The sequence below is a fragment of the Pithys albifrons genome, chromosome 11 (genome assembly GCF_047495875.1).
Source record: "Pithys albifrons albifrons isolate INPA30051 chromosome 11, PitAlb_v1, whole genome shotgun sequence".
NCBI lineage: Eukaryota > Metazoa > Chordata > Aves > Passeriformes > Thamnophilidae > Pithys > Pithys albifrons.
Window position 1 is genome coordinate 9319738 of NC_092468.1, and position 72089 is coordinate 9391826.

At 41.9% G+C, this 72089-nt stretch overlaps 3 protein-coding genes across 5 annotated transcripts in view; all 3 read right to left on the reverse strand.

Moving 5' to 3' along the window:
* The window catches only part of AP1S3 (adaptor related protein complex 1 subunit sigma 3), a 21002-nt gene extending 4227 nt beyond the window's left edge, over positions 1-16775 (reverse strand). For both annotated transcript variants that reach the window (XR_011698764.1, XM_071566592.1), the window contains exons 1-5: positions 16634-16775; positions 3452-3630; positions 2152-2260; positions 1112-1249; positions 1-163 (exon numbers count right to left, since the gene is read on the reverse strand). The exon at positions 1-163 is cut by the window's left edge. Coding sequence is in view for 1 of the 2 variants with exons in the window: in XM_071566592.1 (XP_071422693.1) it covers positions 128-163; positions 1112-1249; positions 2152-2260; positions 3452-3630; positions 16634-16636 (465 nt within the window). In the remaining variant the exon portion in view is untranslated. The remainder of the gene's footprint in view (positions 164-1111; positions 1250-2151; positions 2261-3451; positions 3631-16633) is intronic.
* A 6946-nt stretch (positions 16776-23721) lies between these two features.
* Positions 23722-48708, reverse strand: WDFY1 (WD repeat and FYVE domain containing 1). The gene is made up of 12 exons (XM_071566289.1): positions 48462-48708; positions 42379-42446; positions 41565-41638; positions 40311-40365; positions 38887-39037; positions 36103-36215; positions 33407-33533; positions 31763-31868; positions 29390-29491; positions 28490-28620; positions 27279-27387; positions 23722-26550 (listed from the first exon to the last, which is right to left on the reverse strand). Exons 1-12 carry the CDS (start codon positions 48596-48598, stop codon positions 26491-26493), a joined length of 1233 nt encoding a protein of 410 aa, XP_071422390.1. The 5' UTR covers positions 48599-48708; the 3' UTR covers positions 23722-26490.
* Positions 48709-56304: 7596 nt separating this feature from the next.
* SERPINE2 (serpin family E member 2) overlaps positions 56305-72089 on the reverse strand; it is a 23801-nt gene continuing 8016 nt past the window's right edge. Inside the window, exons 2-10 of one of the 2 annotated variants that reach the window (XM_071566365.1) lie at positions 66292-66566; positions 64998-65117; positions 63597-63824; positions 62340-62537; positions 59704-59902; positions 59483-59583; positions 58407-58493; positions 57754-57837; positions 56305-56963 (exon numbers count right to left, since the gene is read on the reverse strand). In XM_071566365.1, coding sequence (XP_071422466.1) covers positions 56926-56963; positions 57754-57837; positions 58407-58493; positions 59483-59583; positions 59704-59902; positions 62340-62537; positions 63597-63824; positions 64998-65117; positions 66292-66547 — 1311 coding nt within the window. In that variant the 5' untranslated portion in view covers positions 66548-66566 and the 3' untranslated portion in view covers positions 56305-56925. The remainder of the gene's footprint in view (positions 56964-57753; positions 57838-58406; positions 58494-59482; positions 59584-59703; positions 59903-62339; positions 62538-63596; positions 63825-64997; positions 65118-66291; positions 66567-72089) is intronic. The other variant, XM_071566366.1, reaches the window with a different exon arrangement.

Below are 72089 nucleotides of genomic sequence, written 5' to 3' on the forward strand. Positions count from 1 at the left end.
TATACAAACAAACCCCTTCAGTTATTGGTTTTTGGTATTTTTCTGAGGATCTGGCACTTTGGGAAGCAATTTCAGGAAGTGCATTTTAGAGGTGCATCCAGCAGCTTTCTCTCTAGGTAGTTTAACATTAAAATGCAGGCTTGTTCATATATTCTTCCACTGTCTAGGAAAAGAAAAAAAAGAAACAACTGATGCATTATGGAATGGTACAGTGATATTCATATAAAAGCTCTTGTCTTCTTTGAGGACAGTTGTAGTTTTGCATGGAATTAGACCAGATTATTAAAAAGTAGAAATAATTCTGCTTTAAAAACCTGTAACAAAGTGGTTTAGAATGATCTCCAAATCATGACATACTACAGTTGTGGTTAAACTCATCATGCCAAGTGGCCTCTGTACACAGCTAAGTCTCATGTGCACTGGGAAAAGCTCTCGACTCACACAGTGTGTCCCGAGCCAGTTGTACCAGTGTGCTGCATCCTTCAGTACTACAATGCAGCCTTCACTACCAAGTTAAAAATGAAGTAAATCCATCACATTCAGCTGGATCAACCATTCCTGGCACAATGATATCAGTTACATTCCAAGTTACAAAAGAATTCCTGCAAGGCTCTGAATAAGGGTTACATATCTGTGCCCAGCAGAAGAACTACACAGGTGCTTCTGAATGAAAGTGGAGTTTACCAACACATACTCTTTCCAAATTTAAATGTTAATAGTAGGCGTCATCTCTTGCCAATGTATTAGTGAAACAGAAGAGATTTTTCTGTCTTTATACATACAAGATATGTATACATAAAATATAATCTTAAAATATAATCTCATCTTATAGAAATATCCTAGATGCGCATTAAACTATTTCTTAATATACTCCCTGAGAAACTCTAGCAGTTAAACTGCAAGAGAGCAACAGCCATATAAAGAGTCACTAGATGGCTCCAAGAGGGTTGAATTGAAAGCTTATGTAACTGCACTGTTGTACCTGTTGAAACTGAATGTAACACACACTTGGATAATTAAATACCAGAAGTGCTTAGTTGTATTTTCACCTCCTGTCAAACGGGAGTTGTAGGAAGATGAGCTGTTTGCCTCTTGCCTTTCTTTGCCTTACCTCCTGCAACATGTCAGAGTCTTCTACAGTTTTCACTGCAATCTTCTTTGAAGTTTCTTGTACTTCCCCACCAATTATAAACTCATCAAGAATAAAATAAGCTTTTTCAAAATTAAAGATAATATCCAGCTCACATACCTGCCAGAACAAAAGGAAAAACACATTTGATTCACTTTTACAACATTATAAGCACTACTGAGGCAGAAGTTGTTGTGATGACCAATATGCACTCTTGTGGCAGATAGGGAGGAGGGTGAAGAAATTAACTGCGTATTATGTAATATTGGAGCTTCTGCACATACTCTTTTCACATATACAGAGTTACAGCAAGATACTCTGATTACTAAACACATACTTGTTCTCAGAGAACAAAGCAGACATCCTAGCCTACTAACCTTATCACAGGTCCTATACAGCCCTTCTAATACAGGTTTCAGAGAGAAAGACAAATTCCCTGCCTACTGGCAGCCCCCAATCGCTTTTTTGTTTTGCGTCAGTACAGACAGGAGTCTTGGCACACTGATTTAAATAAGATGAATTAAAGTAGTCAGGCTAATTTGAAAAATATTCCTAGGAAAGATAGGTGTCTTGTACTCTTTAAAGACTTACTGAAAGATTTATTTGAACCTTCTTCAGGTCTTTGCTTTAAAAACACACCCACTTGATCTTTTTCCTCTTTCTGTGTCCTTAATTGTTACACAGTATTATGAAACAAACAAAACCAGTATATCTGAAGCTGTCAGGACAGAGAATTAAAGTACTTTAACCTGGGAGGTTTTTAAAAGTAATTTTTGCTCAAGCTTTCCTTTCAGTTTCTATTCCAACATAGGTATACACAGCATCAGGATTAATTGGAGGGTGGGGGATGAGAAATGATGGAAAAACAACCTTATGATTTCAACTCTCATAATAAACTTCACCCTGGATTAAGAAAGCCTGCAGGGCAAGTACTGCAGATGGAAATGTGAAGTAAATTAGCTCCACATAGCTTTGTTTATCAAACAGACAGGAATGAGTTCTTGAGAGAAAGTGAAACTTACATTTCCAAAGTATTTGTCCAGGAGCTCTACATATCGATGAACAACCTCCAGTGTTAGGAGTTCATTATCCTGGTCTTCTATTGCACAGCAGAAATACAAACTAGCATACCTGGGGAAACAGGCAAAAACATGACACTGAACAGCTGGGACCTCAATGCTCTGCTTGTCTCTTAGAAATTACTCATATGACAGTTAATCCCTATCTAGTCTCTAAAATAAACACTTTCATTGTTATAGTGTCCTAGAGAACACTTTAAAAGATTAGATAGTTTAAACAAATTATGATTTTAGTTAGAACAACAAACTCCACCCTTGGTAAAATGGGGTACTTCCAACAGTAGTCATAATAAAACAAACAATAAATCAGTAGTACATTCAGGTCTCCCTCACCTACTGCAATAGCACTATAGTAAATGGGGTTAATTAAACTGCAGGACAAGCTACTCCTCCTAATTAAAAAAAATAAGGCAAAAATAAAGGTGAAAAGAGTCACATCTCAGCAAGCCTGCTGGCTATCAAGTGACCGTGTTTTACATAGGGCCAGAATGCAGGAAACCTGCTTAGACCAAACTACCTTCAGAACTAATTTGCAGCAAAACTTTATGTTTAAACCAACCTAAGATGCAAGAATGATCTACCTCAGCTCGATGGTGCTGTGGCTGGAGGCCAACTTGTCACAGCACCTGGTCAGATGGTTATATCCCTCCCTTCATAGCATGGAAGTCAATTCTGGCTAAATGGGAGACTTTGCTTAATTTGTCCAGTGTGCTATACTTTAAGGCGATTTGTGTTTGCTACAACTTTAGAAGAATGGACAGTTAATGTTAAGCAATATGTAACTGCTGACCAGTGATTTCTTTGGAAAAGGAAATGGGAATTAACACTTTCCAGAGCAACAAATATTTCAAAGAAAAAATTTGACATGTTGAATGTGCTTTAGAACAATGCTTGCAACCCCCTAGAGAGCCTGATAAAAGTCCAGCACACAACTCAGCAGGCTACCTCAGGGAATTAGAAGGAGCAGTGAAATCTAAAGCCTTCTATGCACCAATGTTTATTAGGATACTCCCATTTTTATCATTTGACAAATTGTGCAAGTATTTTGCACACCACAATTTACCCTGCTGGTTTGTCCAGGGACACTGCATTGTTATACACAGTTAGATGGCAAGCTCCTAACTCAGCCTCACACCAAGAGTGTTGTTTGCTGCTTTTCCTGAAGCGAGTCTTTACTTTTCCTCTTCTAGCATGTGTTATGCATATGAATAATAATTACACGTTCTTATAAAATTACTCACACCTTTTGTAAACAAGCTTGAGGTCTTTCCAGTCAACAAAACTACTTGTTTTTTGATTCCGAGACAAAATAATCTGAACAATTTCTCGAATGATCTTTTTCTTCTCTTTATCAGGTAGCGTCGTGTACCATTTCTGAAGCCTTAACTTCCCCTGCCGACTGAACAGCAGTATAAAGTGTATCTAGAGTAAACAAAGCAACATGGTTAACACCAGGGCCACAGACAGAAGAGCATTCCTCTGCCTGTCGCCAGAAACTCTGAGTCCTGCCCATGCATCTCCAGCCTTGGTGTGATGTTGGGATTTGATGTCAGTAAGGTCCAGGGGAGGCTGAACATGGGAAAGTTCCCTCCTCTCTCCCATTTCTTCTCCAGGCAGCTATCCCCTCCCTGTGGGACCTCTTCCCTAGCAAACCCTTTGCATCCTTGCCTACCCATCCTTCCTTATCTTGTGCAAACAGCAGCTTTGTTTCCTCTTCTGCCCCTGCTCTGGGGAACAGAGGAACATCACTTTGCAGGGGTGAGAAGAGGGCACCACCTCTTCCCTCCAGCAAGATCAGATACCTCAGTGAAGAGAATAAACACTTATCCAGAACAGGGCTAAGGAAATCAAAATCAGTGTGGCAGAAGATTAGAAATAAGAAAAACGAGATAGTAATCCTAATCACTAAAAATTCTAATATTGCACTATTTCAGGTCACAGACAAAGCAGCAGGTTCCTAGAAGAGGTAATAACGGGCAGAAGAAAGGGAGTACATTGGAAAGGAAGCTGGACCAGTTTTACTACAGAAATCAGCAGACTATGAAACACAGATGACTGTGGTGATGGACAGGCCTCACTGAGCAAGGATACTGTATTAAATAAGGCACAATATCTACACGGTTCTAAAACATCAGGTTTAAAGCTAGTCAAAATTTTACAGGGTTTGACCCATCATTTTTCATGCTTAGCATAAGCAGTATTCATCATCATCATGGCTAGGCTTTGCAAATGAAGATTTGGGATAAGCAGTGTTACTGCAATACAAAAGAGCCAGCATTTAAATGCCAGTGGAGCAAGAAACGTATCATTTCACATTTATCCAAATACTTCTATTAGCAGGTTAAAATAACTGACTTAAGAGTACACGAGCAGTACAGTAAGCCACTTACTCAGAGTGCAGAAATGGCTTTGAGAATGCAGGACATCTATTTGAGGAGGACATAATTCTAAAAAGAACATCCTCTGCTTAATGGAAAAAAAACCCACAAAGCCACCTAGGGGGAACAGAGATGTTTTCAATGGCTGAAGACACTGAACTGCCCTGCTCTTGACAGGCACCCCTACTGCTGTTCTCACCAGTACCAATGCCTGGAGGCCAGGGTTTTGCAGGAAGAATGCCTAACTCTGGTCACATCCATGTGCATGATGACAGGTACACTGCCACTTGTCCATGCAGTGAGCAGTGGCTTCCCTGATCCTGGGAGGGCCAGGGAAGCATAAGAACCTTGTTTTCTTCAGTTGCTCACAATCCTTGCAAAGTCCCAAGAGAAGATCCAGGAGGTCTCTTACCAAATCCCCATTCCCATCAGCCAAGCCTTATCCTTCCCTATAGTTTTTCAGTCTGTACTCTACTCCCTTCTGCTTTTTGTTTTCTATTCCAGTTTCTTGCTGTTCCTATACTTCAGCACTCCATTTTCTCAGTGAGGATTATAAAGTTAATCTTCACAATCATTATCAAGATTACAATACAAATTTCTGTAAAGATAAAACCATTCCATGCTCTGGTAAAGTTCGAGCAGAGAAGTGCACCAGAGAAGCGCACCAGAGACGCTTCTACAAAAAAGAAAAAAAAAGATAAAGCTACTGGATTTTAAACAAAGAATTCATTCATAATTCAGATCCATTCTCTAGCTATTGAGTTGCATAGTTAGTGAGTAATCCAAAGATAAGAGTTCTGACTATACTGAAAAAGACTTCAAATGTGGGATCATTTTAGGGAAAGAAGGACTGTTTTATTCCCATGTGGCAGCATCTACTGCTGGAAATAAGGCTCTCACAATCAATAGTCTAATGTGCTTGATAAAATTATAAGGATTTTGTAGCTGTCTTGAGTCCTATAATACTCTCCATACAAGTTTGCTAAACAAAAATAATATGCTGCTGGCAGTAGATATGCCCTGATTACAGTGAAGAGCAAGGCACCAGGCTTTTGCCTTTCTCTGCTCATAATACCAACTGAGTTGGAAATGGAACTATTCCAGCGGTCATGGTTACCCTCTCACAGTAGATGCAGGGACAGCACTTACTGTCCATATACTTGTCCTCTGAGAGGAGCTGGATGAATGAAAGACTATTTTGCTGGCTGCACAGCACATTAACTCCAAAGCCCTTGTAAAGATCAATGTGTTTTGAAAAGGAGAGCACAGTTTCTACAGCTAAGAGCAGCAGGCCAGCAGCAGTCCTTCTAAAAGCCATTGGGTACAGGTAGTAGCTATTTGATAAACAAATTTCTGAAAATTGGGCGAATCATCAGATAGGAGAGGATGATCGGGTTTTGACTGAAAATACCAGGGAATTAGTCAATGGATCCCTATCAAAAGCTGATAGCATGCTCAGCATAAGACTGTGAGACTTGAGACATTCTCAGTGCTTTAATAGGGAAAGAAAATGAAAGAATATTCTGGTTTAGGGTCCAGCTGTTGGACCCAACAGACCTTCAATCTGAGTGCCTGCAAGTAATACATGCATCTCCAGGAGAGCAACATCATGCCTCTAAAAGGTTAAATACCAACAAACCAGAGAATCACTGTGAATATTACCCTCATTTTCAGCTGACTAGTTACTTCAGGATATTATGCTTCACCCACAGAAAAGTGAGCTGCCCTTCACTTAAAATTGCTTTGACAACTCCACTGTTCTTTTTAAAGATGCAGTTGATGTTTCACCGATTTCAGGAGCAGAGGCAACACTATTTGCAATCAGAAAACATCCATTAACTCTCCTGAAAGCATTAAGATTTGTACACAAGCTCCAAAAATCTTATTGTCTGATCTCCTGTTCCACACTGTTTCATATGCAGAATATAACTGCATACTTTATATGGTAAATTTATTATTACAGAAATATATGCAGCTGGAAAACAGGTTAAGCCTCTACTGTAATACAATTCTAATCTTACAGTCTGCAGTAAAACAGTATGCTCTCAAGACTAGGTATGTATGATTGGCCACCTGAAAATCACTGTAACAAACCAACATATGAGAAAGCTGCAGATACTTAGAAGAGAAAATATGGTGGGGGTTTTTCTCGTCTTTTGGTTCTTTTTCCTTTCTCTAAATTGAAATGCCCCTTCAATCTGGGAAACTCTCTAGAAGTTGTAGTAATATTACATTCTCAGGAAGTTAAATATCTTAATTCCTGTGAGCATAATGATCCAATTGTTTCATTCAGTTCAAGCTTTCCCCTGCCCAGCACACTGACGGAACACAACACATTCCTCACTCTCATGGCTCTGTTCATTACAGCCCACTGCAAACATTTTGATGCATCTATAAACCTGGAAATGTTGAAGTACTGCACAAACACAAATCTAACAGCTCATCTGTTCCTTGCTCCTTGACTGTGAAAACATACTTGCTTGCTTATAGTGCTAATGACAAGACTTACGTTGATTAAGAGATTTTTCATTGGTTTTCAGCAGCCAAACTACAAAGAGGGGTAAATTATCCTGCAATCTTTTACTCAACTCCAGAGGAAAACAAAGGCAAATGACTTGCTACAAGCAAAATACCTTAGAAGCAGAGTGCTTGGTTCCCTTTCCTACCATCCCAGGGGTGGTGGCTGTGACTAACAAGCACCAGACCCAGGGGTGATGCCAGAGGGAATTTTTAGGTCCGAGACTGAGTGGGTTGGGATGAGGAGTACAGTTCCTATGAGAACATCGGCTGCCTTCACATGTGTAGTCTGTGGAGACAAGCTTTGGTCTGGGAGCTGAGTGTAATTTCATTAGCTTGTTTTACTGAATCAGACCCAACCACCTACAGAACCGTGTAAAATGACCTCCGTAAACGTCAGTAAGTAGCCTAATCGACTCCATTTTCTATTTGTAGGCTATTAAAAAGGGTGTTTTGTTTTGTTTTTTTAAATCAAGCATTTAAACCAGATTTCTAAACTTGAACTCTGTGTTCTCATGCATCTCTGAATCATCTGCAGCTGCAAGTTACATGACAGGTTGGAAAGTTACGGGGCCTTCTATTTTATCAAGATCTACAAAGTTATACTGGGATAAAAAACAACACCCTTTGTTTCAGGGTTACAAAAAAAATCACAGACTTTGACATGAACTAATTTACCAGGAAGTAGAACAGACATCAAAAATGCAAAATAAAGAATGTTTGCATGTTCATGAGCAGCAAATATAGGAGAAACATGTAAAATTAAAACACACTGTAATTTCTTTCCACCTTCCTTGGGAGACCTTTTCTTCCCAGCTAATGGGCTGTCATGATCTGATAAGCGGCTCACCCAAGCTTGTCTTCTGGACTGTTCCCTGCCAGGACTGAAGGTCCCCTTTGGTTCAGCATTCCGCAGTATTTGGCCATTACACACTCCAGACTGATCAAACACATTACAACTGGCTCACTGGTTTCAAACTCGGATCATTTGCTGGTTTTACAGAGGTTTTAAAATTTAACCTAATCTGTACTGCCACATTTAGTACAACTGTCTAAAGTGCTCCAGTATTACATGCACAACAAACCACTCATAGGGAGAGCAAATAAAGATGATTACATGGGAAGAAGACAAGGGTCATTGCTCCAGTTTACTGTCCAACAATGTAAAAATGTAAAAGATGCCTCATTTCTTCCTGCAAAGTGGACTCCAGGGGTGTGCAGTGAGGCTCGAATCCACCCCACTGCGAGAATCTGCACCAGAAATGCTTCTCCTCCTCCCGTAATTCAACCTGCACATTTGCTGACCAGTTTCAAACCTGTTCTGTGGCATCTGGCTGCTCCAGATCCCTCGTGGGGAGAGGAGGACAGGGAGATGGGAAGACTGCAAGAAGCCTCAAGGGAGGGGAGGCAGAAGAGGAAGACCGTGAAAAAATGGCAAGAATGGCAAGCAGTCTTCTCTTTCTTAGGTGCTCCACTGGGTGAGGATTTGCCCAGCTCAGCAGCTCTGTCACTCCAGCAGCACTGGGATTACACTGTGCTTCAGCTGGAACCTTCTCAAATTCCGTTAAGAGCCCTCCAAAATCAAAGCCACCTTTATAAAACAGCAATTCCTGAAATTCACATGTAACTGAGATTTGCAAATTAGGAATCCCTACCCTAAAATAGGCATCTTGGCAGAACGCGGAAACTCCAAGGTTTCCTTAAAAACTTTCTGGAGGGCAACAGGCAATACAGAACATGCTAATGAATGAAAATTCCCAGACCTCATAAAATGGAAAGTGGGATGAAAAAGCCACACCTTCAGCTGCTGTGAGAAGCCTGGAGAAAACCAGACTGGTTAGCTGTACCTGGTGGAAGTAGTGGCTTTTTATGATAAAGTTCACTTTTAACTTAGTCTGATTCCCTTGAAGCCTGCTTGATCTTCTGGCACTCTTTTAGTCTAGTTGAGTTCATATTCTGCTTACCTTTGGCTATTTTTCATTCCTTCCTCTGATATAAAAGAACCTATTTCCCAACATAGAAAGCTGTCCAGATTTTTTTTATTTGTATTTATTTTTACATCACATATGAAACTGAACAAAACTTACTTTCATTGTTTCTTTTAAAAAATACAAACATTCAAAGTATTCCAGCCATTAGCTGGCTTTCTTTTTTTCTCCAAAACATTTGAAGAACAAAAAAATTCCTTTTAGTTTTTGCTTTTAGTGTTTGGTTTGGTTTCGGGAATTTTTGTGGGAGAAAAGTAAATACTGAAATTCAAAAAAGAAGAACAGCTATACTGTGAACACAGAAATAGTTTGGAACATCAGGTGTTTAGAGTGAAATGAGAAAGATTTACTGAACTGACAACTACTGACCTGTTAACAATCCACCCGCATCAGGACAAGACAGAACACTAACACACTCAAGTGTAGGTATTTTGGTATTCTGCTATTGCATAGTCCCCATCTGGCTACTGACCTGTAATACACATTCTGGGGTTTTAGATACTTCTAAAGCAAATATGTAAAATTCAAAACAGGCTACTTTATTAAAAACATTAATTTCCTTACTTGTTTACTGTGTCACTAAAACATTTATTCACCGCCGTGCAGGAGCTGACAGATGTTTGTTAAATACTGTTAGATCTCAGCTTTAAAATGTATATTTAGTCTGCATGATGCAAGCAAGTAAGAAAAAGAAAAATATGCACAAACCCAGGAACACAGAAATCCCGAAGCACCATGTTGCTGCCTAACTGGCACAGGATTTTTCTCACTTAATCTCCATTAGGAACATTTCAGAGCAATTTCCCCTAAACAATGCATCCAAAGTCCATGCAATAAAAGCTGTGCCAGATCATTACAGGTACACGTGACTATAGTTACACATTGATTTTATGCTTTTCATGATGCAGAAGTCATCCTTATCTTCTTACTGAAGATTTTAAATGGACCAGCACACTACCATTTAAAAGATATTTATAACATATGGTATCGATCCAAACAACAACAACCTTCTTGATAGCCTCACTTGAGTTAAATTAAACTATAATCTAAACAATATAGCTGAGCTCCAGTTCTGAACCAAAAACATCTTGAAATTGAAGCTTCTCACTTCTGATTCCTCCCAAAGGATCAGGAAACAAAGCTCAAGGAGCTTTCTAAGTGCTCCAGGAGTGTCCCACAGGCTCCCTCCTGCTCTGCTCTTGCTTATCACTGAAACTTAGTAGGTCTAGTCCTCCTGACCTTGACTCACTCCACGTAAACTGGGAGCATTCCTTCAACAGTGTCCCCTGTACAGCACAGACAAGTGTCTCCTCCTCACAGGCATCCCACCAACAGCGCCCCCACGTTTGCAGTGCGTGTCCAGAGAGGAGTGACAGCACAGCTATCCAAAACACCTCCTAAGATGTAGATGCAAGCAATGGCCCCCAGTTTTTAGAGAGGACAGCTACCCTCAGTTTTCTTAAGTCGGCGCTTTCTCATTCCTGCCAGCGGAATTACTCCAATTTCTAGGTAATAAGCAAGAACAGATCCAGGCAGGGAGTTTGCAGAGAACCTGCCTCAAGCTCCACTCTAGGAGAGCGTGCCAGGAACCAGAGCACAGTGTGAGAACCAGACAGAGGGCACTGCAGCTTCAGCGCCAACCCCAGGGACACACAGCGGCAGGGATGGCAGCTGGCTGACCTCAGAAAAAGCGCAGTTTGAAGACATTCAGAGCAATTTTTAACTAGGTAATCACATCCCTTCTGCCTCCTAGGCTGAGCTCTTAGAATTGTTTTTATTTGCTTATGTGTTTCTGTGAGGCAGTGGAAATCTTCATTAGGTTACTATACAGAGGGGGAGACCAGGGGAGAGGCTGAACAAGCTGCCAGAACTCCTCCTATAACCTCAGTGTACTCTGCAGTCACAAGGTGCTATTTTTCCAGTCTGTTCCTTGAACACCTCTAGTGAAGAAACTGAGCTGAACTCTCACCCAATGGATTCTGGTAAAAGGTGCAGCCTCTTTTAGTTTCATTTCCAGTTCACCTTACCAGGTATTTGCAAAGCCCTGCTGCGTGAAGGCACTGCAGGGCCCTTCCCTTGACTCTGACCTCTCAAGGAGCAAAGTTAAAAAGCTTTGCTCTGAGACAGGGCAGGCACACCCAGAAGGTTACAAGCTTCCCTGGCACTTCAGCCAGCTGACAGATAATGCTTCAGTCTGGGGATTCCCATGCCTGGTGGAGCAGAACAGCACAGAGCAGCAGCCTCACACCCATTCCAAGAGCTACCAACAAAAACGTTCACAGAAAACCAGAGCTTCAAAAGGACCAAACATACATGAGTTCCGATCACATTTGTGAATCACTCAAAGAGCACAGGAATGTTTTTTTTTAAATACTGAAGCATTTCATTTAGGGATTTTCAATAGCGAAAGTCTCAATTTTCCATTTTAAAATGGAATTTTTTCCTTAAGGTAAAAAAACCAACATGGATTTAACCTAAGCATAAACATAAAAGATGCAACCACTCTTTACAGAAGGAAGGGCCACATCTCACACAATGCTTTATGTTGGCCCAATATTTAGCCTCAAGAATGAGAAAGTGGAACACAAATACATTCTGCTATTCATTTAAGTCTTACCATGAGACTTGGAGGAAAGGAAATGCCTGAGGTACTGGCCCTTCCCCATCTCCATCACCCAGTGGTCGATGAGTTGTGAGAGTTTCCTACAGCCCTTCCCATCCCTTCTCTAGAGGTCAGAGCAGACTGGCACTCACACAACACTTCGTATGTTCCTTCTTCAGTACACAGTCTTGCAAGACAAATGCACAAGACAGTAAATTTTTGCATTTTCTTCAAAGAAAAGTGAGTTTATTTCTCATTTGTTTTCAGTTTGTGCTCATCACTCACCTTAGGGGGACTAAGCAGAGGGTGATGACCACAGAGTCCCTGCACTGTTTAACAAGCCACTGAGAACTGCAAGTGTGTGAGCAAAACTGCCTCCAACCTCCAAGCTGGCAAGCAGCAAAGCAACAACAGGCATTTACTGGCTAGTGAAGAGAGACTTTAATGCCCTCCCTAACAGAGGACAGCAGATGGACATCCTCCATAAACTCAGAAAGGCAGAGAAGTAAAAAACACTGGTGCGTGGAGTATCTGAGGTTGTATCTGTGATATTGAGAAACTATACCCAGGACACACCAGGCCAGAAAGACATGTCTGGCCAGATAGGCATGTCAAGCTTGCCTTCAAACACAAATGCAAATTTTAGTTTGCCATCCTACCCCAATACCTCTGCATGCCATACTCCTGCTCACAAAGTGAAATGCCATTTGTGCATTCCTTCACCTCTCTCTCTACATTGCAACATCTGCAGAAATGCAAAGGTCCAGGGCTGACCACTCAATAAAGTATGCAGCCAAAGCAGCCCAGAAAATGCAGTGACAGCCTGCAGGAATAGGACAGCAGGGAATGAATGGGCAGGGATGGTAATCAGTAGCTGTGCACATGTGATACAGACAAAATTGTTTTTACAGCAGCAGTATTGTTTTAATTTAGGCACCACTGGAAAGACCAAAACTGACTCACAGAAATGCCTGATGTATGTGCTGAAACATAAATCTTGCAAGTACTTCAGGGAGGAGCATCTCTGTCTGCGCTCCCCACCCCATCAGTTTCCTCAGTACTTCCATCCTTTTGTCCCTTTGCTGCTCTTGCAGGTAACTGATGGCCTCAGAAGACAGAAGGTCAATAGGATCATTTATAAAGAATAGAATTTTGCAGTAATTAAAGATAGGGAAAAATAGCAAATATTTCACATGGCCCATAAGCTTGGCAGCATTTTCTTGCCTCATGACAGACCCAGCTGCCCGTTGCCCCTCCAGTCTTCTTCCTGCATTTGCCTACTCCAGATGCCACAGCTTTCTCCAATGCTCTCCAGGCACTCCACATCCTCATAACTCCTGGCTCTGAGACATGTCTACAATTTCCTCATTTGTGAGTGAAAATATAAAAAAAATACTTAACCAAAGAATCAGCAGATGATCTATCATAACATTTCTTTTGTCTTCCAGAAATAAGCTTATTACCCAGAGACAGCAAAGTGTGCATCATCATAATTCCTGCATGGACTGCCCAGTATTAAACAGTGATAACCTGTAACGATCATGAGCACTTGAAGAAGGAACATCCAAAACTGAGAAACCAGAGATTACATGCTCCCTGACAAAAACCCTAAATACATTTTTCCTAGGAAATCCCACAAAACGGTACTCCAAAGTCCAACTGAAGGACAGAGTAACTGAATGCCAGATTACGGATCACCACCCTGAGCTATGCTCTGATTTAAACACCTTCCAGAAGGGGACAGCATCAAGAAACAAGGCATGTGTAAAATCACTCTGGTAGTCTTATCCCCATGCATCACAGGTGTAAGGATTCAGGGACAGAAACTGCATCCAGACAGCCCACATGTGGACCCACCTCTATGAACTGCCCAACCACCAGGACTCCCACAGCACTCAGCAGTGAATTAAAAACATTCATCCACACTTACAAAGAAGCATTCCTTTTTGGTTTTATACATTTAGTGCCTAAAAATGTCACAGTATGTACCCTTCTGGTAGCAACCAACAGTGTTCATGATTTCATCCATTTGTATCACTTCCCCTGCAGTGACCCCTTTCCAAGCAGAAAAGTCACCTACTAAGGACTTTCTAAACAGGATGCCATTCCATTGCCATTTTCTATGATCCCACTAAAAGGTCACTACATGCTAAATTAAGAAAGAAACACTACACGGATTTTTTTCCATGTACAATACTGCCTTGAACAAGAATAATAATTTATTTGTCATTTTCTCTCCTCTCATCTATTCTAATCTGCTGCCCTTCTTGTCTTTCAGAGGTAAATGCCTAGAGGCAAAGCTCATTATCTTTGTTAGGCCAATACACAGCTGTATCAGAGTGAAAAACAAGCAGTCATTCTTTGAATTGTAGGTAGTAAATTCTGTGCAGCACTGGAAACATCTTTTGCAGATCCATTTTAACAATTAACAGCATTGAGATTGTGGATGAGATCGATACTCAGGAGAGCTGAGAGTTCACTTCCAAACACTAGGAAGGTGTCAGAAGCTGCAGTGATGGCAACTAACATTTCCATCCAAGCTTCTAGATTAGTGACTGTTCATCAAATGCCTTGCTAAGTGGAAAGGGTGCTTGCCAACTCCTTTTCTGTTCAGGCCAAATACATTTTTAGAGCCACTGTGCTCAGTGGGATTCTTTTGATCTTTCTCCAGGTCTTCAGATCATGCCCACAAGGCACTAATTTCTCTCCCTGTACTGATGAGTAGCAGAGGTAGGAGGGAAGCAGACCCTTTATGTGCAGGCACCAATACTGCACTCAGAGCTACACAAGCACAGCCACGTACTGTCACAAAGTAATACTGAAAACAATGAGGCAACAGTAGGAGCAAGGTGTTGGAACACTTACAGGCACCACAGACTACAGCAACACACGTCCCTGGGGAAACTAATCATTTTCTTCTCTGTGCTTTCTCCCCACCTCTTTGACTTTGTTGAGACAGCAATCCTTTGTGACATGTTTCTCTGCTGCATGCATGTATGTCAGTGAATAGAGTTTAGTCTTTTCTAAAAAAAGTCTTCTTTTAAAAACATATCCCAAAGTAGCAGCTGGGCAGAAAAGCTTCAGCAGGATATGCAGTCAGTTTTGCTAAACAGACTCTTCCCTGAAACCTCCCTGGAAATCTACAAGAGAAAACAACTGAAACAACCCTCTTATTAAGGCATGGTACCATTTGCACAAGCATCTTCCATTCTGATCTCCAAACACAGAAAAAAAGGTTGCAAGCATAACTATATCAGTCCAAATCTGAGGAACCAGTGCAGAGTTTAAATGACTTGTTGAAATTTGACACTTGTGAGCCTGATAAGGATGATTTTCAGTTTGTAATGCAGCAAACTCTAATTTCTTGACTCATAACCCAGTGTTAACAACCCCTTCCTGGAGACTGGATGACAGAGGAATTTTAAGTGAGGGTTCCCTGACAAAAGCACCCCTTCATCAGCACTGAATCTACAACAGGAGAACAGAGTAAGGATGACAATACTAATTAATGTAATAACACCAGCAAGGGTTCATACTATGACCGCAGAAAAGAAACACAAAAAAATTACTAATTGTAAGAATGCACACTCACCTTGTAAAATTCTAACCATAATACAGCAGACAGTCTCCAAATTGTCAATAAGCAGCACTATTGTGGAGCAGAGCTCCTCTGGGACCATCGTGAGTGCTTTGAAAACTGGCATTTGTGAAGTACGTGCATCAGGGAGAGTTCTGAAATCAGCTTCCCTGAAATGAGCTCCCATATTTACTGACCTTCAAGGGCAAAATAGGAACTCCAGTTGTTTATGTAAGCATTACCAGAGGAAAATGGATATATAGGGCTGTCTTGGGGTGTAACCAGAAAAATTACATCTATATGGGGACTTAAGGTGTGGAGATTGCATGCCATCTGTAAATTCATTACTGTGCATATTCTATTTGCATATGTAATGACAGGTGCACTTTTCTAAATGCAGTAGACTGATACTTAGCATTCTAGCTAAACCACTGAGAAGAAACAACATAGCTCTGCCTTTGAGGACAGAGACAAACCAAAGCACTCAGCCTCAGCTGAAGGAGTTGAGAGACTTCTGTTGAGCTGCACTGCCAGTAACTGGTATTACAGGTGCAGACAATGGGCAAACTGAGCGGGACAGCAGCTCGGGGCATGCCTGTAGAACTGACTCGACTCTGAATTATCAAGCAGTGAGATGGTTTCTTTGTTAAAAGGCATCACTGATCATCTCACTGCTCGAAAGCCCGCAGTCCTCCTTGGGGAAAATGTAGCCATAGTTCCCAAGATACTGGTCATCTCGGTTAACAAAAGAGAATATCCACAGCAACTTTACGGATCCCAGCAAACGATCACCAAGCGCAGCACTGCGGAGTCAAAGCTCCCTTCCAAAGCTCCAAAAAGTCGCTGCTGCTGCCACTACCGAGCCGTGGAGCCAATCAATCACACAGACTGGTGACCAACAGAACCAGAACCTCACGCTCTCACAGACACATCACTTGATGGAAAGGTGGAGCCAATTCCTACACCACCCGCGAGAGCAGGCAAGGAAGAAACCCCGAGCTGGAGGCCAGGCTGCTGTCCAGGCTCTCACTTACCTGGCACCACGGAATACACGTGGGGAAAGGCTCTTCCCAGTGATCCTGTCACAAGGAAACCCACTGCCCCACACTGACCCGCTTTGTCACCAGTCAGCCAAGAGATCCACATGGAACCCATTCGATCCTTACCCAGGCACTGGAGCCGACTTGAACCTCAGCTCCTTAAGTTACAGGAAGACTTTATAAAACCTCTCTGTAACAGCCTTGTTTCCCTGACTCACCCATCGGCGTCGGAAAACAAACAAAAAAAAAGGTCGGAAATGGCATTCCTGAGGCTCCCCCCGAGCCCTGACAATGCGCTCGGGGATGGCTGCCCTGACACTTACCATGGTGCGGCGGCGCAGGTGGGCCCGGCACGGCCCAGCCCGGCCCGGCCCGGGTGGCTCCGGCCGCTCCCTCCGCCCTCCCCGCCCCGCGCCAGGTGAGGCCCGGCCGCATCGCGCCTTCCCACAATGCCCCGAAAGGGAACTCCCGGCACCTCCTCCCGCCCGGGCTGGGGCGAAGGGCAGGGGCTGAGGGCGGCACAGCTGCCGGGGCTGGCCTGGGTGCTGACAGCGCGGGGGGGCCGAGCCCGCCTGCCGGCACCGGGACCTGCGGGAGCCGCTCCAAGGGCGCCTTTCTCGCCTCGCCACCCGAGATGAATAGTGGCCATCCAGTGGCTCTCCTCCCCTGTCAAGCATTCACACCCTAAAGGCATTGTTAGATTTACAGGCACCGATCGTTCTGCAGCCCATCTCCATCAAAATGAAGCCCGGATAGTTTAAATACCTTAAATGTCTGGGCTTTGCAAACCTGTGCTTTTTGATGGAGCTGGATGAGAGGGCAAGGCATTGGCAAATCCCTCTGACCTCTGGTGGGGATTTGCTGATAAGCAGCTGGTGCCGAAAGAATGTGCAACATCCACAGACTCGGCACTTGCATAAAAAGCTCTAAATCCATGCCTAAGGCTTCTCAAGCTTGTACCAGGAGTCTGATCCAGCTGCAAACTATCACGAGCATAAAATGAGAAGACTTAGGATGCTTAAAGTCCCGTGTTCGTAGTCTAAAGGAGAGAGATCCCCCAACACACGGTGTGCATCTGGCCCTCAAGCACAGCGTGTGTGGATTCAGCGTCACATCTGCTCAGGAGAGAGCTGTGCCCTGCTCCTGTGTGCAGTGGTGGATGCATCTGAGTCATCATGAGAAAGGGAAGGAAATCCAAAGGCGCTTGTGGACTTCAAGGGACACTGTTGTGACAATGATAACCCCTCTTCAGCCTCTGGCTTCAGCAAAGGGGGAGAGATCCCTGGCCAAAAGCAATTGTGCACGTATAGCTGAGAGGGCAGCTGGGCTTAAATCTGCTTCCAGTTGGAAATGCCTATTTACAAGAGCAGAGAACAAATGCAGGTGTGTGCTCCTTATGCTCATTTAACAGTGTGGAAGTGATTTCCACATTTCCCTAAGCATGCATGACCCTACTCCTCTCGGCCTTCCATAAACTTTGTTGGTCTACATAAACACATTGTTGATAAGAGTCCTTCACTGATGTTTCCTCAGTTCTGGTTTCTGCATGTTCCAGCCCCATCCCACCAAGCAGCACATCACATGCTGTGCTGTGATGCTCCCAGCTGCTGAGTGCTCTGGTTTCCCTTGTACACCACACAAGAAGTACAAGTTGCAGCAGCCTACAGATCTCACTCATCTGCTCTCTTGCCCCTGGCCTCTGTTCTTCCAGAGTACACACCCCAGGCACACAAAGCACTACTATCTACAGAACTGAGGAACACACTCGCCCGTTACTGCCCAGCTGTGCAGCACACACCATGCCATGCTGTCAGACTGCACGGCCTCACTGGTTTTGCTGGGGCACCATCTTGCCTTTGGTGAGCCTACTAAAGACACACTTACCTACTTAACAATCAACATCTGTTAAAGCAGGCCAAAACCTTATACTGGTGTCTCTGAAAGATAGCTGGGATGAGTAAACAGGCAACACAAAGTGCCACAGTGCCAACAATGCTTTTGTCAGGAGGTAAACATCTGCCTTCCCCACAGCCATGTTCATGGCCCTGTTCCTCGCAGCCCCCAGCTCTGCCTACTGTGGCCCATGCAGAACAACACAGCTGACTGCACTTAGACCCAAACATGCTGTTGGTGAACAGGGAGTGCTCACAGAGACCACTGGGAAAGCCAGGACTCCATGAATGCTCAGAACTGGATTTGCCTGACATGCCAGAACATGGACACCACAGTGCAGCTGTACTACAGAAGTGGGGCATCAACACTTTCATCTCCAAAATGAAGTTAAAATTAAGGGATAAACATACTCCTCACTCCCTACCTATGCAATTTACTCAGGTGATGGACAGTAATTTTTTTTATGTAACAACCATTTCCCAATAATCTTACCTTTCTATGCAAAGACCTTACCTAAGTAGGCCCGTAAACTCAAGAGTAACTAGCCTGCTGCTTTTGTGTTTTTGCAAGAAATCAGAAAAAAAGGCAGCAGCAGCAAACACATCAAGCATACAGTTAACATGAACAGCAGTGGCCAAAATCAACCCATTATGGCCAGTCTTGGAGGTTGGCAGAAAAGAAGCCCTACAGAAAAAAGGCTGCTGATATAGGATCATGCCTAAATTAGATGCTTTCTAGCTCACAAAGCCAGGCTGCACTTAATAACTGCCTAACTAACCATGCTTATGAGTTGGAATTCTTCCCTCCCTGCCTCTCTGCCACTAGCACTGCGTACCTGCATAATGTTCTGATAAAAAAGATAAAAATCTTCTAATGGTTCCTACCTGGGAAGTTGGAGCTAACAGTGTCTCTCAGCAATGGGAACGGGGAGGCAGGTGTAGCACACAGTTGTGCCAGGTGAACTGATGGGGTGGACTCATTCCAGTAAAATGTCATACCATGGACTCCATGCAGTCCTTCCCTTAGGCCCTGTTAATTAATCTGAACATGAAAGCTTGCAAAGTAATGTAAATTTATTTCTCTAACTCAAAACTGCCACAAAACTGAGACCTTTCTTTTTTGGTTTCTGCTCTGCCTGGAAGAAAATGTTCATGCTTCTTTCTTAAGGGCTCTTTGAAACAGGCTTTTAAGACAGGCAAGAAGCTTTTTTACTGCTACTGGATATTGTATCCTCTTTGCTCATATTCCCGTCTTCTAGCAGCCTGTAGAATTCAGAAGCAGAAAATGTTCCCACCAAGAGTCACAGTGGATTTAATGAGTCTTGTGTGCCTACACCTGCTGTAAGAACATCTCTAGCTCCCAGGTATCAGTAAGGGCATTCTTTATTTGAAAAAACATCATTGTTAAAATGTCAGATGCCTAAATCTGCAACACGCTTTCTCTCAGGCCCTCCTAATCTCTACACGTTTTATACACTACAGAAGCTAATGCTGGATCATGTAAGTAAAGCTATATATTCACTAACGATTTACAATTGATTGGGAAGTTATGGTCCTGTACATTTCCAGAGAAACAAACAAGTCCTGGCAGCTTCAATTAAGAGATAAACTACTGTCTAAAGAACAGCGGGGACTGAACAAACTATAACATTCTCACTTTGTTCTAAAAAAACCCCACCCTTTGAAAAAAATCCACATAAGCACCTATTTATTGCAGAAAGAAGGCTTCTACTGACACTGAGTACCACAACAAATGGGGCAGAACACTGGCCATTTACCTGATTCTAGCCAGCACATGCCTTAGTGTCGTTTTACAGCACCTGAACTGAGCTCACAGCCTTGTGTAAACCAAGGAGTTGAGGCTGATGAAAACTCCACTTGGTGATTTTTAGAGGAGACCTGCTGTGCAGGTTTTTTTCCACTTGATACTAAGTCTGTGAGTGAAAGAAAAAACTTTAAAAGCCCAATCTAAATTCAGCCACAGGAGGTAGCTTTTAATTGCACTTTGGATCAATAGAGAAGCAACTAAACACTTGCTCTTGGTTACACAGGGGCTTGTACTTTTCCAGACTGCTTTTCGTATGTTTCCTTTTCCTTATTTGCTCACATAATCTGGATTCTCCACAATTTAAGTGCAGAACAAAGCATTCATATCACTAGAGTACATACCAAATTATGTATCTGTGCCACAGATTTTGGTACCTTATCAGCAGCAACAGCATGTTCAGTAAGTAGTTGCAACATTTAAGTAGTTTAAAGTACTAGAAAAGTGTTAAAAATAGAAATCTCAAGTCCTTATAGCCTGTATGAAGTGATAGGCATACACAAGCACTTAAAGGGTGTCAAATAGAACTATATTTCATTTCCTATCTGTATAAAATTAGGAGGAGGCCAGAAGGTAGACAGACATTACCAAAGCTCCATCCAGAACTCTGCTTCAATCACAGAAAATGTGTTACTGTAGCCCTCTTGTGTTCAGTTGGATTTACAGCTTTTAGATCCACAGTGCCCTTCCTCACCACCCCTGAAATCCTTTCTCTTCATGCTTTAACCACACTGCCAGCCAGTTCTTTGACCTATACACCTTCCCTCAGCTTCTTTCATGTTTTTCCTCTTTTCATGCTGGTTGTAAAATCTCAGTTGTTCAGACCATGCTACTGAAACTGCAGTGTTCAGTTAGTATATTCACATCATAAAACAAGAGAACTGCTGTTTTGGAGTAGGAGGACCAAGACACCCTTCATTGCCTGTAAGCATGCTTATATTCCCAGCACTTCTCCATAAAGGAACTGTAATGAGCAAAATTTACAGCCTTATTTTTCTCCTTTAGTTAATTCCTGTGAGATTAAGTTTTAAACTGAGTGTCCCACAAATGCCATTTAGACACGTGCAATTCTCTACCCTCATAAAAACCACTCCGACATTCTCCAAAACCTCTAAATACTAATGACTGTCTTCTTTATTCCAGACCTTCTCTAACAATCACCAAGGTTAAAAAAAGTCTGTTGTCCCCCACTCAACTGGGGCACTGCACAGAGCTATAGGAGATAGTACTTTTTACAGTATTCTTACCAACCTACAAAGGCTGGACCAAACCGAAGAGCAAGTTATGGATGCACTGCTATGGGTGCTTAATGGGACAGAGTCTGGTAACTGAGGATAAGGTAATGCCTTGTTTCCTAAACAACACTCACCTTCCATGTCTGCTGCCTCTGTCATCCCTTATTCAGCCACTGCATGACCAGCTCACTTTTATAGATCAGGAGGCTCAGGTGAGCAGGCCAGTTGTACTTCAAGAGCTGCTATCACCAGTCTCAAGGAGCCAGACTGCAACATGGATGTGTTGCTGTGGAGGAAACTTGGAGAAGGAACCATAAACTATGAAGAAAGGAGAAAAGAATGAGAACAGAGAAAATACAAAGAACAGCAGTAGAACAGAAAAACTGCTATGGCTTAGCAGCAATGACATCAAGGAGTAGTAGTGGCAAGCAGTGCCTCGTCTTGATCAGCAACACAGTGGTGGCACTTCAGCTCATGAGCACTTGAGTTTTGACAGATACACGCATGTACATTTTGAGAGCAAGCAGCTGAAACCATAAGGCAAACAGGCTTCAGAAAGAAGAATCAATATAGATAGTGAGAGGCATAGTATCTTGTTTACTTGAAAGACAGCTATAGTAGCAAAACTAGGAGCAAGTTAAACCCTACATCGTTGTGATAAAAAGCAATTTAGAAATAAATGTACCAAATATTCTGCAGACAAACCAGTCAATCCCACCTAAAGTAATATAATACATCAAGAGTAATTCAAAGAATATGCTTCTACTTATCTGTGTGAGCACAGATTATGTACCAAAACTGGTTAAGAGACCCTGGGTACACATGAGTTGGATAGCAATTAGTTACGGCAAATTTGAGCTGCCTATATGTTGGTAGGAAAGAAGGTTCATGTACAGAAGCAGAAAGCAAAGTTTCTAATGACCCCATATATTTAATTTTATTCTTTAATAAAATAGTTTAATTTTTTGGAAAATATTGTACAGATTTTATTACTATTATTTTGATGTTTTCTTTCATTGCCAAAGTGATAAAACCTGTAACACTGTCTTTGAACCTGTTCAACAATTAGCTTTTATGTGAGTTTAGGAGACTATATGGCTACCAAGAGCCCATGCCCTTATTTTCTTCAGAGGGACAAAAGATTTTGTGGGATCACTTGATTGCAGTCACTTAAGAGATCCTTTAGGAGACTTGCCTTATGAGAATGAGAGAGGCAGAGAAAGCCTTCAAAGGCCACATGACAACTCACTGTAAGATGGTTGGTTGACAACAAAATAGTGTTTTAAATGTTAGGCTGGCAGAAATTCATCTTCTGTCAAGTTTGATCACAGAATTTCACTGTTAGCCAGGTCATTCAGCACTGAGGACTTTTCTACAGAGATAAAAAAGCCTTAGAGAGCATTCTTTCTGAAATATATGGTAAATCTGATCAGCATAAAAATCTGTCCCTTTCCTGCATCTAGCATATTCCAAATATCTCCAATGAGTAGAGTCAACACCACAAAAACCCCTTAGTTACTAACTGGCACACAGGTATCTGAAATTGAAATGACATTTTCGACATAAGGAATGTCAGAAGTGATCACCTATGCATTCTCAGAAAACCAATACATGTATTTCCATGCTTTCACTACAAGGACATGAATTGCAGTTCTCCACCATTTTCAAATTTAACTAGAGTTTCTATGCCTTATTTAAAATGTAAGATGGTCTACACAGACCAAATAGTCTTTTCTGACTGCAGATCAGTAACAGCTTCATTTTTCCAGTCAGTTTTTGTTGGAATGTGAAAACAGGGGATTTTACCTTGGGAAAGGTAAGAAATTGAAGCTGATAAAAATGAGACCTGTCTTCTTAAAAACAAAACCCACAATGTATTATATACTACACAGGCTACTCAGCCACCCTTCAAAGATGCCAAGTTTGTGAAACTCTGAAAGAGTCCCTCTGTGGCTCCCAAATACCCTAAGGAAGCAGTTAGCTACAAAGCCAGCCAATACCATCTTTGAGCCTGTGAAGGCTGTGAGCAACTGTGAGGAATAAGGTGCTTCCCAGCATATCTCCATCCTTTCTCAGTGTAACCACCTCCCGTGGCTGCAGTTCGTGTCTTCTGTATGTGTGATATTGTAAACTGCTCACCCCATTCAGCAATATTAGCATTTCTTTAATACTTCAGACAGGTCCAGGGAATCTCTGGAAAGGGGTTAATCCTGATACTCTCTGCAGATAACCAGAGAAGAGATCTATATGAGCTGGCAAACACCCCTAACTGGGACCACACAGCAGTTGTTTGCCTCTCAGCTCACTGCTTCATCATCACTTGCTGCAGCTCATTCAGCTCCAATACAACACTCTCACCAACCAAGAATTTGGACATGGGGCACGTAAAGGAGCCAGAGCATACAATGGGGATTTTACTTTCACAGGTTGAAAGAAATGGATCATCCAAATAGACTAAGTGAATATCAAGAAATATTTTATTGTACATGTAATCAAAGTTTAAAAAACAGACAAGAAGGAGCAGAGGACAGATTTATCTAGCAACTCTTAACTATGCAGGGTACAGAAATACAACTAGTAAAGAATTAGCACATATTAGTACCCTTTGCTCCCCTTCCCTGTCCCAGTGGAGGAAGTTGCACAAGCGAGATCAGTAATGCTTCAAATCAAGGCTTCTCAGTAATTGCACACGTGAGCTAACATAGTTGAAGTATGTTCAGTTTCATGAGAGAGTGTGTCCCTTCAAAATAGTTGTTTATAAACAAACCCACTCTCTCTTTAGTGGTTTGTAAGCATTACTCATTCAACACCAAGAGTATACTTAAAGGCTAACAATTTAGTGGCCACAATTGTCTTGTTATATCTGAACTGACACTATCTTTAAGTATATCAATTATAGAAAATAGATTCCTTAGGCAGTAGAGAATATATTATCTAGTGGCAAAAACGTAAAGAAGCAGAGGAAGTATTCACAGGGAAAGGAGGGAGGAGCTGCATGCTAAGCATGGGCTACATCGACTAATCAGAATTAAAAAAGCTTAAGCTCTGGAGTGCTAGCTGCAGAGGAGTTACAACTCAGTGTCACTGGTGTAAATTTCAGAATGTCTGGTTTGAAAAACATGACTCAATCTCTAGCTTAATTCACGCCCTGGATCCTCTTTACCTACCACAGTAGGCTCTTAAACAGTTCTAGCACTGTAACTCAAGTTCTGCCTTATACGCTGCAAGGAAGAAGGCTTCCATTCTCCTCCAGAGCCAGATAGGAACAAGTCTGAAAGTGAATGCAGAGCATTATGAGAGCTTACTCACCTTGCAACCACTCAGTTTCCTTCCTAATTTAGAAGGGTGAAGGCCTTCAGAGCAGAAAGCTGCAACTGCTTTTCCAGTACAAGCTGATTTTCTCTCAATAGCTTAGAGATAAGCCTTCCCAAAAATCCTAAGCTATACAGCATGTAGCAAGAGTTGAATGAAATCAGTGTGACAAGTGCTAAATCCTGAACTGAAGGCAAGACAAGTTTTGGGATTCCCACAAAAGATGGATTTGTTCTTCTTCGGTGGCCCAATAAGGCTAGCAAATAAAAACTCTTCACAAAACTTCTAGAGAAGGCCCATGGAAAGGCAGACAAAACAACAGTAACTAGCATGTTCTGGATTCTAATGCCCTTTGGAGACTATCAGATTTTTGGCTTAAAGTGAATCATGACATATTAACGCTTTTAAATCTATTTCAGCCTACAGCATGGTCCAATGCAGACTATTAGTGTCAGGTTGTACACCTAAGACTTGTATTCACTAACACTCATAGCACCACTTGATTGTTGCTGTAACTACAGTCTAACCCTTAACTCTTCCACCAGAAAGAGCCTATTACCTTTGATAATTGTGCAACATCACCTATTCCAGGCCAGCTGATCTACCCACATTTTTTTACCCTCACACATACACATCTGTTTTCAGACAAATCTAAACAGCTCCAAGATTAAACTCTGTGACATATTACCTTAGCTTTCAAAGTTACAAAATAAATTCTCTTTACAGAGTTCAAATGTAGAGATTCACTCAACTGTCAGACCAGCTAACTCACAATATCTCACTAGTTATCTTCTGTATGTGCCAACTGCACAGTCATAAAAGCCTCCCAGCTCTTCTTCATATTTCTCATGTTTGAAACAGGGAAGGATCAATATAGGTATCTCAGTATTAACAGACCTAGGTGCAGGGAAAAAAGCAGCTGTTCTGTACCTCAGGAATTATTGCTCAGTATTTATTTGTTTTAAGCAACACCAAGACAGTATTTGAATTTGTGCTGCACTTGAGCAGAGACAGGTTCCCTAACATTAAAGAAACATCAGCCTTTCCACAGGAAAAAGTCTCTGAAATTTAGCTGGCCATTTTTTCTTAGCCATTACCTTTAACAAGGCAGATTTGTTTATGTTCCCATTCTAACAGCATTATAGAGTTGTCCAAGTATATGGCTCATACCTATGGCCTGTTTAGAGCAGCTGGGCTGCACATGTTCATAAGAACTACACAGGTTTATTAGCTATGCTAAAAGACTACAGAAAGACTGAAGACTCACCAGCTACCTAAAATGAACTGCTGTCCCACAAAAATGATTTCACTAACTGAAGACAAACACTACAAGAAAGCCAATAAAGGAAATCTTGTGTGATCAAAGGTTCTCTTACTATTTCATATGAAAGAAGCTACCTGCCACTTTGAAGTATCTCCACCTTCCACAGGAATAACCAACATACCTTTTGGAGGCAGTTTAGACAGTGGCTGCCCAGAAGTATTTTGACAGAACTGCTTTTTGGAAGAGAGAGTAAGTTATTTTACTATTTGCACAAATTGAGTTTACTACACTCATTTTACTCTGATAATGTCTTAGCTACAAGATATCTGTACAAGATATATCAGCAGAGATAGCACATTGTTAACACTACATAAGTAAACAGAGAAACAACAGGTCCTTCCATCAGGGTGTCATATTGCAGGTAAGCCATTTTATGTTAGTCCGAGAGGCTGCGAAACCACATTTCGGCACCAGGGAGATTCCTGGTGAGCCCAACGGAAAAGCCGTGCTCTACAAAGGTGACTGTCCATCCTGGAACAGCAGCAGGAGACGAATCAAGCAGCCAGTGTTGGCGGTAGTATTCTCAAGGAGGATTCTGTTCATTCGGTGCATATTGCTGTACATAAGGTGCATAAACCTGCCACGTATGAGATCAGCGTGAAGAGAAGCCAGTTGCAAGGCTGCAACCAACTACTGGTGTCATGTCCCAGATCTGGAAGAGAATATTGTGGAGAATTATGCAGCATTATTGTAAGACCTAAGAAGTCTTTCTCTAAGAGGCATAGAAGCAAACATAAAGATGTCCCTGGACACAAAGTACCAAATTCTGTTTAAACTATACTTGAGGAAAATGTCATAAAGAGTTATACCAGCCTTACCAGCCAAAAGCCAAACTTGGAGCTCAAGAGTGTCTTCTTACACTTCTCTGTACGAATCTTTTAAGAAGCACTATGCAGTTTGTTACAAACATGCTTCTAGAAACAGAAGGACAGACTGGGACAGTCTCAATTCTGATATGCATGGTAGATGTTGAGCTTAAGTGCCCCAAGATTCTGTATCAATCTGAGCTCCATATCACTGTCTCATAACAAGGGTTTTTAGTGGCCATGCTCCAAGCCATGGAGCTCAGAGTAAAGGAACATGCACATTTCATCAGGTCTGTGTCTTTAAGGCTGCTGGCAGATTCTCCTGCTGCTGATGCCTTGCTTTGTTTGTCCAGAGACACAAGAGTAAAGAGTTCTAACAGCTACACACCATACAGGAGAGTTAGAGGTGATTTCCTCATTCAGCTGCAGGAAGGACAGCCGGACAAAAATACAATTCTTGCTGCTCAGAACAGATGATGTTGTAGCAATAGTAGTCAGAAAGAAAAACGAATACACAAAAATTATCTCTCTATTAAGCATCTCTAAGAAATGCAGGAAAGAAATGCAGGAATACCTTCACAATCCGGTCACTCCCACAAGTCACCATTAGCCCTCTGGAGATATCCATGGACATGTGTGAAATGTTGTGTTTTCCTTCATGAAAGGTTGCCAAGGAAGTACGGCTGCACAAGAACAGTTGAAATCAAAGCCAGCCATGATTCATGGCTTCATTATAGCAGTGTAAAATAAACTTAAAAGAAAATTAAGTTGCTCAAGTACTAATAATTCAATCCTGAGAGCTGCAGTGCTATACTAAAAGGGACAGAATTAAATTAGCAAGTCATGCTAAGGCACTGCTTGTGTAGTTATACAGGTGTGACATTTCCTGACCTTCTGCAGCCTGACTGTTAATAACACTAGAGCAGAAGTGGGACACTGCATTAGCAAATACTTGTATTCTTGATTAATAAAGTCAAGCTCAGCTACGTTTTTTCCTGCTGGCTACAGTGAGCCAACTAGGCACAACACCTCACTTTTCCAAAAAAACCCTCCTCAAACAAACAAAAAGCCCCAACAACCAAAAACAACACAGCAAAAAAACCCCAAACACCTCCCAAAATACTCGTGTCTGATGACTCTGTTCATACCAAGATAAAAAGGAGATGGTTTCACAGACAGACAGAGACTATTTTGAGTTGGAAGGGACCCATAAGGATCATCAAGTCCAACTCTTAAGTCAATGGCCCACATAGGGGATTGACTCCACGGCCTTGGCATTACTACAACCAAGTTTTAACCAACTGAGCTAATCTCAGGTTCCTTCATTGCTAAAATGAGTTTGATGAGACAGTAAATGATGTTTAACTCAATTTGCTTGCATTGGAAAAATAATGTTGGTCTGTGAAGAATATTCCTGTATTCAGCAAGTGTACATGAACTAATCCTGGCAGCTATGATGCATTGTCAAGCATGCATTTAGCAATTTTAAATGCAATCAATAGCTTTTATTTGAACAGAAATCTTGAGACAAGTATGTTTCAAGTCTAGATCTGGGCTCATGGAAATTAAGAAACAAAGCTGATAAAGTTGTAAAACCACATCTGATCCAAATGAGCTTGCAGAGCCAGTTGGGGGATCTCTTGCATCGCAGTACTCTGAGTGCCCATGGTAAAGGTGGAGAATCAGCTTGGTGTGTTTTGTAGCATTGTGTGTGGATGTGGAGCAAGCACAAGTGTTTCTGCACACCAACAGAATTACTTCAATTTATTAGTCCTTAATACTCACTCCTCTTCCTTGATTGACTCAAAACAGGAATCACACACACGGACCTGGAACTCAAATCCCATGATCGGGTAACTTGACCGTTTGGTGCTGCACTTGCCACAGACTGCTTGCCCACATTTTCTGCAATGGTGCTTCATGCAGGAAGAAGAAAACAAACAAACAAACAAAAAAAATCAATCACTGTACTGTGTCACTTGACCACCCTACCAAGTGTTCACTGAACAACAGCAACAAAGCTTCTGTTTTGTAAACTGTTAGAAAGCAACCTGTTTGGAAATCTCTGTTACTTCAACTAAAGACCAAGGACTCAGGAATTCTGAACCGTCATCTAGGCCATTAATGGATTTATCTCCATATTCTCTGTGTGCATCCTCTTCTCCTTCTGAGAGAAGGGGGGAAAGTGCATCGAACAATCAACTAAGGAAATAACAATCTAAGAAAACCAGAAACAGATGAGTGCCTTGGTGCCCATGCAGTCCTCCCTAAAGAAAGCCGGCTGGAAAGCTTTCACATTCTTGCACAGTAAGAGCAAGGCCATTACCGGTTCACTGAACTGAGCACCTTAGAACATGTTAGGCTGCAATTCGATCAGTTATAGGGCACTTTACGCAAAACTTGAGGATGCACAGTCCAAAACTCCGATGCACAGAAATAGTCAAAGAAATCCAACAGAACACTCCTAGCACAGCCTGCTTTGACCTGTGACAGAAGTTTGATGCGACACTTTCCAGAGAACTTGGAAATCTTAGCACTGCGTAGAAGCCACAGCCTCTCAATAAATCCTCACTTCAAAGCAGCAAAAATATCAACAGTTGAAAAGATCTAACAGCTTCAGTGGTTTTCTGTTTACATTTTGCTTAAGTGCTGAATTACAGCTAAGCACTCAAGCCAGCATCTCACCTGCCTCAACCCTATCGTCTTTGTGTCCCACATTTGCTTTATATTCCAGAAGAAAGGCTGTTCACACTTCTGACAGGAATCACTTTCCAGCCATTGAGGAGCCTACAAAAGAGCAAGAGATGCAAGGAATCAGAATTGTTTTCCCTCATGCAACAGTCAAGGAAGTTTGTTTTAGGAACCCAAAGTAAAGTTTTACTTGGAAAAATTCCCTGGCTCAGTTCTGGACATTGTAACAATGGATTGCCTAGGGTATAGTACAGAGGACGCTTAGTACAAAACCCCTGAATCCAAGACTACAGTTATTTGTTACCTACACACCTCCTATACTTTTTAAGCCTACAGCAATATGTTATGTTACTGCCTTAATAAGAAAACTCATTCAAACATCTAAGTTATTAAACTGGCTGCAGGCATTTGAGACTGCTGCTCTGATTGTCTAGATGACTTTTAAGGGCTAGTGTAATCCAAGCTGTAGAAGCTATGAGGCAGTCATCCCCTCTAAGAAAGAGGGTGTCCAGAAGTATATTCTAAGAAACTATCTTTTCTGCTTTCCCATGATTGCAGTTTGAAATAATTAAGAACTCACTCGCATTTTCCATCCTGCCCATATCTTCATTAAGCATCCCTTCTCTTACCCACATACTTTTCCTGCCATAAATGGACTAGGCCAAATGAAAACAGAGATTTCACACATTTCACCTCTCACAGATCTTTAACTGAGCATCCTTGTAAGGGATGAAAGAGAGCAACCATATTTTTATTACTCAGACTTGGAATTAGAACATGTATATTCTATACAACTTTATACACCTCATGAACAATTCTCCTTGAGACTTGACAGGAAGAAAGATGGAATAACAAAGCATTTTTCTCCTCAATTCACTTACATCCACTGCTGACAGTAAGAAAACAAGAGTATTCTCAGGTGCACCACCATCTCACCATGAACATTTATTGATACCAGATGTTCGGTTCCTAAGTCTTCAGCCTCAATTGCATTCCCTTCCTTCCACCAGAAGTGGAAAATACTGTAAAGGGATAGTAACAAGTCCAGTGTGGGGGTGGCAAGGAGAGTAAAAGAAACGAGTTGCCTCTCCACTACATGAGACATTCCACATTGCTTCTCTCAGTTACTCAGAATAGCAGTTTTCACTTAAGAGCATTTTTGGGAAGACAATCTCCTTTCTGGCTCCCTCTAACAGAAAACCAGGATATCCTCCGATTCTTTTCATCTTAATTTCAGACACTAAACAGGAAATAAAAAACTTGCCAACACTACCAACACTATTACCAACTTACAGTTGGAAATGTTCAAGAGCAATAAAACAGCTGCTAGCAGAGTTGCCATTCCCTCTAATCAAAGAAATCTGTTTTCTAGTCTTGCATTAATGCCCTGTCACACAACTCACTAACTAATGCAGTGGGTTCACCATTTGTCAAATGTTTTGTTTCTCTGCTTTTGGATTTGGCCTGATTATGTTTTTCCAAGTTTGATAAATCACAGCTGATCTACCTTAACTATTATTTTAGTTGCATTAAAACTGTCCATTCTTTAGAAGATCCCTTAATTGAGTGCAGATCCAGAAGAGAACATACTAGGTATCTCATTTCCCCAATTGTATTATAAGTCATTCCTTTCAACTACAAAGTTTCATAATCACAGAAGCTTTTCATGCTGAAAATGTGAGGAGCATCACATACAGCATTCAGTGTGTTTAAGGTGACACCCCAACACATATCAGAAAACAGTTCTTAATCATGACACTTGCATTTAAGGGAAAACAACAGGGCAAGAAAGGCTAAGCCTTAAATACTGCTTTATTGGAGCAACCAAAACTAACTCCTATAATTATGGTACAGATAGTAGAAATACACATCTTTTCAGCTCCTATGAGGGATATGAACTGAATGCAGAATGTGCATGGCAGGGTCAGTTACTGTATACTGAGATCTAAAAAAATGTTGCCTGGAGACTGAACCTCTGCCTTCTGAACTGCATCTCACTTCTTTATTTGCTCTGACATGAGTTGAGAACTTATTTCAAGATTGTTGAAGCACAGTTCATTGGTTTCTTTACTGCAAAAGATTGCCTGCTTTAGATTGTTCCAGCAGCAAGGACTGCACCCATTGCAGTGAATACGGTGTCTCGTTGAGATAATACTCTAAGCAGTCTCAAGCATGTCCTGCACTTCTCCTGTCCTGGGAACCCATTTACGACAATACAGTATGAACAGCCACTAGAACAGAACAGGATTTAATAATATTGTCATACAATGTGAGGCAAACAGCCTGCAGAACTGACTACGAAAAGTTACATCAGCCTCTGAAAAGGGAAAAAAAAAATAAAATCTTTGACCCAGGACATAAACTTACCTCTTCTCGGCTGATATCCATGTTCCAAACAGCAATTCCTCCATCAGCTGAACAAGACACCAGCTGCCGTGTCAGCTGGATATAACAGATAGCCTGCACTTTGTCACTGCAAACAACGTAGACACCATTTACCCACAGGTATTTAAACAAAGCTTAGTTTCCCAGCAAACGTTGATTTATCCTTGTAAAGCTACCTAGGAAGTTAAAACTTGTTTCCAAACAATTTGCTAAATCTACTAAGTAGAGCTATGAGGATGAGATGCTGTCACCTGAGCACTCCCCTAGCATCAGGATGTTGCCTAGAACCGTGTTCTTACAGGCCTGACCAGAATACCAGAGGGTACAGTTGCATGTTAACATTTGCTGGCAGTAAGCACTGACAGTGAGCTGAGTGCTAGCTGGCTCAGTGTGTGCAAATACTCTTCTATGCTGACAAGGAGAGCCAGTTATCAAAACAGAGATAACTGGAGAAATTAAAAGAAATATTTGTTTCAAGATGCAGCTAAGAAGCAGGCAGAGCTTCCACTTTTGTAAGTAAATCTGAAGCTGCAAAGCAAAGCATGCATTCACCAGTAAGACAATTTAATCCTAAGTAAAGTCATGGCAAAACAGAAGTCTACCCTAAAAAACTAAACAAAGTATCTCAGTGGTTATTAAACTGCTTTGAATTAAAAAAGTCATCGTGCTTCTCAGAAGAACTTACTTTCCCATTCAGTATGAAGTTTGATGCTAAATGTGATGTTTGAACAGAAACTGTTATAAGTCTTCACCACGACACACAGAGTAGTAACAGCAGTTTAAGTTCCTCCAGTCACTGACTTCAGTTACTTTTTTTTGTAACCAGTACTCTTATTAATTCTTTAGCCATAAAACTAAATCAAGATTTAACAAGAGTTCTAGGACTAAGGCTATCAATTTTGATCAAAGGTGGATGGAGGCATCTATGAAATTAGACAAGAGGAGAATGCACTATACAAATACATCTTTAAACATAAACAAGATGTCTACCACCAGTGTGTTTCTAAGTAGATTATGTCTTCAGTGGTGAACTGCCTGTCATACTGAGTTAGAGCCCTACATTTAAAAATGGCAGCTAGTGTTGTGTCTCTGTAAAAACAAAGGGTTGATTAAATACAGATTGCTAACTACCTAATCTATGTTACAGGGGATATGTGACACACTTTCTGAAGTTGAGACCATCCCTGTCATTTAGCCAATCAGTTTATCACCTCATTGATAGAAAGAGACAGAACAGGAAAATACTGAAGCTTATTCTATACAGGCACACAGCCCCACCCACACAGTGCACTATTTACAATACAGACATATGCCATTTATAGATAAAGGCCAAACTAGATGATTTAGGATTTGGGATTTTTACCCACTTCTTTCCATAAAATATTTCTATGTTACTTCTAAACTATTGTAATTAAGAACGTATCAAATATAAATGAGATAAAAAAAATATCAGTAATGCTTTCCTAGTACTGATTATCCTTCTTCCCCCTCAGAGTCCTCAGGGTTCTGCAAGAAGTTATTTTCTCCATTATTCACAAAGACTCAAATATCTTGCCATGCTACTTAGTCTTCCTGGGGCTCTGTTCATTACAGAAAATGTAGGAAAAATAAGACACCGCTACATACTGATGTCCCTGGAGCAGCAGCGTTCGCCCCTTCCTTCCACCAATATCCCACATGATAATGCTGTGATCAGAGGCACCTGAGAAGAGCAGCCGTTGAACAGGATCCCACCAGAGGGAAGTAATACTCCCTAGGAAAGAACATTCTGCAGTTAGACGTAAGGGACTGACTCCTCAACACAATGATGCTCTTCTGGAGCACTGAAGTGAAACCTGGGGTACTGCCTTACTCCAGTAACATACTGAAGCCCTTAAGGCAAAAGGACAGCATTCAACAGCAAGATACAGTCCTGAGAGAGAGGGAAAGAGTCCTGGACAACAGAACAGAATGTCTCCAGGAGGAGAGATAAAGTGTAAGCCAGGAAGTTCTAGTTACAAGCATTCTGCCCCTTGTATTTCAGTAGAGGGTTTTAAGAGTTGCCAGGCTGCTTTGTGAGCTTTGGAAGATGTAAAGTACTAACAACACTTGCCAAGCAGAGACTAATATCTACAACACAGTAAGGTGCTTGGTCAGTGGTTGCAGGGCAGCATGCAGTGTTCACCGGTAAATCAACTCCCTTATATAAACATTTACAACCTTAAAACAGTTGGAGTAAGTAGTGAAGTCACAGTTTCACTGCTGTTAGCAAATCTGCCACTACTTACTAAATTACAAAACTAAATCTCAAGGCCCAGCCTGGCTACACACTACACTAACCAGATATAGAAAGAAATGACTCATCTGACAGTGGTAGCTTTATACTCAACCCATATGCATGGTAATGTAGCCAGGAGACTAAAGGAGTAATTTTGTCACTTATGCCACCTATAGTTGGGAAGTTAGGACATTTTACTCCTTTGCAGGGATCCTTCCCTTTAAAGCATCCTTCTGTTGCTCAGCTGTCATCAAAAACCTTGTTAGTCTGAAAGCAAGATGAATAGTAATTAGAGCCCAAATCAGCCCTTCTCAATGCTCTGGAGCAAGAGATTTTTTTGGCCTCCTTTAGGGCTACACTGTTTTCAGAATTGACCTGTTTGGGAATAGCATTTGCACCACGAAAGGCAGTTTGAGTATTATCTCAGCATTACACAGAGCAGGCTGTTAAATATGGTGAATTCTGGAAGCTCACCTAAAGAAAAGGATCTATAACAATTTAAACTCCAAAGCAAACACTGCCTGCTTATAAAGTCCCATCTAGCAAGCGCTAGAAAGGCAACAAGATAAAATCAGACTTTTAAGTCTATCAAACAGAGCTGCCCTCAAAGAAGAACTAGTTGCCACTGAAGTTTGGAGTTAATAGATCTTGAGAATATTACACAAATACTATAGAGGAAAAAAGTTACATATAATCATTTGCTTAAAAAAAAAGGGAAAAAAGAGTAAATAGCTAGTATTATACCAATTGAAGAAAAACCTTTTTCTGCCCCTCAAATTTAATCATCTTTTATGCTAGACCAATTCTTGTTTTAAGAGTCCCAATCCCCATATGGAAATATGTAAGCTAAAATTGTCTGCTACGCAGACAGTATTGCTGAAGTCGGTGCTTGGAATTCTATCACAACTCAATAGATAGAAAACACACTATAAGAAGTGCCAAGGACACATACTGCTTTCAGACTAACAGTGACATCTACCAAGGAGTTGCATTTGAACAGACTAGTGCAAATGTATAGAGAGGTAAAGGAGTCTCTAGAGCCAAAAGAATTATTTTGCTCTTAACTGAAACAATATGGAATTCTGCTTGAAAGCAGAAAAGACATTTATCATTTGAAAACCTCAACCTGCCTCCTGCATTCAAAACCAGCTTTATCATTTTACAGTCATCTGTAAACCAGGAGTCTACCTAGCTTTAACAAAGCCTACTCTATACTGACAGCTATTAAACAAGACAGTCTTTTTCAGTGGGTCAGTCTCATGACCCAGTAGTTCAACCCTACTAAAATGCAAACTAGTCAACTGATTTGAAAGCTGGCAGTACCACATGAGAAAAGGCATTTATTTATTTTTCTCAGCACATTATTAAGTTACACATTCTTCTGTGATTTGCATTCTTGCCTTAATTACAGCAGACAGTGGCTCTATATCATGTCACAGACCATTTGGTTCTTCATTTGATATAAGGACTACAGCTATACTATACAGGATGAGACATTTGCCTTTGACCAGGCAGTTTTGATTCTAAAAGGCTCTTTAGATTTCTTGCTTATAGCTTAGGTTCAGCTACACACAGGAAACTGAACTAGAGTCACATAAAGAGTGATCAGAACAGCAAAGTTTGCATTGGGAAGAATTAAGTGGCATTTTAGAATCTAGACTGGAGGTTGTTAAAGCTGTTTCAGGTATTATCATATTACAAGGTCTCCTAAAAAGGAAAAAAACCCACTCAACAAGTAACACGTTCTCATTCTTCCTCTTCAAAGCTGAGGAGACTAAAGCTTTTAAAGGTGGCCATCTAGTGGATAACTTGTGTTTAACTGAATGCATATGTTTACCTTTATTCTTCATCTATAATAAAAATACCTGTCAGTATTTATAATGTTAAGATTTCCCCTCAGCAAGAATGTGTTTGTTCTTTAACAGGCAGTCATATGTACAGCTTTGAACAGCTTATGATAACTACTACCCTGGACTGGGTTTTTTATGCAACTGAACCTCTCACCCTGATTTACAGAGAGGTATTACATCTGGGACAAGTGGCTTTAAGCAAGGAGTTACTTTACCTTCGTGACCTTTGAGGGTTGTGATAACTGAGCATGTATTCTGCTCAAGCTTCAGAAGAGTTATCTGTCCAGAATAATCCCCAACAAATGCATGCTGAGTTTCATGATCATATCTGAATAATAGTCAAGGAGAAGCTTTGTTTCCTCTAAGAGTATTTTACATGACAAACAGTCAGCTACAGCTTCTAAAAAAACCAGAAAAGAACATTTTAATGTGCCAGATAAATATTTACATAATTATTTCTGAAGGGGTTAGAGACTGTAATACACCTCTTTGATTCCTCTCTTCTCATCACAGTTCCCTACATGTGCAAGAAAACTGTACTTGCATACAAATAAAAAAAGTGAGAAAGTTTTAGAAAGCCACTGGAGAAAGCCACAAGATAACCCACACTCTAGTTTAAAGCAAACCAAGTAGATTTAGGCCATTTCTAGCAGATATTTACAGAAAACACTTATGCTTGTCTACAAGAGATGCCAAAACTTATCAGGCTACTCGTTTCAGTGCAGTGATACCACTGGGGCACCCCACTGGACACTGGGTGGCATTCACTCTTACCTAGTATGTTCTCCGATAAACCCTTCAGTTCTGCATCATGCTGTAATAGTTGATATCTCCAGGATAGAAAAATCAGAATACAGGGATGCTGACCCCCCACAGCTAGTTCACCTTGCAGTGGAAGTACACTCCCAATGTTCAAATTACTGAGAAGGTGAGACCATCTAATTTCTTATTCTGTTCTCTGCACTTCTAAGTTTACCAATGCAGGTCTTTGAGCATGGCATTGAAAACAGACCTGTATTTCAGACAGGATCTGTCAATTAACATTGACATAAAAGCCACACCACATCCTGACATGGGATCTATTAACAATGCATGTTGGGCAAAAAGCATTATACCTCAAAACAGTTTTCTGATATTCAATTTTTGTCATGACATAACTACTGTCTCCAGAAACAGAATAGCAAGCCAATGGAACCAGATCATTTGCTGCCTTTGGAAGACTTTTGCTCTTCAGAATAAAAGCAAGAGCTATGAAAGAGCCATACAGCTGACACCACATAACTCCAGAGCTGTGTGTAAACTTAGGTGTCCTCCTGGAGCTGCACAAAAACACAAGCAGCAGCAAGGAAAGTAGCCTCTGGTATACAACAGAAAAGACTAACTTTAAAAATACAGTGTAATAAAAAGCCCACCACTTTAAGTGAAAATGCAGAGGCTTTGCCATCCAATGACAGTCCAAAATCTCTTAAGCCTTCAGAATCTTGAAACAAACAATTTGCTTTCAACAAATCCTCTAAGTCCCTGAACATGTGATACTTTCTTCATACTGGAAGTTCAGGCTTGCATTATCCTGATTAATCCAGTAAAGAATAGGCACTCTGCTGTGTTTTCAGAGGCTTACTCATGGAATCATTAACAAATAACTCCTAAGGAACCTCCTGATAGGGAGACCAAGCACCTAGTACATACCAGAAAGCTGATTCTTCCAAACGCAAATCCAAGGGCAGGACTGATTACAAGGCATTTTCAAATGTCAAGTTCTTCAGTGGAAGTTTACTTTTATCTTGACAGAAAAGGTCATATTCTTTTCTCCATTTTAATAATAAACTGTTCCATTATTTGCAATAGCATTAGCTATAGAACTCATTGATTTCAGTGAGGCTCAGATTGTTCACACTGTTCTGTAAGGTGGTCTCCAACATACTATCCAGCTTTAACCCCCTCTATGCTGCACTCAGTTGAGGAGAACTGGAACTGCACATGAAAAGTTTTGTGGGACACAACCCACCTGAACTTTAAAGCAAAGAAAACAAAAAAGAGCAACTGTACAATAGCACAAACCTGTCAGCTCTTCAGTCAGGAAGGCAGGGTCTGCTCTGCACAGATGGGACATCTCAGAAGGCCAGACACGCTGCTGGCAACTGAGCAGTCTCCTTTCCTCCCAGCTTCTTACCACTACTCGGCTCTACAGCCACTCTAGACAAGCCTTCACGTTTTCAAGCAATGTATTTTACCTCTTTCATCTTTTTAATCTTGCCACTCCTAAAACATTACTGCAACCATACATCAACCAGTACCTCCAATTACTGTCCAGCCAAATCTGAATTGCCATTAACAAGCGGTAAAAAATAGTTTTAGAATTTTAAATATTTAACTCGCTCAGAAGTTCTGATATGTAAACTACATTTTAAGTTACTGGGTTTGTAAGTGTTTTACATAAGATAAAGAATGCCCTGAAATATGGCTGAATAGACAACCAGAGTGTTTAAGCTACAAATTCTGCACTTAAATGCAGTTTGTGGAAAAGCAAACTGCACACAAATTACTACTATTCATGAATAAATTTTCAACATACCCTGCAGCTTATAGACAGAAAATATTAATATGAGCAAAGACAGAAAATTTGAAGCAGTCCAAATGGTTTTCATGATGTTTTACACTCTAGGACTCAAAAGTACACTGGCACTCTTTGAGCAAAATGACTTGCCTAGAAAGTATACAGGCCAGGCCACAGGCCATTAGTCACTTCCATAAGATGCTTCAGAAAAACACCTCAAAATTAGGAACTAGTACACACTGTGATTCCTGCAACTCAGGATCACTTCTGCAATCTAACAACCACTAGCAGAAATAGAGGGGTTAAACTTCTAATCAGAGAAAGGGTTAGCAGACTTGCAAGAGATGTTACTCAAGCTTTTTCACACCTAAAGGAGGGAACAAATTGATCTAAAGAGACAAAGTACTCTTCCAGTTTCAGAGTAGTATTTTTCAAAGGATACTGTAGACATGAAGCCCAAGAGGTGAAGTAATGTCTCCCCAACATACTCCCACTCCTGGTACACATCCAGCTGACACACTTGTCGTGACCTGTGCTGATAACCCACTCTGATGCCAGGCAGAAAGTAATAGCAGACACTCGATTCTGATGAGCTGTGAGAAGAAAAAGATTGTGGCTATTTTTCCCCAAAATCAAAGAGATGTTGTGTTCTTACATTCTCATTCAGAGAAATGTAGGTTGAGGATGATATCTAAGCAATGCCCCAGAAGATTTTTTACCATTATACTTGTGTCTAGGCTGAATTTAAAGGTATACATTGTTCTCTTTAGTATTTGCTTTCTGAATAGCTTAAGTGAACCAAACACCAAGATGCTCTGGTTAAGGAACAGACAAACCCTCAGCTTCCTCTAGTTAGCCCAGGATTTCTGGAAAGTAACGTAAACCATCTAAAAACTTTAACTGGTTTCTTAAAATACCTATTTTCCTGACTCTGGGGGACCTATGCTCAGATTCATATTTTCAAGCACCTGAAAGTGTATCTAGTCCATGGCACTCAAACTGCCTCCTGTGACAGCAACCAAATGCCAACCAGCCTTGTTTAGAATGCTGCCACTAAGCAAGAAGTTACCTGGGCATTAGAAAGAAGCCCCCGCTCCCCCCAGGACAGAAGCACTTCCCATGACTGAATTGCCAATCACCTTCCTTAGGATAAAGAGAGGCTTTGTTGCTTCAAAAACAAGGTCTTTTTCTCCTAAGCAAGAATGTTGCTTCTATCAGTGTCATGGAGTCATAAGACAAACTGCACTTTGTTTTGCTACATAATCTGCAGTATTTAAGAGCTTCCTTCTGGCCTTTCACATTAATTTTCCAATTTTAACCAGCAATTGAGTTTTGTATTTCTTTTAAGGCTGTGCAGACAAAAGCTGAATTAGTATCTCTATAAATGCTAGAACAATGCCTATACTACACGTATAGGAAAAATAAGATCTTTTTCATCCCTACTGCTCTCCTAAAATGACAGAGAAGGTAAGGACTCATCTTCAGCTAGAAATAACCAAGCCCAGTGATTACAAAAGCAATGGAAATTGCAAATACCAAAATTTACCTTTAGAAAGCTCTTACCCCAACACTCATGTAGTATAACTACTCTAACTGAAGAGCAAAATCTGAACTCACTAGTTCTGGCTTATTACACTTACATGCTAATGATGTACTGAACTTAATGATAATGACTGAAACTTGGACTCAGTTGATGGACAGAACACTTATCTTCTGAGTTATCCCCAACTAAATGACAACTATAAGGTCAGTCAGATTTAAAGTATATCTGGACTTGATTAATCTGTGACTGTGTTCAGTTTCTCAGGCATTTTAGATGTCTTCCCTTCACACAAATGTTAGTGTAGACACTAGCTAACAGTTTACCTGGATAGGTCTTCACGAAGTTCATCTTATTAAAGTCCTCAGAAATATGAAATTCCTAAAAGCAAAGTGAAATTGTTAGAAAGGATACCACAGTTATATAACCAACATTGATACTCAAAAAGGAGCAGTAACCTCACAGGCTAAAGTTTATATAGCAGCAATGTATCTCACCAAAACTGAGCTGTTTTTGAGGCTGGAGCAAAGCACACTGACATACCAGCTGTAAGTTAAGGTTGTAAGTGAACTGAATTTTCAACAGGGAACATCCTTCAGAACAGAGTTTGCTGAAGGGAGATTATAGTAACAGATAAAACCTCATTTATCCCCAGCAGAAACAAACAAAACTGTATCTTGTAGTATTTAGGATTTTTATGTCTGAGACTTCATAATGGATGAATTTAAGTGAGAATATTCTCTATTTGATCCATTAGGCTTATAAAATTTTAGAAGTCTCAACTTACCATTTTCAGTATTTACCACTAGACTCACTGTTCTAGGGAGTTCTGTGTAGGCCATTCACAGCAGTTATGAGTATAATATTTATGACACTTACGCATACCCTGACTCCTTATAGGACAGTTATTCTGACATTATTTTCATAGAAAAGAAACCATTAAAACATCTGAGAGTCACAAGATTCCCCTCCTTTACAAAGAAAAGAGGGGAAGAATACAAACCTACTTTCTGTTCTGCTATGTGTATCTGCTCTCCAGGACAAGGACAGCAATTACAGCAAGAGTATAGAAAGACAGAAGGAAGAGATACTGTAAAGAAAAGAAACTAACCCAGCTTCCTATAATTTTAGAGCTAGTGTTGAAATTTCCACATCATAAAAAGATCTGCAGCAAGCAGATCCAGAGACACATATATGGCAAGAGAGGCAGATCCATACTCCTGGCCAGAGGCAGTTCATAACCCCTGTCAGTGCTCCACCATGGCTCCCTGCCCAGCTTAATGTACTGTCCTCAAAATGATTCCTTCACAAAGTGTAATTGTTTGGGTCCACTGCTGCACTAATGGCTCAGTGACGTCTTGAGGCTATCTGGCTCACATCTAGCCAGAAGAACCCTGGCTTTGTGGTCCTCCCATGTACAGCTCAGCTGAACTGCCAAGAAGTTCAGCCATTTAGTAGTAGCTGAATTTCAAAATGAATGGAAACCCCTCCCAGATTATCAGCTTCCAGCAACACCTGGAGCTCATATACAAACTAAGCAATTCCAATCTACATTGCAAAGAGAAGTCACAACAATTTACCATGATAGCTCCATTATCCTGGCCAACAAATATTCGTCTGCTGTCATGATGATAAGCCATGGCAGAACATGGTGCTGTCAAAAAAAAGCAAGCACATTACAGTGATTTAAATAGAGGTATTAAGATACACATGACTTTTAATAAAGTTGAGTCTTTCACTCAGAGCAAAAACTGTTTAAGTAGCTTGACAGAAATTAGCCTGCACAGATAACATCCCTTTGCAGGATAGTGAAATTCCCACTTGTGAAGCTGAGGACAGGGACATGACTACTGTAACTCAGATATACCACTAGGAACCATATGCAAACACAATTTCCTGTCACAAGGTGCAACTCAGCAAGAGGAATTTTACACAGGTTGAAAGCTGAGCTAGCAGCAATAGCATGGGCAGCTGGTTACAATTAAGAACTTGAGCTCACTAAAACTATCTCAAATGGAGCTCTAAAAGATAAAAATGCACACCTTGGAAAGCACAGAATATTCTTATGTCTGAACTTTCACTTAGTGGATTGAAAAGCTCACTTATTTGGCAGACAAGTTATTTGCCAGCACCTGAGGCACCTACAGCTGCAGATCCACGGGGATTTACCTGGTGAAGGCTCTGGTTCTGGCAATGCTGTCACAGATCTCACCCACTATGCAGCTTGTTTCAAATTAAAGTCTAAGCTATATTTGCTGCAAAGCTCCTGAAATCAAGATCATTGAGGGAATCCAGCATTTGGGGAAATGGGAAGGATGTATTCCCACACCCAGCACAGGGACAAAACCCATGCTATGTCTGGCCATCACTTACCATTTCCACTATTGTACTTACATGACATGGTGTGGTAGATGCTGGGCCAGTACTGTCCACTGTCTCTCTTCAGCCATACTCGTATTGTTCTGTGTCAAGGGAAGAGCAGGGAGAGGCCAGTTGTGAGTGGACCATCCCTTGCATCTGAGCCAGTTAATTACTTATGTATCAGTTTCAACTCTCTAAGCTTTTGTGCTACTCAAACATAATAGAGGAACAACATAAGAGAAATAATACAACTAAATACTACTCTAACATAACAACAATAATAGTGTTAAGAATAAGGCACCCTTGGATTCTGAAGAGTTTTCTTCAAGACTATTTACATGTTGAGTTTCAGTCAGTATGAAATGAAATACTATTTCAGCTCATCTCAAAAATTGTTACATATTGCATCCCTTTAATTCCTTACCCTGGGCTCTGGCTAATACAAGTCAAATTCAAGTTGCAGAAACTTTCTAACCTTGGCAGAGCAAACCACAGCTTGTTTTATAATGGTTTAAGTGCCTGATATGTTTAAAAATAATTTTAAAAAAGCAATTGCAAATAATTTCATTATGGAAGTCTAAACTTTTTTCTTTTTACAGCTTTTCTGTGCAACTCAGCCTTCAGCAAGCCAGGCCCTGAATAGTAGCAACAGAAGCATCTCATCCTCCAGTACTGACATCTCCATCCCCAAACGTATGGATCCTTAGAGGACAACATATCTAAGTCAGTATTATTTCCTCCAAGTCACACTTCTACTCCCTCATGTAGAAATGCAAAGAAGAAACACTGCTTGCTGTTAGTTTGCACTGCTCCTCTGGCCTAAGCATGAACAGGACTGATGAGTCAAATGGAAAGTGAAAGAACCTGACAAGATGACTTGGACAGCAGGATACGGTTCTTTATAAAATTGGTTTTAGTTTCCCTACTTCCAGAATCACCCCTTAGAAAGAAAGGAAAAACAGTCTTGAGGACATTCAGCATTACACTGCTCTCATGACTGTCAAATGCTAGGAGGAGTGATATAAGAGATAGGCAAGAAAGTGGAAAGCTACTGCCAATTAAAAACATTCCTACAACAGACACATCTGAAGGGACTCTACATCAAGAAATTAAGAGCACACATGTAGACAGTACTAAGGTTATTTTAAGTCTACTTGAAGTTTCCTCTCCAGACCATTGTTTGCCTTTTTGTTACTGTTTAAATCCAACTTCCTCATTCCTAAATGATCTGTAAATATATGTACCTGGAGACACTGCCAAAAGACTTCAATGAAATGGATTGTTCTATTTACGGTTAGCTAATAAAAGGCCTGGTATTTAGAATTTTATAGAAAAATACGAGGGGATTGATTTGCTAAATATCATATAGGACCGACAGTAAAGAACTTAACAAAAAGAGCACAAGAGGGGACTGGTATCTTGCATCAGGACGATCATTTCCAGGTTGAAAATACAACTGTAGTATTCTAACTCTGCAATCCATTTAAGGGCTCCTCTTTAAAAGACTACTCAAAAATAAAGCAGACAATGCCCACCCTTAAGATACCGCTTTTCTAAAACTTGAAATCAATACAGCTGAGTACACACTGCCCCAAAACAATAATGTTCAGCTTTTGAATCAAGTCACTTTTCCACCCAGTTCAGTGACATGTCCATTAGTCCAGTCCACTAAGTATTTTGCATTAGAACTGTCTCTTAAAAGCCATCACTTCCTTTTTGCAGTAATCAACACTTGCAGTAAGTTAACACTTCAGAGGAGCATTTCCTATTTCTTGGTAACATGACAATATGAGAAAAACATTTCCAAGACATTCTTAGGATGCAAACGCCAGTAGTAGCATGAGTTAGCAACTATTCATTTATATCAGCTTTTTAACTTGCCTTTTAAAGCAACTTCACCATACTCAAAGTGTTCCGAAACATCTCAGATGGCAGTTTCCACGCTTACTAATTCAACTCCTTCACTTCTAGCCAAATTCATGTAATTATTTTCTATATAAAAAAGACTACAAAGTTATCATGGTGATCAAGATCACCCATTACTGATTTTTCAAAAGCAGACTTTGCTTCCTTTCAGTATTGTGGTTAATTATACTAAACTAAAGCAAGCAAAGATTTGGTTTGTCTAAGAAATTATTTCATGGAAGTATAATTTCTGCATTGATCATGAACAATACAGTTCCTTACTAAAGTCAAGAGCCTAAGCAAATAGCTGCAAGAGTTGGCAAAATTAACTTCTGAAAGCTTCTTATTTTGGTTTAAGTAAGATTTAGACTATGCTCCCTCATGCTTGCAAAGATAAGCTGTCAGACAGCTCTATATCTAATTATACAAAGCTCTGACTGAGCAAAATTTGAAGAGATCATTTCACAGTATCAGCAAGTGACCTGTGCCAAAATACCACTTCTCAATTCTCTCTCCTATAGACTTGTTTTTGTGGTGCATCTCCTTATATTGAGACAAATTAATTTGTGAAATATTAGTTCTTACTTAAAGGACTAGAGAAGTCCTTCAGTAATGCTGCTCCCACAATCTCCTTGTACAACAAAATTGCTTTATTAGGAGAACCACCCTAGAGTCTTTAGCACTCGTCTCAAAACGTGGTCTTTATTTAATGGAGTCCTGTGCTCAGAGCCTGAGAAGAGCTGGCTACCACTCACTTTTCCTTTAACATTCCATATTAAGGGTCTAGAAAGACACTGCTTGGTTTCACAGCAGCCTTGGTAAGGATGTAAAAATGTTGAAACTCATTAAGGAGACCCAGAGATAGAAATATACTTTTTAAATTACAGTAAACTCAGACAGCTAAAAATGGTAAGAGGAAGCAAAATAAGACTAAAAATTACCTCCAAACTTCCTTAACAGTCACTATTGAACCAGAAGTTCAGCTGGACAGCAGGCACATTTATAGAGGAGTCATTCAAAGTGGGCTTTGGGTAGGATTTTTTAATGTAACATAAACACACACAAAAGCCATCTTCAAGCACTACTTGGTATGGCCTTACCAACTTCTAAGACTTTTCATTGTTCTTGATTGCTGTTTCTTTTACAGGGTGAGTAAGCACCCAACAGTGATGGAGAAAAGGTTGGGGTTTTGAGAGCAGAGACAATCCTGTGTTAGAACAGTGTTTGTACTTATGCTACATGAGCTGCCCTCTAAAAGCCAACTGCACATATGTCAGGGAGAAAGAAGTGATGAAAGATTAGCAGGCAAATCCAAAGCTGTTACAACACAAGAACTGCTGCAAGTTGTGATGCAGCTACACTACCCTTGTTCCAAGCTCTGCATCTTCCTAACACCTTCAAACCACCACCAACTGCTTTCCTATCTGAAATCAATTACTAGCAGTTGTTTGCCTAGCAAGAACAGAAGACTGCATCTTTCAATAGTTAAAATAAATCAAAGGTATTTAGACTGATATAGACCTTGTTCCCAAAACAGCATTAGGAGTCTGGTTTAATCACAGAGCAATGGAAGCTCAAGGACACAGCTTGCAATTGATACTTTTTATTGAATGTCTGCTCACTAAAACATGTTTTGACCAATATTTAAGTTCCATAACCAAAACCCAACAAAACCTAATACCACAATTTAAGCAGCTGTTGATGGTCACCAAACACCAGCACTCAGGTGTGCCAGAGATCCTGTTAGCCTGTGGTAAATACATTACCTTCATCTTGCATTTAGGGTCTTGCACACACCTTATCATCCCTCAGCATTCCCAACTACAGCTGAGAAACAGTCACCTTGCCTTAGCTATTTGTCTGCTGAGAGACACACTGCAACAATTCCCAACACTGCCATGGAGCCAAGGTCAGGCAAGATGCCCACAGGGACACAAGTTAATCATCCTTTCTAGATAAGTTCTGAGAAAGCTTCACAGATGGCAAGTATCCTGCTGAAGAACTCGTCTGGGAAAATTAACTGTTTATCTCCTGAAGGCACACTTGTTTCCTTTTTCATCTTCAAAACTAAAAAAAACCCTAGAGTTTTGTTGGCATTCACACATCTACTGCAGAATCTCTTCTATCCTCAAAAAACCCCCAGAATTATTACTCCTCATTTTAGAAAATATAATTTAAAATAGAAATAACTACAACTTCTCAAACGAGAAAATAAGCTACAACAATCCTGGAAAAATGTTTGTGCACCGATGTTTTCCTCACTAAACTTGTAAACACATTCCTCTTACTGGTTATTATGAAATCCTTGACAGCCTTAACTGCATTAAGGTATAATAAAAAATACTTTAGCCCTACTTTTAGTGTACCCAGCAGCTCTTTTGCTCCTTGTACTCTGTACTTTGATGGCTGCTAGCAGCATAATCAGTTATACAGTATTAACACCTACACCCCATTTGCAGTGCACAAACAGAGCAGTAAGTTTGACAACACGTTAAACTGAAGGTGAAGGATACATGAGTAGGTTTGATGTACTGTAGGAGGTATCCCAGATTAGAGGTAACACAGTGCCACAGTTTCTCAAAGTTTAAAGATTTAAGTAAAATCCCGTAGTAAGGCAGGTGACACGAACTCTGCCTTGAGTCACAGCCTGTCTTGGAAATCACACACACCAAAGATGGGCCATGGCCTCTGCTCTCCTCGCTCAGGTCTGTATCTGACTTCACAACTTACCCAGATAAAGATGCAGCTGCAGCCTTGACTCTTATCAACAGTGTAGGCATGCAAGCTGCTAACCTTCAGAATGAGACCTTGAGGTTTAAAAGCTGGCCTTGTCTGCCACAAACCTCTGCAAGTCTGCACCAAGAAACTGTGCAAGTTGAACCCAGAAATGAACTCCTAAAAACTGCAATTTCCTCTTCTGGCCTTCAGGAAGTACATCAAAGCAAACTGAACACAAACACATTAAGATTCAGTCCATGCTGGCACCCAAACCCCAACTTCACCCTGCACAGCACCAAGATACCAGAACCATCACACATAAGAGTGGAATTAAAAGGAAACTGCTTGGTCCCATCCAAACCCCACTATCCAACACCTGTTGCACAGTCACCTCCATGGGAAGGGAAGAGACCAACCAACTTGCCAGCTAGTGTACTCGTGCTTTTTGACCTAAATATAAATGCCAGAAAACCCAGTTCAGAAAACACCCTGCTGTTTCTCACAAGGTCAGGCCCTTCGAGCAAGAATTCATGCAGAAATTAATGCAAATTCAGTTTTAAAAGTTTTACAGAGTGATAGTGAAATTATTCCTCCACCAAGCTACATCTCAAAGAGCGCACTTTCTTATTTGTAACGTGCTTCTCTGAAACACTATCACAATTTCTAAACCGGAGCTGCTAAGAAGCATCTCCTACCCCTCTCCACATTTAAAATTCACTTTCCACATAGCACGGAGGAAATTCCATCTCTCATTACTACACTGCAAACCTCTCACCATTCTCCCAGCCACAACCCTCTGCTTCCTCATTTCCACTTTCCTTTCATCTGAGCAACTGCTTAGTGACATTACCAGCGTCCGAGGAGGGGGTTTCACAGCTGTGTGAGCCACTACCGAGACCAGGATTAGACTCTGAAAACATTTTCCCTTCCAAGCAGAAACCACCGTACTCAGCAACTCATCACCACCTCTCCCCCACATCGGCCATCTCACTCCTTGAGCTGCTCCAGCCAGAAGGAAGCAGGTTAGAGACTTCCCCGCCGAGCCACGGGAATGGGCTCGTCCCGGCTGGAGCAGCTCGGGGAGCTCCGGCTCTCCCGGCAGAGGGGAAGCAGCGACATACAAGTGACCCAGCCAGCGCAGCTGAAGGCCGAGGAAAACATTCCCACACTCCTGGATGTGCTCGTACCCTCTGCGGAGCCCATTCCACACCCGGACGAGCAGGGGCTGCACAGCACACCGAACACAGCGGCTTTTCCCCGGGGATGGGGGAAGCCTGGGGGCTCCGCGGCCCGAGCCGCCCCTCCCTCCAGCTGAGGGCACTTTCCTCCTCGGAACCGCAGCTCCGGTATTTCCTTGTGGCTCCAAGCACGGAGTCACGGCCGGGCGCCTCCTGACAAAGTGACATCGCCCACACCGACTCCCCGCAGCACCCTCGGCCCCTGAGCTGCTCCGCCGGCCCCCGCCCTCCGCCGGGCAGCGGGCCCCGGGTCACCTGTCCTCGCCGGCCGTGATGACGCCGTCCTCCTTGGGGATGAGGAGCGCGGCGCTCACCGCGTCCTGGTGCCCCTCGACCTTGCTGAGCAGGACAGGCCGGCGGCTCTGCGGCCGCGAGTGGATCTCGGCCGCCATCGCGCCGTAACGCTCCGTGTAGCGGCGCCGCCGCGACGGGCCGGGCCGGGCCGGGCCGGGCCGAGGTGCCCCGTGTAGCGGCGCAGCGGAGCCGCGCGCCGATGCCGTCACGGGCGTGGGGCGGGATAAGGCGTATTCTCTGGAGTAGAAGGGCCGCGGGCCGTATTTCGTAGACGAGCGGAGAAATCGATTGGGTCGTGTCCTCTGCGGGACTGCCCAGGGGGGAGGAGGTGCCGTGAGCTCCAGCACGTGTGTTCATGGCGGGGGTCTCGGTGCTGGTTGTGCTCTCCCGTGTGCTCTGCTCAGGAAAAGTCAGTGCCGTGACCTGGGCTCAAAGAGCCACAACAGCCTGGGGCCAACCACAAATCTGCAGAAGACTATCCCCCCTGGAGTAATTAACGGAGGGATATGGGCTGAGAAAGGATGTGTACTCACAGGAAATACATTAGCTGGTTTCTGTCCATTAAACCAGAAGCAGCTGCAAGCCTTCATCCTTTAAGTCCTTAAGCAGCTGGATAATGCTGTTGTGTCTCCGTCCACTGCATGTGAATATTGGCCACGTAGCTGGTTAACCAACGGCAGAATTGCTCCTGGGTTTATATTTGAACAACAGTGTATTATATTAATTATATATATACATATATATTTATGTTACTGAAAATCCTAACTGGTAGCTGCATGAGGCTTTTTCAGCTCCGGATGTCCCGGACAGAACTCTTCCCAAAGAGATGAGCTCCAAGATGAAGTGTGGACAAACCTCCCAGAGCACAGTGGTGGGGACCATACCATTTCCCAAGCCATCACAGACCATGTCACACACCTGCAGCCAGGGAGGCTGAACGAGGCTTCCCCAGGCTCCCGAGGGAGGGCATCACACAGCAAATATCTTTCCCCTGACCTGCCCCAAGAGAGGAATTCTGTTGCTGAGAAACCCAGGAAGGAAGACTGGCTGGACAGCAAAGGAAACAGACATGGGAAGAACAGGTTCTTGAAGTTTTTAAGATACCTTTGGCTAAATACACTTTGTTTCCCCTATTTTTCTTCTGTATTTCCAGAATCCACAGTTCTTACTTCCTGAGCCCTGCCTGCTCCCCACTCACTTAGCTCCTGCCTGTGTCGTGGTGCCTCATTTGGTCCAATTCCTAAACTTACAACTTGTGTTGTCCCTCCATTTGTTATTCTTTCTCATCCTATTTTTCCCATCACCCTGTTTGCACCACCATCACAATCAAACCAAGCAGCAAGTCAATCCACCCCGCACCAACTCACATCTCCCACAAGGAGATCTCATGTCTCCATTCATTCTGAAGAGGCTCAGCTGTAAGGTGAAGTAGCAAGTCCCTTTAACACGGGACTGACTAAATCCACTTTTTCCAGGGCTGTGCAAGACTTCCCCTAAGTGTCACAGGAAGATACACATAGGAAACAGGTCTTTCTAAAAGAAGTGACTCTGTGCAGAGCTATCCCAAGAGCCCATTCCACGCCTCAGAGGAATGCAGGTGCCTGAATCCCCTTTGAACCTAGGGGAATTAAACATAAATCTCCTTTTGAGGCTCTCAGTGTCCACACCTACAAACCTTACACTTGCTGTACCCTACAGGGAGCTTTAGGGTTTCTCTGGTGTTTTACTCCTCAATGCCTGCTCCAGAGCTGAGGTCCAGCAGACAGCAGAGCTGCTCGCCCAGCCCACTCTACTCAGGGATGCTGGTTGCATACAAACATGCTTGTGTGGGATCATCTGTAGTTATCTACCATTTCCTTGTACCAGAACTGCCTTCACCAGAAGCTCTAGGAAGAAGCCCGAGAGCTTATTGAGTAATGTGCTGGCCTGTGCTGCCATGAGAATCTGGCCTGAATCCCTCTCACAAGGAGGGACCTGGTGCATGATAGTCAGATTTGATCACCAAGTACCTTATTCTGGGTCTGGTCTAACAAATTGGCCCAGTACAGATAACAGCCACTGACTACATAAGTGAAATATGTGGAACTGCTGGATCTAAAAATCCTCCAAACACAATATTTCAGGCCTTAACCGTGTTTGCTGCACAAGGTTTACCCTATGCTTGCAAATAACAGTAAATTACTTGGCCCAGTGGACATATCTGCAGCCCGAATTAATAATTTGTTATCCAAATAGCCACCAAAAAGTACTTGGTTGCCCAGTGGTCTACTTTTTTGCTCAGACTTGTGCATATCTATTCCTCTGCTTTTTAAGCCTGACCTATTCAGCTCCTGCCAATTGTCAGAAGTAAGATTCTGGCACTCTGCCCCAAGAGAGAGCAAGGCAATGTTCCCCCTGTACGGAGGCTTCACAGCAGGGATTCTGTGTGATTGTGCAGCTCCAGGATGGCAAGTCCACGGGGAAATGTTTTCAAGAACAACTATTGAAAAACTTTATTTGATGACTAGTGCTTTTGAGCTTTAACTTTCCTCTCTTATCACGTAAGAAATTCCCTCTGGACTCATCATCTGGTTCTCATTATCCTGCTGACCTTGGCTTGGGACTGTAGTGGAAACGCATTTTGGCTCGGAGGTACATCCTTCTACCAGCTCTTCCATATCCTGGATAGAGATCCATCGCCTGCAGGAGCAGGGGATGTGGAAACAGCTCGTGTTTCCCACGTCCCGATCCACAGCCCGCTCTATCACTCTGGGCTGGGGAACCAGCCCCGGACAACGGGGCCGTGCGCTCGGGTGGCCGCCAGGGGGCGCTGCGGCAGCGCCGTGTCCGGGACTGCGGGACGGGGGACAGGGAGATGGGGAATAGGGAGATATAGGGAATAGGGAAATAGAGGATGAGGTGGATGGGCATAGGGGGATATGGGGGCAGAGCGACATAAACATAAAGAGACAGAGGAATAGGGGCACAGGGAGACATGGGGATGGGGAGGCAGGGAGCATATGGGCACATTGAGAGGAGGGTATAGGCACAAGGGATAAGGGCCATGAGATTATAGGGATGGGGATATGGGCACAGGGGGAGCCTCCAACTGAAACACCACCTCTTGCCAGCAGGGCCGGAAAGTCACCCATAGGGCCCCTCTACTTGACCCCAGTGCTTAGAGGGCACCTGGCAGAGCTCCCACTAGAAGAAATGTAAAAGAAAAACTCAGTGAGACTGTTCAAGTTCCATCATTTCCCCTCAGACTGGTTTTAGAGAGGTTTTCTTGGACTGGTGGTTTTTTTTAAGCCCAAGGAAGAGCATTGAAGGTGTTGCTGCTTCTCAGAAGGACACACAGTGCCCCGCTCCTCCCAAAGCCCATGCTGCCTGCTGGGGAGCACTGGCAGGAAGGGGTTCAGGAGCAGTGTGCAAGGAGGACCACAGGTGACAGGGGGCTGTGCTTCTCGCTGGCACACACATGCCAGTGAGGCCTTGAGCAGGCCAACAGTGTCCTCACCTCAAGCATTTCAGGAATGTTGAAGAGCCCAGGCTGATCAGACATAGCCAAAGATATAGGTCTGCCTTCCCTCTCACCAGCACCTGTTCTGAATCCAAACCAGCCAGTGCAAATTCGTTTGGAAGTGAAACAAATGGTGCCTGTGAACCAAGGAGACATACTCAGCCCTCCTGTCTGGGCAGGGTGGCTCAGAGCCAGTGTAATTAACTGATGGCCATAGGCTCCAGGTGCACAGTGCCCCAAAGAAAAATCATCTGATTCACTCCCTCTATTGCACAAATGCCCTTCAGGAGCTAATTATTTTACATTTAATTACAGGGAACTTGGTGCATTAGGAGCCCAGATCCAGTATTCAAGGGAAATGCCATGAGCTTAGCAGCCAGAAAAGGCTTGGGGAAGCTAATCCTTGGGTCAGCATTGACTCTGCATTGGCAGCATGGTGAAATGGAAATGACACTGTTAATGCATAATGCATGCTACATGCATCCCAGACAGGGCCCAACTTTCCAGACTATAACAGTTGTCATCAGCATGGCCTTGAAAGCAAAAATTAGCATCCCTGGGCATTTCAGCATGATCTGAAGGACAGAGGACTGAAGGCAGCACAGCACTGAGAGGGCTGCCCTACTGTGAGGACAGGTGGATGTGGCAGCATCCACCCAATGTGGCCCCATCATTAGCATAGAAAATTGTCATCTAGTAAGTGAACAGTGCCCACCTGGCCCTAGCAGCAAGACCAGCAATCCTAGGGCAAGGAGAGCTGCAGTGTGTCACCAGCACCACCCTCTTGTGGAGGAGCATGGCTGCATCACACCCTGTGGTTTCTACCTTTAGGTTCCCCTAACTGCCTTTGGTAGGGGCTTGTGTCCTCCCAGGTGTCACATCCAACACAGCCTCCTGGCACCACAGTAATAATGGAAATTGTTAGACAAGTTTCGGCCACTGCATTACTAATAAATACATGCAGTAAAACTGCATTGATGGGACTAAGCTAAAGGGCTTTTACTTTCTTTGAAGCATAAGGGAGAGTTTACAAAATGTTTCTTCCAAAAGAGATATTTCAATTTCTTTTTCATGTTTATTAACTCACAGTGCTGTTGGGAGGCAACACAGCCATATTTTTAATGGAGAGATTGCTGTGAGAAGGTAGCTGCCAATAGGGAATGTGCTAAGATGCCAAGGGGTGGACAGCAGTTATCCCTTTACATGGGCTGAGGAACTGGCCCTTCCCTACACTTTCCATTCTGTCCAGCAAACAAGATTTGAAAACAAAGTCTTGAAGAAATGTGGAAGTTGTAAAAGAAAACCAGTCTTTTTAGAGCTCTCTCAAGTTAGGAAAACAAAGTTGAGACACAGTTTGGCAGACTAATAGCCTGCTATTTTACCTGTTAATTACTTCATGACTAACCACTTTATTTCAGAGATGGCTTAGGAAATGTATGGCAAGTTTTACCAAACTCTTTCTCCCCACTTACTTTCTAGGCTAAAGCAATTGGAACCACAAGCATTTTCCACAGTCATTCCTTGCCCAGGGCTTCAGTCTCTCATTACTGAAGGGCTATCTCTCCAAGCTTTCCACCTCAGAAGTTTTACAAAGGATGTGCAACTCCTGCTTTTAAAGACTGAAACTCAGGCATCTCTGGAGAGAGCAGCCAGGAACAGCAGATAATGAGATCATCTGAGCAGCAATTCTGCAACTCCTGCTTGAAGTTCAAAATCCATTATTAAGTAAAGCTTTAAACATTCAGTGTCATGGTCTCTCTGTTCTTCCATAAGGATGGCTCCTTTCCAGGGTGCAGGGCTCAGGGGCCCAACCTCAGCTTTGCCATGAAGACCAAGTTCAACTGTGAAGCAGTTGGGAGTAAAGGAGAAATAGATTGAAGCAGAACCATTCACCTTAGGCTTGATATTCCTAGAGACAAAGACGACTTCAAAAAAGTTAACATAAAACCTCTACTGATTGCAATCAGATTCCCCAAAGCCTTTCAAGAGCAGCTGACAGACTGCTACAGTGAGGGTTAACAAGACTACAGTAAGCACATCCCTAATGCTAAAACATCACACTGAACTCTAGTTACTCTGTCAAGCAGGACTGGAAGTTTGATACTAATCAATTCCCAGGACAGAAGAACACACTGTTTTTGCAGCATTACTAAAAGGGAATTTTTTAGCAGCTGACCTAACCTCCCCACCTTCCAAGACTCTTAATGCACTTCCTTCCACTGATCTCCCTTACACAGTTTACAGGCAAAATACCACCAGCATCTTAGTTCAAACCTTTTCTTTCCCAGCACACACACACACAAAAAAGTACTGGCTAAGAGTGGCAGAGCTGAAAACTCCTTTTTCTGCATGGTGACTTCACCCTTCTACCACAGAACCTGGAAGCTCACAAGTAGATGCTGTGTGTGATATTTCCCACCAATTTGCTCAGAGCTCAATTTGGACAGGTAGGCCCCCATCAGGCTAAAAAAGCCTTTTCACCTTTGCCAAGCCAGCCTCTTCACTGTTCACTTTTGGCCTGATCAGGGCAAAAAGAAAATACCCACAGTTACTCATTGTTTAGTGCTCTAAAGCAATCATCTTATTTTGCAAGTTATTTCAGGACTAACAGAAGGGACTGACAGTTGTTTACACAAACTGTGCTAAGGCAAAACTAAAAGCTTATGTCATTGCATTTTTTTTCTTGCCCAAACCTAATCCCAAGTCTGCTTGCTGCCCAGATCACACACTGCTGCTGTGTGCAATTCCTGTGGGAGTCCAGTTTGAGTGCCAACACTGTAATCCCTGTAATATTTAAATTCTTACCACAAACATAGCAGCTGTTACTCTGAAATACAACCCCATACTGCTCCAGAGCCCAAAGATGATGCCTTGCGCCCCAGGAGTCCCTTATCACACTCATCATAGTTTCTCAAGTCCAGCTCAGGTGGTCCTTGCTATGTAGGCAACATTTTTCCAGTTTTGCAGGAGAGCCATACCCAAACTAGATTCAAGACAAACCGATACAAGTGTCACTGTAACTGTACAGAACCTAATAACAATTCTGTTATTACTTGTGCTCCTTACCTCCCTAAGATGCAAGGAATAGAGGGCAAGACTGGCCAGGCTACCTAGGAGAGCACTCCTGCTCAGCATCAGAATCTTTAGTTTCATCATTCATATATCTTAAGGTTATTTTTTGGTTGTTTTGTTTGGGTTTTTGCTTTTTTGTTGAGGGTTTTTTTTTCATCCCCACCTGCATGACTTTCTCTTCAAAAGGACAGGAAGCTAATTAGGTCATGCTACTTCCCCCATTCACCTCAGTTGAGCGCAGGAGACCCAGCCCTCAGCCTGCAGCAGGAGCACTCCTTTTTTCCCAGCTTAAGAGGATTTGGTGGTAGGCAGCCAATACATCCCATAAGAGACAACTAGACAGATCTATTCTTGACAGTGCTCAATTCAAGCAGAAAAAGAGAGGCCAGCACTGTGGCCCAGTATCTGGCAGCATGTGATGAGCTCTCATCCCAGGTTTTGTACTGTGTTTGTCCTGCATGGCCAGTCCTCATTCACATATTTTCAGCTGGAAGCATTTTCTCTTCATCTTGTAGTCTTACCTGACAAAGAGGCTCAATACTCATTCACCCTCCAGCTTATGGATATATGCAACAGTCACCTACTTACACCAGGGCTGAGTCTGCAGCAATTTCTCCCTCAGACCAGGAGCAATCAGGCTTCTCTCCCTGCAAGAGTGCCCTCAAGAGAAGCAGTTAACATCAAAGATTTACCTTAACCACCTAAAAATCCCTTGGTTGCCAGAGGAGCAGTACAACAGGCTTTCAAACACAGAGCATCTGTGACAAGACAAAGCCATTTACCACTCATCTTCTGAAGAGTTTTATACTCAGAAGATTCCTGCAAGGGGCATGAAGAGATGCCAATGTGCATGTAACCTACACCATAGGGAACAGGAGGAAAGGCCCCAAAGGTGCATTGAAATGCCCTCACAGGCAAGTGTTTTAGCAGTAACTTGGGCATAGCAAATAGACTTTAGTCTTCAAATATTAAACTTACGGATCCACAGCAGAATGACTTCAGCAGAAACGGTAATCGGAAGCAGGAACTTAAAAAACAAAAAAAACCACACCAAAAACAAACCAAAAACACACACAAAAAAGAAATAGACCCCAAACAAACCACCCCCACACACAACAAAAAGGTCTCACAAAACCACCCTTCCTTTGACCTTCCTCAGAAGTCAGTGTCAAACAAGTACTTCACAGAGTCTGAGACAAATATCCATCAGCACATCCATGATCCACAACACTGTTCATAATGCAGTTTTATTTTTCCTTTGTACAAAAACAAATATAAAATTTAAATCCAATAGAAAGTGTGTACTAGCAATGACAAGTTTACATTACAATAAGACAGAACAATGTGATGTGTATTGAACACCACATTAGTTTTAAAACTCTCAGTGATACATGCACTATATAAAAACCGCTAGAACTTTTATTCTATTTCTACCAAGAATATCCAGGTACCAAGATACTCAAGAACCAAAAGTAATCTTGCTAGGTAGTATCTACAAAATTAGACCTTTCCCACACACAAGAAACCAACATTAACAGAAACGTTTATCATTCTTTGTTAAAATCCTCTCACAAAAAGCCATACACAAAATTCTTAGTAGATACAGAAAAAGCTCAAAAGCTGTTAGCATAGGTAACCATTCAGTAGTTTAGAGAATCTTTTAGACATTTTGAAGAGATACTGTAGTTTTCAATTTGTATTTTTCCCCACAAAGCCAGAACTATGTTGACTCCCGTTTCAAAACCTAGTCAGTGGTCAAAACTAGCTCTTGAGTGAAGTCAAAGAGTAGTGTACAAAATATTTAACAGAACAGGGGTGTGCCTGTTTACTTCTTGAAGAAAGTCTTTTCCACATTCAAGGTTTGTTTATTTGTCCCATAAACAAGATTGTACCTGAGGGATGAAACAAAAACAAGGATTACCATAGTCTGTAAACAGAGTTAAACTTTTCCATGAAAGCATGAAGTCCACAGAGCACAGCCAAGCCACCTCGTCAGTCTTGTCTAGCCTCCCTCAAGTTTGTGAGCCCAGGGAAGTGTATGTTTGGATAGGTGGCCAGCTCATATTTCTAGAGACACACAGTTCTGTTGATGCTCTGTGGAGCCTCGGGATGGGGACAGGGACTATTGCCAGGAGCCTACTCTTCCCCCAGTGCTGGCAAGCTGCATCTTGTTCCCTGCTAACTAACATATCTGTCATACACATGTCACTGCAAGAAGTAGACAAGTTACTCAAAGTAAATGGGGAAATTCTTCTTTAGGAGAATCAGCCCACACTGCTGATCTCTGTATTTGAACACTCACTTCTCTTCAGAGCAGTTTGGAGCAACACCTTAGACCCCTGAAGCCCCTACTCTGCCTTTGCCCTGACTGTCCATGAGAAAGCTGGGTCCTATTCAGCAATTCACTATCAGTAAAGAGTTGTTTCCTCTGTACTCAGAGGAACTCTGGCTCTTCTTCCATAAATCTACCATGCTTATTACTGTTAGCACAGCAGCCAATATGTATTTTTTTCACTGTTCTGAGTTGTATTTCCAATAAAATAATCTAATAATAAAAAAATATTTAAAATGTACTTGCAGGATTTTTTAAAGTAGTTATTCAGTAGCTCCACACTTCTTTTGTCACAATAAATAACTGATACTCAACTTCTAAGCCAAAAAGCACTTCCAAATGCTGCTTACCTGTAGGATTGTGGCGGATGAAAAATACAAATGGTCTGTCTACTATGAACCATGGAGGAGATGACCTGGCTATTAAAATTGCAGCTTGCAAGAAAGATAAGATTTAGAGTGAGACAAATCAAGCATCACAACACATTACAAACGCTATCAAAGTGAAGTTTCCTAATGTGTGTCTGTGTGTATATACATGTATATGTGTGTGTGTGTATATAGGCTTGCATGGGTGCAGACAAATGCCTAAAACCTACCAACTTGGACATTTAAAGCCACACAGGTGGCATGGTAGTTTTGCAGGAAGGATATTAAAAAAAACCAAGACCCACAGAAAGCTGGAAATATGTCTTGGGCTGTCACCCAAGCATGTAGTAGCTCGGTCCTCTTTACCACTTGGATAGCCAGAACAGTACATGAGCGGCCAAAGTGTAAGCTATTAGGAGACACTTCTCCAGAAGTAATCCTGTTAGTATTTCTTACAGTGATTAACATGGGCAAATTAAGATTTTCCTGAGAAATTACATAAAATCCATCAACTGATCTGATCTGAAGTCAGAGCATACTCCTGCAATGGTCTTCAAGTGGGCTATCTTTGCTTAGGGCTATAGCCTTATAATGGAGTTTTTCCAAGTCTGACACTTATCAGTACAGTTGCTTACTTGTTGCTGCAGAGGCTTTGGTTCCATCTTCACTAACTTCAATTTTTGTCTTTTGCAGAACATTAGATACATGAAGACCTTCTGTTCCTGAAAAACCCAGGGAGAACAGCACTTTCAGTAAAACTTCCTGAAAGAATCCTGAAGTACCTTATAGATAACAGCTATGCCAGTATGGCTTAGAATAATAAAAGCTGCTGAAATCCTGAAGCTGCAGTGAAGAACACTACTGGGAACATCTTTGAATGCAATCACTGAATAATTGCAAAAACAGAGGATAACCTAACTTACTCCTCCTTCCTCTGTATTTACTAGGTTTTCTTATTTGATGGTTTAAGTTAAAACCTTTCACTTGCAATTTTAGTTTTAATTTAAAAAAAAAACCACCCAAACCCTGAAACAATATGCTTCCTGAATTTAAGACATTAATCTCAATGTCAGGGAGAAAAAAATGCACTTAGCAACACACCTTGCTTTCTGTGAAACACAGAATTTTGTTTTCAAATTAAGCCAGCACAAGGCAGGATTTTTTTATTAGTTCATTCTGCATAAAATAATCAGAGAAGGGAAATAAGATGGCATTTTACAACCATGAGTTGAGGTATCCACACTCTATTTTCATATACTTATATTTACAACTCTGGGTTGGTCCAGTCCCTTACAGTGTGAATGCAGTCCTTGAGCTCTCCTACAGAGCTCAAGTCATTAAACACATACCTCAGGGAAAGTTACATGCTGTAGCTGCAGTATTTGCTACAGTATAAGGTATGGTATTGTTATAAGTCTTGCAATAGATTTTAGACTGCTTGAGACCCTCAGGTTGCATTATCAAACCTTAATAAGCTGGCTGACAATTTACTGCTGTAATGCAAAAGAGGGAGGGCAGGGGGGCGGGAAGCCAGAGCCATATCCAACAGAAGCAAACAGTCATGCCTGGCTGGTTACAACGTAAAACCTAGCTCCAGTGTCATAGTAACACAGCCAAGACAAAGCAGACAACTGCACCGGCAAAGCAGCGCTTTATCCAGTGCTAGAAACTATGAAGGACCAACATGAATTAAACCAAACAAACAACTTACTTGTTATTTTTGCAAAGTTTGCCTTTGACTGGTCAAACATATCTGTAATCCCAAGTGCTTGCAAAGGGTCCTTTAGGTCTGTTTCTGCTTCTGCTGTAAATCTAGTTCAGACAAAAAAAAAGAAAAGAATGCATCAGGAAAGTCACCCTGTATCAGATGAGATACACATAAATAAACCCAAAACACTCCCTGAAGGAGAAATAGATTATATTAGTACTTACTTTGGTAAAATAACCTGCACTCTTTTTGCTACCATGGTTGTCATCCAGCTTCCTATTGTTTTTGTGCTGATGTGGGGAATGATAGCAGAGAGTGGTGTTGTGCTTTCAGTAGGCAGTGCAATCAACATGCTTATCATTTCACCATGGTATGGCAGCTCAATGATATTATACCACAGCTCATTTGGAGTACTTGTAGTGCCTAAAAAAAAAGCAAAGCTAGTGAGCCATAACCTTAGAGTCTTAAATGTCCATTTTACCTTTGGATATCTACAGCTATAAGAATCTGAGAGGAAAGTTTTGCCTATGTCTTAAAATTGACTAGAGTCACAGTCTTCCTGCTAGGCAACCCTTCAAAAGGCCTGGGCTCTGTACAGATGCTAGCTTGACAGAAAGCACAGACAGGATGACACCGAAGAGCAAATACTCGTTTGATATACATACTGTTTCCCAGGCAAACCTCATCAGCCCAGAGCAGCAAGCCAGCTACATTAGAAGTGACTAAGTCTGCAAATCAGCAGGATCTCTACCTCAGATCTCATCTGTACCAGAACCAACTGTGCACAGAGACAAAAAGCAAGGAAAAGCATCTTTCCAAACTGAAGAGATCTTGTTAGACAAGCTTCTTCCTCCAAGATTTATTGCAAGAGCTCCTAGCTCCTGTCTGAAGCAGTCCGTGGCATTGACTTAATTTTCTTGTTTAATAAGGATCTGATTAAAAAGCAGTCTTAAGCCTTTCAAGATAGTGGAAAGCAGCCACTTCGAGGCAGTGCACAAGGCCAATTAGATGAGGAGGAGTGAGATAGCAACACCTCCAGTTACTGCAAGTGTCAGGAAGACTGTCTTTGAGCAACTCTCTCTTCTTCCAAGTTCCCTTTGGTTACTGTGGGATTTCTGGCATGTGGCTGGGAAGCAAATGCTTTTTATAGTAGTTTCAAGTGAAAACTCGTCAGTTTAACTACAGACAAGATTTCAGGCAAAGTTTTTGGATAGCAGCAAGATCTTACTATCTTTCCCCTTTCTTCATCTAAACCCGCACTTGTCAGCCCAAGCTGGAAAATCAACAGCTTATTACAAATTTAATCTTGTTGCCAGGGCCACACAACCTGCCTTGACCGAGCTCATATTGCTATGGAACTAGCAGTATTGCACTTATTTTGCAGGAATAGTGTCAGGCTTGGCACTTTCATTATTTCCTTTTATTATGACAGTGGTTCTCACACTAGAACCTACAGACCTGCTGCTACAGGACAGTAGCACAGGACAAGGTAAACTGTACAACAGGTAAGCACTGCTTTCCTGATCTGCTACACACTGCTATCATTACTGAGGCATCCCAAACAGGAGGGGAGCTCCGCTTCAGTCAGTTTAGGGGATTGAAGATGCTTAAGATATTTAAACTTTTAAAGATCCCTTTGCAACATACATAAATTAGAAGCCCTGTGTTAGGAAATCCAGAGGTACACAAACTAAAATGAGTCCTAACTCAGCAGCATTTCTTTTGTTCCTTTCTAGCCTTAATAGCTTTTCTAGCTTAAAAACAGGCCAACATACTAGAGATTTTAACCACCAACAGAAGTCGAAAACCTTCAAGATAATAGTCTTGCTAAACCCCATCTTAAGTTAGGAACTTCTTTGAAACTCCACAGATTAGTATATACTACAGTAGGCTTTCCCCAACTCCCCCAACTCACCATTTCAGCAATCACAAAGTATTACATTATATCGGCTCTAACACAGGTTTGGGACAGAAAGTCAGAGCTGTTTAACACAAATTAGCACAACTGAAAGTAAAACATGGCATTTAAAAGCACAGTGGGTCTAGCTTTTTTGATTTATAGCAAGCTGTATTCTTAGAGCTATTTCTCAGATTGTATTTAGCATACAAGGAAGCAAGTTCCAGGCAGCACTTCTTGGAAGGATGCAACAGAAGTTTTTATCAGAGTATCAATCTTACTTTGACCACTAAAATCCCCACGGGGCTGCAACACTAACTCTGAAGTAGGTTGTCAGTCACATCAAGCTGCTTGTGTCAGCTCTGAGAGTCTCTGATGGAAGTCTGGCTGAACCTGCTGAACTTCTTTTCACTTGTGACTCAATCTAAAGAACAGTTTCACACCTCGAGAGATACAGCCAACATACTAACCCTGTGCTACTCTGGCTCCCACAGGACTGGGGACCGTGCAAGTCCCGTTTCTTTATACAGAGTAAAATATAGATTGATTTTACTCCAATCTTTCTTTCATACACAGCTCATCACCAGGTAAACCTCTAGCATTCTGTCTCGGCAGCTTTCCCTTATTCTCACCCCTTAGGAATCCATACTTTTTTTTTTTTTCTTTTCACAGCAAAGCTTAAGTAACATGCAAATTTCTCAATTTGGGTACTTCAGATTTTCCTTTTTCAAGGTAAGAGGATAAGGCAAGTACTTTGCCAGCCTATTCAACCTTAAGCAACTGTTAAGTACCTCGCACAGCAAGCTCACCCATGCCCCAGCAGCACAGACTTCTGTAACACAAGCCACCTACATCAACTACAATAAGCAACACCACTAAACACCACAAGTTCCTGTTTAAGTTTGAAAGAAAATAGCTAATTTTACAACCATTGGTGGTGGTACTGGGAGTCACTGAGCTTACCACAGCGGAAGATAGACAACTGGGACAGCATGGGAACTTGGTAGGTCTTCCCATCAGCTCCATAAAATGGACGTTTCTTTGTATTTTCAGGTCGAAATCGTGATTTCCATAAGCCCTTGAAATACACAGCATTTACTAGAACCAATCTGGTCAAACTGCCTTCAATATCATCTGGAGCTACAACCTGATCGATCATACCTGGAAAAAATAAAGGAAGTCTTAAGTATTTGCTGTCATAACACTGGCAACTATTCATGAAGAACCTGAAGCACTTATTTTAAACCTCTTGAACTGGGTGCCAGCTCCTCACAGGACAATACATTTCAGATTCATAAAGTCAATGGTATTCTTTGCCAAAAAGTAAGCATTTGGGATAACTAGAAATCAAATATATCTTGCTAATTGATCGTCCAATGTTATATATAACAACTAACAAGGCCTTACCCTTTCCAGAGTGTAATCAGATCTGAGACTCTAGTTACAATGTTAATAGTTTCAGCTGAAACACCTCCCCATTCACACACTGGTTGCAACATTGCTATGCAAAACTGGTGATGTGGTCGAGAAAGAATTCCACAGTCTCATTTCACAAATACCACATCCAACATCGTTAACACACTCCTAACATCCAGGAGGCACTGGTTTTAACTCCAAGAGGTATCAAACATGTAGTTCACCCAGACTGGGAGCATGTTGAAAACGTCATCTCTGGTGTTAGCATGACAACCAGATGCCGAGAGGCTTGAACCATGAGGAGTTCTGTCAAGGCAAGGTTAATTAAGAATCCTCCACTAAACCTGAGTCCTAAGAACAAGGTTATACCTTACAAGAGGTTAGGGCAGTCAGAGCAAAATCTAACTGCTCTACAGCTTTCCACAAGTCTGATTTCCTGAGTAATAACATCCGAGTTGCCTGAAAGTATCTTTTATGTTTCAGAAAGCACAGCTCCAAGAGAACTCTGCTTGGATTTTTCATCGGTTGCATGAATGCAAAGAACAGAAGCTTCCCTGATCCCATGGGCAGATGGACACACACAAAACACATCCCTCCAGGCCACTAGGCAAATCTGTTGGGGCAGCGAGACTGCTGATTTATGGCCCACCGGCTCTAAAATACCACACCAATGTCAGCTAAAAGACAGTTTTGAACTGCAGGGCAGAGCTTTCTCCACGTCCCCATCTTTCCCCAGTATTTCCATCTGAATCTGAGCTCTCAGACACCACTCTGCCACACACAAAGGCTCTCACCAATACTCACCCCTTGTTTCATTTTTCACCCATTGGTTGATGGAATCACATGCTGCATTTGGGTCCTCAAAGTCCACACTCTTGACGCTGCACTGAAACACCTCTTTGTTCCTTGTAACAAAAGGCACTTCCATTTTAAAGCCATTCTTTGCAAACACTGCATTAGCAATTGTTACAATGTCTTTATTCTTTTTTGAGACTATGAGCCTGTTTATCTTCTTTAAGGCTTTACCAACTCCTAGTTGGAAAGAACAGCAAATTTATTTTAGAATAAGATGATGAACAGTTACTTTATATGCAACTATTAATGACATGAAAGGTCAGACACTAAGTGCTGGACTCGAAAAGGTGACCAAAGCAAGCATTCCCATAAGAATTCCAATACCCATTTCTGATCTTTCTTCTGAAGATTGCTGCTGTTTCCCAGCAAAAACATAACCTCCACTGTGATTTCTGATGCCTCTCTAGGTGTCTGCTCAGAATGCACAGACAGTGCTGGAGTAACACTGGGGTTCAAGTCTTAGTGTGGAGCAACTAACCACACTCTTTCACAGAACAGATGTTTCAAAATATGTTTCATGTCATAAAAGCCCAGGTCACTTGTCAGTTCTGTGACAGTGACAAAGAAAGTTGAGGGGTGAGTCTGCTCACTCAAAGCGCTCTGCAGAATTTGCATAACAAGTGGTCTTGAACCTCAGAGTGTAAAGCAAAAATTGTTTTCAACATTCTTCCTTTCCATTTATAGCAGAATAAAGGAAGTTGTCAAGATTTCTTTGATAAACTGTAAGTCAAGTCTTTGTTTCCTTCAAGAGTAAATTCTGGCCTAGCAGCTACAAGCAGGAATCAATCTGTTAACACATGAGGTTGTCTCTAAAAAAGGAAAAAGGGAAAATAAGTAGGTTCCAGTGTTAGAGTCAAGATCCTTAGGACCTGAAAGCAATGGTATCAAGTGCTTGCTAGCTTCTTCACTGTGTATGAGAGAAGGCATATGGCACCACAGAAGCACTGCTGTGTTCACCATACCCAGTTCTCCCCAGTGTTATGGCTTATGAAGGAGTGCTTGTCTACACAGGGAAGCCATTGCCAGGCAAGCAACTTCATGTTCAATCATTATATTGAACAGAATCCTTGAATGGCTGTTATTACAGCAGTTATTAATGGATTCCCTCTGTTTCCCAATACAATTTAGGCAGAAACATTTCTAGACTACTTCCTTATGTAGACAAACATAAGATTAAGAGATATGAAGTGAATAAATTAGTTCAGAGTTATTCTCTTAACTGCATGTAAGAAAAAGCCTCAGATGGCTTTGCTGTTTCACGTATCATGAATGCTCTAAACAGTACCATTTGTATGAATTTCTACATGTTCACTCTCCAATACCATGGGCAAATTCTTTTTGAGAACATACCATAACAGAGGTTCTCAAACTGTATTCTGTGGACCACTGGTGGTCCACGGAGCACTTGCTGGTGGTCCGGGGAGAGCTGGCTGGTCTCATGATGCTGGCTCTCCTCTTTGCTTCCAGCTGCTAAATTGCATTAAAAGACAGCTAAAGGACAAATTAAATACTTTTCAACTATTACCTTTCCAAAGAAGCAGTTGCAGCAGTTGCCAAAGAACTGCAAGGCAATCATGAACAAGAGCAGAGGAAATCTGTGCGACGAGATAGGTGTATCCCCATCCCAGAACAAGTCTTAATAAGGTACTGGCTACCTTCTAAGGTGTTTGAGAACCTCTGTGTCTCACAGTATTAGGACTGCAGGCCAAATAAAACAAGTTGATCTAGTACTTAAAAAATTTTGCAAGTACTTGTATTTTGAGCATTCAAATGTTTCTAAAGTTGATCATCCAATGAAGAGATTTCAATCTCCAACATTTAGATCTCAAGCTGTCAAATCATTTTGCTACACTTTAAACCCAGGACCAAAACAGCAAAGCAAATGAAGACAGGACAACGTGATATGACAATACTGCTCAAGATTCAAATGTGCACTTACCTCTTGGAGAGTTTCCTATTCTTGGAAATAAGGGAGCATGCTAGCACTAAGATGTTAAGTCTTGCTGGCAAACACTCACAAAAGTAGCGTGTAAATTAAAGCAGAACCTTCAGTCTACACACTCTCAAGGGGCAGACATTGGCAGAGGAATATAAACACAGATGCATGCAGTGTCAGGCACAGAGGCAAGCAGAAATGGCCGTTTAAAGAAGAGGGCACTACAGGATACAGGGATCCTGACAGCAGAAACACATGAACAAAGCCAAAGAGCAAAGTGAAAGTATCAACAGTACAGTTAGTTTGCATTGTTTTCAGTATGGTGCCAATAAAAATATTCTTTTGCCCTGTTATCTAAGGAGTAACACATCAGACTGTTCAGTACAGCCTGAAATGGGGTACTGCAGCCTTGGTGTATGGTGTTGGCACTGGACTACCTCCCACACTGCTCTGGAAAATCAGTTTTGCAAGGATGAAGGCAGTTCTAGCCAGGGCCTTGAAGTCATTAACGAAGCTGCTTATGAGCCAGTTGGAGTGTATGTACATGTCCATACTCAAATTGCCAATTAACTTCAAGTGTGTCCATTTTGTGCTTTGGTAAACAGAGTTAATTGGTGCATGATGCAAACTACCACACTTGGAAAGCTACCTCATACAGCACGAAGAGTCTGACAAAACACACCCAAAACCACCTCAGGAATCACTGACCATTTACGCTGTATCTCATCATAGTTGTCAGCTGCTTCTTTGTCTTGCCATCAGCTCCCAGCTGCAACACCCCCAGGACTGATGCAATCCCATGAGGAGAAACAACAACATTGTCCTGAGGCTTAGCTTTCACTATTTGATTGAAGACCTGGATTCCAACATCAGAGCTAAGCTCCTCCAGAGGATAAAAACTGAACTGGGAACATACAGACATTAAATTCCCAAGAACAAAGAGGAGGGAGAAGTGCCAGTTCATGATTTCTGGTTGGAGATACCTGTAAGAAAACAAGGGGGGAAAGTTAAGTCAATTTTCACAAGTACAGCATTTTTATTTTTAACGTAAATTCTTATTAACCTAAAGAGCAGTCAAGTCTTGCACATGTGGCACAGACCATTCACAGAGTTCTGGCAATGGGACTCGCACCTACATTTTATTTACCACTACCAGTATTTTAGACTTAGGGGTTTCCAGATGCAAAGATAATCATAAAATAGCCAGTCAGCACCTATGTAACAGGAAAAAAGCCATAAAACTGGGAAAGTACCTCTCACCACACACAAGTTGTTAATTTTGTTTTTCAGTTAAATGAGCCTTGGCATTCTATTTAGACTGCCCTTTAGGATAAATTAGTGCTAAGAAGTGATGTGGCACGGTCCTCACCCACTGAGATGTGATGCACGGTACACTTATAGATCATTTTCTGCAGTGAACAGAAGCATGCATATGCAAACAGACCTTCTATCGTGGGAATTTACACCTGCCTAGAACAATAAGAGTTAGCTGCCTAATTGGTATTCTCCATAATGGGAATGTAGAGAAACTTTCAGATTTTAAAATGCAAAGTTAAGTTTGGATTTCAACCTGTACTTTTCCATTTAAGAAATTACAGCAGCTACTGAGTACAGAATGAATTTAACATTCAAAACGGGCCTCTCTTCATCTGCAGGTCTAACACCTTACAGAAGTCAGTATTTGTACCCCCATGATCTCCTAGGAACTGAAGCACATGCATTAGCAAGTTTATTCAAGACCTCTCAGCAACTGATTATAGAGAACCAAGCCCAAATCTTAAAACACTGCACACTGTAACTACTAGGCTGTATTTCCTCCTCATGAAACTGCAGTCAACCCGTTTTTTTGCTGGGGCAAACAGATACTTAGAGAAAGTCATGCTGTCATTTCATTAAATTATGTTCCCCGCTCACAACATTTTTAAGACATTTTAGCTGCACAGTTAACAGCCCTGACTTCTATTTTCAGAACAGCAGTGAGCCTATTCCCTCACTAAGCTGACTTTGGCACTCCAAGAACACACTGAGGTGTTAAGTCTTTCCAACACGTTGAGGAATCAGCTGGTTCCCTCGTTCACCAAAGGCTCCCCAGGCTGCACAAGGTACACAACGGAACAAAGTGTCTTTTGCATAACACGTGCAACAGCTCCACAACAGATCTGTGCACCCCGTGAGCCCCCTGCGGAGCGTGGCTGTCCCGGCGGCAGCCCCCGGGGCCGCAGAGCTCCGGCAGGAGGATGAGGCGGCGCTCGGAGTCTCCCCCGCGCTCCAAGGGCGTGCGGCTCCTGGAGCTGCCATCGCCAGCCTACCTACGCTGCGAGCTCAAACCGTGCTGGAGCACTTGATTACCAGCAAACCAGCTGGTGTTTGCACAGATTTGTTTAATCGTCTTTTAATAGCATGTACTTTAACTGTGCTAAAACACTTGAAAGTAGCAAAATACAGCGTTTCCCACTTTCTTCTACACCATTTCAGGGGACAGAATTGGCTTTGTCAGAGTTCGCCATTGCAACACAGAATAAACCAAATGAAATATTGCAGGAGTTGAAGACATCTTTCTCCCGCCCAATCCAACTGTTATTATGACCAGAAGAGCTTGGACTGAGTTAAGCTATGCAAGAAAAAGTCAAAACGCTGTACTACAAAGCAGGGTAACAGATCACCCAATAATTAAGTAATTTCATTTTCACCAATCTAGTAATCCCCCAAGCATCTCTGAAGTTACTGAAGTACAATTCCTTCTATAGAAGCTCCATACCAGCCACCAACAGGAACTACTCAAGTTGAATCCCAAATTTAGGGTGGATTTGGCCACCTGCAGTTGAGACACCCAGGAAGAAAATCCAAATACCATCAAACTCCCTGATGCATGTTACACGAGTCACCCCAGGATTCATCTTGCAGCTGCATCACCATCAGCTACAGAAAGAAGCTGTCATGGAGAGAGTCAGGAGCCTGACAGGGAAAATGAACTTGTACGGTTTTTATATGTTCTTCAGTGTTGTTCTTTGATACTAGTGCAAACCAAAAACCCTCTAGTTTTGTTCTTGAGAGCAAGGCTTCCCCTTCTTCCACGAAGCAGCTCTTCACTGATTGCAAAGCTCTCTTGTAGAAGGCAAGAGAAGATAGGGTTGGGTTATAAGGTTTCTTTGATGGTTTGGTGACCACGTATTGTCCCTATCTGGACACTCAAGGAGCAGTTTAAACAAATTCTTAATCCCACTATTAAGCAACCTTTTACCCTCACCAAATATCTTGGCAAAAAGAAACCTCAAACCCCCAAAACTTTCAGATATTTTCACTTGATGGACTTGGAAGAAAACAGTAGTTAATGTTGGTGCAATACTGCCTATAGCGATGGACAAGGACAGTGCCAGATAATCACAAAGCACAGTTTGAGCTGCAATTTAAAAACTCAGCTTTTGTTCGAGGCAGCTCCACCTGGCCCAATCACAAACCAAGGGAGACTGGGCTATTTTGAGCACATCTACACTTGGCACATTACACATCAAGAAGCATATTACGAGGGCACAGACAGGAGTGACACTTCTTTGAAGTCAAATAAAACAACATTTCATTGTCATTTATGCACTGCATCTGCACAAACATAACTGAAGTCAGACATTCCTCTTTTTGCCTTTACCGCAATATATCGCGAGTCCATAAGTTTTCTACTTCACTGGTGACAGCCCCTGCCAGACTCAGGGCAACAGCCTTATATTTTCCCCATGGCACATGTGAAGCCTTGTCAAAGCAATCCAACTCTGTCCCCAAGGCCACTGCTGCCGGATTTTTATTTTGTTTGGTTGGTTTGGGGGGGGGGGATTTGTTATTTGTTTCAAACAACTACGTTCTGCACCTGGTTTTCCCAGAGCCCTCCATGTTTTCCTCACCTCTACCCCCTGACACACCTTTAAGGCAGGTTCGTCTCTGTCTTGGAGCACAATCTCCAGCACATACCTACTCAATAAGTGGAAGTCATGCAGTGCTCTAAAAGCATGGGAAAAGCATAGAAACACTTTTCAGCACTCATTACAGAGCAGACCCTTCTTTATCTGGCACTGCTATGTCTACGATGCAACAAACAGGTAACTGAGGAGAGAATTTCATCTTTGAGCGGAAGTGGCATCCTTGTTATTAATGTTTCTGTTATGGATGTCAGTATAGTCAACTTCCATGCAGTAATAAGAAGTGCATTTGCATATCCTGAAAGAAACAGCTTAAGTACAGTGCAAGGAGAAGAAATCCAAAAGGATATACTATGTGTAGGATGGAAAACAGCTGACTTGCTATACAGAATACCAACAAGCTTTCATAACACTGAAGTTGAAAACTTAGTGATAGTTAAATCTGAATCTAATGCTTCAGAAAGCCAAACAAAAATACAAGCTAGGCATTTCTTTGCCTATGACCTTTATATATTTTTTACAAAGTTAACTGAGAAGGAGGAAGGTGTACAGGCAAATTCGTTTGCATAAATGTGGGCTTTTGAAAGGTGCTGGACCAAAAAAACCATCCCTCTTGAGGGTAGGCTGCCCACTGCTTAAATTGAGAAAACTTACAGGAAGGACATCCCACAACTTAAACTTCTTAATAGGCAATGGAAATACTGTCACTAACCCAAAGAAAGGTACCTAAAGAATAAACAAGTGAAAAACCTCAAACAGTCCCCTGGCAACTTGTTATCCAAATCCAGTTCTTAACCCTGATGCTAAAGGTTCTGAACAAAGCAGGTGCCAGTGTCACACATTCAGCTGTATGAGGGATGCCACGTCCATGGCAAGCACACCAAGGCCTCCTTAACTCCCCCTGCCTCACTGAGCAGCACCACACCAAGTCCTGTACACCACACTGAAGTACTAGTTATACCCATATATAACTGCAGAGCCTAGTTTAAGCAGCTATATAATTTTTAGATAACTATTTCAGTCAGGCACAGAGCTCTGGGGAAGGCAGGAGAGGAAGACTGCAGCATGTCCTATCCGCATGGATAGTTCTGTATTGTTTCATGACAAATGATGAAAAGTCCTCAGGATACCAACCTCTAGATAATCTCAGTTTCAAGTGTGTGTGTTGCAAACGCTAAGCCTCAGACATACTAGGCAGCATACTCAGTTCCCACTAGACTCAGCTATTCAGATCACCCCCACAATATATAAGTTTCTGGCTGAAATTATAATGGAAGTAGTTATGTCAACAAAGAGCACACAATGCCTCCAGCCACCATTTGTAGACTGCTTGGTACAAAAGCAGAGTTATATTAATATGAACTGTTTATTCTGGGTCTAGAAAAGCATTTGGTGAAGCAGTGAGAATGGAGATCCTCCTATAGGAAAGAACTAGCTTAGGAAGCACTTGGTTTTCAGAGCACCACACCAAGCCGCTGCACTCTTCCCAAGAGGAAGAGAAATTAGTTTAGTTCAAGATCAGAGGAAAAAACATGACCTGAAAAAATACCCATATTTAAAATCTAAGCTGGAGAAAATACCTGTCCCAGAGAGCTGAAGAACACTTTGAAGTGAATTGAGGAAGAAATAATGAACTGTACATGGATTTTTAGGTACCTGTACTGACTGCACTTCTAAGAGACACCTCCAAGTGTTTATTTTGAAGGCTGGCTTCAACAACAATGTATAGCCCAAAAGGCTCCTTATTCCAGCTGTAAGATTGATTCTGCAGTTTCTTTAAAGACCTATCACGCCATCAGGAAGTTTACACACCAGACTGAAGTTCTGTGAATAGTTGTAACCAAAACAGCAGCAGGAGCAGCTAAACAGACTAAAACTAAAAAGCAGAGTCTCACAGCATTGCTGGTCTCACTGTATTAAGCCCAAAAAGCTCAGATCCTCTGAGCTCACGTGGCAGGCACTGGGCAACCTGTGTACCCAGGGAAACTCAGCCCGGAACAAACATTCAGGGACCTCTCCAAGTTTGAGATGTTGATGATTCCATGTCAGTGCCATCTGGGCTACTCATTTAAAAGTCTTATTTCAACTGACATGTGAGCTCAAAGAAAGCAGCTTCACTTCAGGCATTTAACCAACTCTTTCCAACAGGACTGAATAAATACTCAACCAAATTTGTTAATAGTCATTTAAAGAGCTGGCTGAGCACACAGCAATTGTTTCTCCCAAGCAAAGAGACCACTCTGGTTGCAATGGGAAGGTCACATGCTGAGTCTTGTTTTTCAAATGATGCCCACTTGGCAGCATAATTAAATATATATTAAATATAATTAAAACACTCAAGCCTGTCTTCTCCCCATCACAAGTGTTCATAACTCCCCTTTTGCCTAAGCCTCTTACATCCCAAAGCCTTCAGCTTTGGTATCCTCTCCTGCCATATTCTGAATGCAGGTGAGTTCAGGAGTGGCTTCTTCCACGCAGTAGATCTGTGAAATGGTTCATCTTCCTCCAGGTTTTCTGGTAAGTCCTGAATGTTGGCTCTCCCTTTTTAACTAACAACTCATTCCATTATTACTCAACAGCTGGAAAGTTTACTATATG

Bases quoted from the DNA above. Each gene is read 5' to 3' on its own strand.
- WDFY1 (XM_071566289.1), bottom strand. From the start codon at position 48,598: ATGGCGGCCGAGATCCACTCGCGGCCGCAGAGCCGCCGGCCTGTCCTG. The intron at 42,447-48,461 runs GTGACCCGGGGC...CCCTTGACACAG, and splicing joins ATCACGGCCGGCGAGGACAG to AACAATACGAGTATGGCTGA. The intron at 29,492-31,762 runs GTAAGTTTATGT...GCTCTTTTGTAG, and splicing joins TGGATATCAGCCGAGAAGAG to GCTCCTCAATGGCTGGAAAG.